The sequence below is a fragment of the Lytechinus pictus genome, chromosome 1 (genome assembly GCF_037042905.1).
Source record: "Lytechinus pictus isolate F3 Inbred chromosome 1, Lp3.0, whole genome shotgun sequence".
NCBI lineage: Eukaryota > Metazoa > Echinodermata > Echinoidea > Temnopleuroida > Toxopneustidae > Lytechinus > Lytechinus pictus.
Window position 1 is genome coordinate 44,200,389 of NC_087245.1, and position 72,089 is coordinate 44,272,477.

The window sequence follows — 72,089 nt, forward strand, 5'->3', positions numbered from 1 at the left end:
ACAATTCATAAGCACTTCCCTCGCCAGGCGAGTTCCTTTCATTTACCTCTGAATAGAACATCGTTTGCACAGAAGACATTTGTTTTTACTGGTCCAAAATTATGGAATTCTTTTTCAAAGGATATTGTACAATGTAATTCAATACAAAATTTCAAAGGAAAACTTAAAAAATATATTCTGAATTCATACTAGATTATTGTTTTTTCACAAAGTAATGTAATTCAGAACTTACTATGTAAATGTATTTATTAATTTCTCTTTGTATATATGTTTAATCGTTTTATGATTTCTGTATACAGTGTATACTGAATCATTTATTTATTTTTATTATCATTTTTTTTATTCATTATATATATATATATATTGTTTATTTCTTTATTTTATCTTATTTTTTATTCATAAAATGTACTTCTGAAAGGGGGCCTTCACCCTACAAGCTCTGCTTTTTAGTTGGTCTCCTTTTCTTTCGATTTCATAGTATTATTGTATTATAGAAATGATTTAAATTTTATATTTTGTAAATATGTATTTTGAACTATCATTGTAAATGTATAAAGATTGAAAGAGAAAATAAATGAATTGAATTGAATTGAACAGTTATATGCGCATCGTCATGAATATTCATTAGGTGGGCTGATGATGTCACATCCCACTTTCCGTTTTGTTATGTTATCACATGAAATCAAAAGTGTTTCATTTTTTTCACACATGTGTAAGTTATGTGTCTCTATTTGCGGCAATAAATAACTAATGCACTTAATCAGTTGTCAATCTAATTGTATTAGTTCTCGGTAGAAAAAAAAATTGAATAAACATGATTTCATATAATAATTAAGATACAAAAGAACAAGTTGGATATGACATCATCAGCCCACCTAATGAATATTCATAAAGACATGCCTAGAACTGTTTCACCGGAATAATGCAAATCTTTAAAATTCAATAACTTTATTATTTGTGATCCGATTTTGATCAAATTTTGCTCTGTGAATTTTACTCTATTTATTGAGATATAAATATTTCCAGCCTGGACCATCCCTTTAAGTGTTTCGCACTCTTCGCGTGCTCACTACTGCCCCCTAAACTGAAATCCTAGTTATGCCACTAATTCTAGACGGAATTACTGGGAAATATTTGGCTCTGCCCCCTCCCCCCCTCTGAAAACAGGCACCTGTTACGCCGCTGCAACGAGGCGCCTTAAACCACTCGACCGCGGCACCCGAAGAAGGGGGAAAAAGTCAGTCTCGCGGGCCCTTGGTCTCGCGGGCTGTCACCTGAAATATCCCCTTCCATGATTTTATGTCAGTAGGCCTATATCAATTATTTCAGCGCTTTCCATGCACATTAAAGGGACGGACAAGGAATAATGAAGTTATGCCATTTTAAAGATTTGCATTATTTTAGTGAAACAGTTCTATGCATATCTTCATGAATTTATTCTATACATACATGTAATCCTCACTTGTTCTTTTGTATTTTTATTTCATGAAATTATTTTTTTTTCCAATTTTATCCTCTTTATTTGAAAGCGTGCTTAAAATGTATAGTTTTCATATTGGAATGACACATATTTTCAGCTCGCGCTTTGCACTCGCTGCGCATCATTTCCTTTAGCAAGACATCCATCCTTTTTTATTTTTACAAAAAGTTAATAGAATGTCCCGTTTGGGATATAAAGTTCAAAAAGTGCGCGTTTCACATTTGCAATAATTGTTTATTGGATATATATCTTGTTCTCAAATTAAAACGTCCATAGATTTTTTTTTTCAGATCAAAATAACAAATAAAATTCAGTCGATCAATTAAGATACCCATCCTTGTAATTGATACAAAGAGTGTTTAGAATGTCAAGCTTTCAGTCAGAATACGAACAAAAATCAGCTCGCACTTTGCACTCGCGTTAATAGTTTATTCAGATAACATCGTGATGATTAAAAAAAATGCTTAGAATGTCAAGTTTTCAGGTTAGACTATATGCAGAAGTTCTAGCTCGCGATTCGCGGTCGCATTTTTATTGGTGAGATAATAATCCTCCTCATGAGTCATTGCAAATAGTTTTTTTTTTCTCTTTCATGGGCCATGAAAGCTTAATTGTTTCTTCTCCTTCCCATTTAATTCTCTCCATCGTTTCTGCCGACTTCAGCATTAGACAAAGTCATGACACCTGTTCTGGAACGAGAATCATGGGAATCGTACTATCAATCTCAGCAAAGTACAGCGGAGAAATCGTAACAATTACTGAAAGAACATATATAGCAAAGAAATTTAGAAATTTTAAGTTCTAAATGAGATGCTAATATTCAACATTTGTAGTATGAATTATTTAAAATTCCAAAGGCATTAAATACCGTATATAATTCTTGGGATTTTTTTTTCGTTGGCAATTTTCCCTCTTTTCAAAGTGATGTTGAAAATAAGTTGTGTAATAATAATTTGACAAGGATGAAGAGCTACGATATTTATGGGTACGTAGGTGGAGGGTGCCTTATATGATTTATATCTGTATGATCCGGAGTGATTCAGTAAAGCACAAATTTGTAGCATATTCAAGAACAAATGTTACGGAAGTTAATGCGTTACGGAAGTTAATGTCTTTATGCTTTATGGTCCAACGTAGTCCTTATTTAGAAGCCCTACCTTTGAAAACTGTATTTATTATGAAAGGTGTCTCTTATCTTATATAATACTGAATCCTTAACAGAACTGCTAAAGTACATATTTTTAAAGGTGCGTTACGGATATTAAAGCTGTTTAGTCATACATTTCATTTTTTAGAACAATCCCTCATTTCCGTGTTATTCAGGAAACACATATAATTCCCAATCAATTATTTATTAATGAATATCCCTCGACTTGCAGACACATTATCATATAACATCAGTCAGTTTGAAAGGGAAAATAACTTGTGGCAATTTTCGTTACGGAAGTTAAAATGAATTCGGGACAAAGTTAAAAGTGAAAATAATCACAAAGTAATCATCAAATACTAGGATAAGCGCAATATGTCAGACGGTTACACCAAGCTGCCCTCACCAGACATAAATGTAAGTTAGAAATACAGACTACTTATAAAAGAGAATGATAGTAAAATCTAAAACTGACCAGAGACAGTGTCGATTCTAATAAGAGGCAAGAATAAAAGGCTTTTGTTATAAAATTACAGCTTTACTCGTCACTGGTCGCATATACTTTGTGAAGCTAGACTATTAATGTCATTGTCTTGGCTATATTTTTGTAGAAAATGTTCTGGGGTGTAAAAATAGCGGCCATAAGATAGTCGAGACAATTTTTTTTTGTGAATTTTAACGTGTTTTTTTAGAATGGCCCCCATTATAAGTAACGAACTCTTCTCCATCCAAGTTTAAATCCACTTTGGAAACATACTTATTAAAAAAATTTTTTTAATGAGTTAGTGCCACGATTTCCTGCAAATTTCTCATTTTTCTTTGCCTTTGCTGTCTCCTTCAAAAGCGCATAGAGACGCATTTGGCAGGGTATCAGGACAACTACCCCCTGGACAATCACCCCCCGGACAACTACCCCCGGACAATTACCCCCGAGGACAATTACCCCCCGGACAACTACCCCCCGGACAACTACCCCCCGGACAATTACCCCCGGACAATTACCCCCCGGACAACTACCCCCGGACAACTACCCCCCGGACAATTACCCCCTAGACAAAGGGAGTGCACAGAGTCATACGTCGGCCGTACGTTTGACGTAAGAAGTACTCAAGGCATTCTCGAGTATCTTGGAATCAAACGTACGCCGTAAGAAAGCTGTAAAATTGAGCTCCATCCATAGTCGGATCCAGGGGGGCCGAGGGGCCCGCCCCCCCCCCCCCCTATCGGCAGAGCAAAAAAATGAAAAAAAGGGGGAAAGAAAGAAAAAAAGAAAAAGAAGGGGAAAGAAAGGAAGAAAAATAAGAGGGAAACGAGTGAAAAAAAAAGGTCAGGGGATGACTTGGAAAATGATTAAAAAATATATTTCATGTCACTATATTAATTTTTTCGCTCGCGCTTCGGGCTCGCATAGCCTGTTCGATGAGATAAACATCTTGCTAAATAGGCTGATATGTAGCTTAAAATGTCAAGTTTTGAAGTCGATATTACAAAGCATATTTCAGCTCGGACATTATTCATAATTTTGTTTGATTTACAAACTGATTTTTAAGTGCTCTGTTTAATGTCCGTTCTATGGTGTGAATATAACTTGCAGCTTGCGCTTTGCGCTCGCATTATTTGATTTGCCAAATTATATAACAAACTACTTAAAACCCCCCTTTTATGACAGTTTACCAACAATTTTGTCTCACGATTTGCGCTCGCATTTTTGTTAAAAATATATCAACTCACAAATCCTATTCATGATTACAAAAGTGCTTAAAATATCCAGTTTTCAGGCCTCAGTGTCAACACAATTTACTCACTCATTTAGGCTTCTTACATTAATAAATATGATAATAAAATTTTCATGAATTCTTAATGACTAAATTTTCCCTTTTCAGAAAAGAATATCGACAATATCACAGTTTCATATGTTTCATATCGCGCTCAGGAAGAGGAATAAGAAAGTTGTCATCATTTTCATATGATGACAAAATGTCCTTAGACCTAGAATGTCCAGGTCCTAGGTCAAAATAATAATGAAGATATCAGCTCGCGCTTCACACTCGCATCATTTATTAAGTGCTTTCCACATCCACTTCACAATTTCCGTACACAATGCTTTAGATAGTGCTCAAATTCACCATTTTCATACCGGAATATCAAGTATTTTCCGCTCGCGCTTCGCGCTCGCATTGCTTTTTCGATGAGATTAATATCTTGCTCAATATAGGCTGATATGGAGCTTAAAATATCAAGTTTCGAAGTTAATATACAAAACATATTTCATCTCGGATATCGAGCTTTCATTATTTTTAAATTTACAAATTGATTTTTCAAGTGCTTTGTAAAATGTCCGTTTTATGGTCTAAATATTAATATTTTCAGCTCACGGTGCTCGGTCGCATTATTTGATTTGCATAGGCCTACTTCTTTATAAATTCTTACAAACCGTCCTTAAATTACACCTTAAACGAATTGTATACTATCATGATTGCCAATTTGTATAGAAAAAACACTGTATTTGATTATGTCATATTGTTTAGTAAATTTGGTACTTAATTTCCTTCTTTAATGTTTAATTGCTTTCACCCAAGAATAATACACACAAAAACATCTTGTAATTTACAAGGTGTTCTTGTGTGTATTATCTTTGCATAAAGTTTTTTTTAGCTTACTGTATTAAGTTATAAAGCCACATCTTAATCTGGAATGTGCACCAATTGTTTCATAATGCTTAGCTTCTTGTTAGTTGAACTGTTTTAAAATAACAGATTTATAGGTCTACTTGACAGTGTTAGTGTTGATAGTTGCGTTATCGACTTTCAATATTTCTACCTATAAAGGTGTCTTTTTTACGTTTTATCTATTTGCCTGATTTCTTACCTGAAATTAAACCCAAAATAAATATTTTAAAAAATCAGATCAGTTGGAATCAGAGATATTCAGCATTTGTGATTATTATGACTAATCGTGTTCAATTGTTCTATGAAAACTTAGAATGAGGGCCAGTTTACAAATTTTCTGATGTATAAATGCATAGCCAAACGGGAGGTTTCGGGTGCAAGCCCCCCCCCCCCCCCATTTTTCATGATGCAGAAGGCGCCGCTAAACAAAAACGAAAAAGGAAAAAAGAAGAAAGTGAGAGAACAGGAGAAAGAGCAATATAAAAGAGAAAGAAAAATTTATTAACGTAAGATAAAGTAGAAAATATTTCGGAAACCTGTGCCACCGACCAAAACTTACAATGGGTCCCGCTTGTTACAATAGTCCGGGTTATAATTGAGCAAGGTGCCACTTGGAGAAGGAGAAATTTTCATATAGTGCCTCTAGACCAGTTTTTTACGCTGAATATGAATATATGAGGTAAACAGGCTGTATCCTGAAAATTAATCCGTGAGGGCGCTTTTTTCAAAATGGCCGCCAAATTTTCATAAAATTTGAATATTCGTACATAGATTTTGACATAAGCATCCAATTGCCATGAAGTTAGTGTCATATGAAAGCCAATTAAATTTCCTTCAATTTGATACTATTTATAGGGGATAAGTAGGTCATTTGACCGAGATTTAAAGTAGAAAACTGCATTTTTTGTATTTTTTCCCAAAAATTGAAAAGTTTGCAAATACATGATTTTACATAATTCTAAGAAAAATGAAGATTACCTTGAAATGTTCCTGAAAACTGTATTACTATATTATTATCACATGGATGAAATTTAAACTCTGTATCATTTTTCTAAGCAAATTTATAAGGTATCAAACTTGAATTCTTCAATATCAGAAATGTTGCTTTTTGTATGCATTTCCATAGACTAATACGTATAACATGTATAATACATGTATGTATAATGTATAGTTAAAACTTAAATGCAATTATCTCCGCTAGTTAATGTAGGCTTTTCTCTATCAGCTACATAGAAGAAAGTGTTGGCACATCGAAGCCTAACACATTCTCATGGGGTGGGGGTGTCGAAGTCCCCCCCCCCCCCCACCCCGTGGCCATATCATGTTGTTGTATTTATTGGAAAATCACTATTTTCTGAAGCACCCATTGAGGCAAAAGGCAATTCTTTTTATACAGTACAGCCACTTTAATTACTTTAAAACCACTTGGAGAGGAAAAGAGTAGGCTTTGTTCTACCAGCTACATCAAAAGAAGTAGAACATCGAAGCCTACCTCTCTCGGTGGGGAGGGGGGGGGGGGTATGGAGGTCACCCCTCCCCCTTTTGCTAATTGCTAATTCATTTGGAAATTCACCATTTTTGACCCAACATTGAGGCAAAAAAGTGTTTGTGCATTATAGTACACCCCATTTTATTGATTTGAAAGAGTAGAGTTCGTTCTACCAGCTACATAAATAAGCGCACGCACATCGAACCCTAGCCCTCTCAGGTGCTGTCAAAGTCACCCCCCCCCCTCCTCTATATCATGTATATTGCCTATTTATTGAAAATTACACCATTTTAAATCACCAATAAGGCAAAAGGGCATTTCTACTATACAGTGCGTATAGAAAAAACGGGACAGATTTGAAAAGTCTATAAAATGTTTGTTTCAAATTATGATGTCTATATTTTGGTGTTAATATGTGCTCTAAGGTCTTATCTTTCAAATGCTATTAAAAAAATTTAGTTTCGTTCATGCTTGAGCGAACACGGAATGTTTTTGTCTGGGGTTTAAAAGGAGGCTTGCACCAAAATGGCATAAAATTATAAATATGATGATCGGACTTCTTGCTAATTAGCAGACTTCCTCTTAACCTTTTCACTATCTTTGCCATGATTTTCAAATCATGCGGTCAAAATTCATTTTCAGATCTATTTATTTGCTTGAATTATTCTGTTGTTTCTTTTTAATATGCTCTCTGTTAGCTTTGAATATTCCTTCTTCAAGCTAAAACAATTTTTCTTTCAATCGAATTATGGGAGAGCAAGGATTTTTTTATTCAAATCCTTTCATTGAGTGCTACAAAGGTTATGGTGCCTTTTTAACAGTGCCACACAGATGGGCGGGTGCTCGGGATGCCCCCCCCCCCCTCAAAAAAAAAATCATGACCAAGAAAAAGAGTGGACAGGAAATAAAAGGAAAGACAGAAAGTAAAATGTGTTATTTTCTAAATATTTTGTCAAAATCTATCACAAAATTTGATATTGTAATAAAAAAGTGGGAATATTTGCGTGCTCACTTCGCTCGCTCACAACTTTTTAATACATTTTACCCGATCTTCCATATCTAGCTCCTTCAAAATTGACTCAATACATACAAGGGATTCATGTCATTGAAAGACATGAATCCCTTCCTGTGTTTACTGTCAAGCAAATAAACTTGGTCAAGGAATTAATGACCCCTTGAAAAAAAGGTTCATGTCTTTTAAAGGTACATAACATAGTTTGTTTCACATAATAAAAGGATTTGAATAATAACAAGTTTTCCCAATTAATAATTCAAATCTTCTTGCTTGGGTTGACAAAAAATCTTCTTTTCTCAGTTACTTATGAAGGAAAATTAAAAGGTAAGAGAAGTTTAAATGAAAAAACAAAATATCAATTAAATGAATAAATTTGTGAATGAAATTTGACAGCATAATTCGAAAATTGTGGCACAGATAATGAAAAGGACAAGAGGAAGTCTCCCGATTAGCAAGAAGTCTGATCATCTGATCATCATATTATTCATATTCTGCAATTCTGGCGCAAGCCTCTTTTTGAACCCCCAACAAAAACGTCCTGCGTTCGCTCAAGCATGAACAAAATTTATCTTTTTTAATTGCATTTCAAAGATAAGACCTTAGCGCATCTATTAACACCAAAATATAGACATCATTATTTGAAACAAAATTTTTATAGACTTTTCAAATCTGTCCCGTTTTTTTTTATACGCACTGTATAGTACAGCCAATTTTAATTTCTTGCAATGACTTGGATATTTATTGCATATTTATTGAAAAAAAAAATCACCGTTTTGAAACCCCCATTGAGGCAAAAAGTCATTTCTGATTAGAACTCTGCCTTTTTTACTACCTTGAAACCACTTGGAGAGGAAACAATCATGGCAATAGGCTTTGCTCTATCAGCTACATACAAATATGTGCTGGCAAATACATGTAAAAGCCTACTCCCTTCAGGGGACTGTCGAAATTACCCCCCCCCCCTCTTGAAATTCACCATTTTGGAGCCCCCATTGAGGCAAAAGGGTATTTCTGATATATAGTTCTGCATTTTTTCACCCTTGAAACCACTTGGAGGGAAAAGAATAAAGGCTTTGCTTTAAAAGCTACATATAAAGCATATCCCCATCAGAGGACTGTTGAAATAACCCCACCCCCTTTTCATTATTGCTTATTTATTGAAAATTCACCATTTTGGTGCCCCCATTGAGACAAAAAGGCGGTTCTGATATATAGTTCTGCCACTATCACCACCTTGAAAGAGTAGACTTTCCTCTATCAGCTATATAAAGAAGTGGCTCTACTATATACCAGAAACACCTTTTTGCCTCAATGGGGGCTCGAAAATGGCGAGTTTTTCAATGAATTGGCAAAAATCGTAAAAAAGGTGGGGTTACAGCTACATGTATAGTCCCTGAAGTGGGTCAGGCGTCGATATGGCAGCAATTCGACATATATAGCTGAAAGAGGAGAACCTACTCTTTGCTCTCCAAATGGTTTCAAGAAAATGAAATCGGGTTTTTTTATACAGCAGAAGTGCATACTACCTCAATGGGGGCTCAAAATTGTGAATTTTCAAATAATTAGGCAATAATGCAAAAGGGATGGAATGGTTTGACAGCCGCCCAGATGGGTAAGCTTCAATGTGCCAACACTTCTTTATAGGTAGCTGATAGAGCAAAGCATATTCTGTCCAGCTACTCTTTCAAGGCAGTAAAAGTGGCAGAACTACATACATGTATCAGAGATTCTTTTTTACCTCAATGGGGGCTCAAAAATTGTGAATTTTCCAATAAATAGGCAATAATGCAAAGGGGAGAGGGGGTGACTTTGACAGCCCCCAGAAGGGGGTAGGCTTTTATTTGCCAACACATCTCTATAGCTGATAGAGCAAAGCCTATTCATTCCTCTCTAAGCGGTTTAAAGGCAATAAAAGTGGCAGAACTATATATCAGAGACGCCTTTTTGCTTTAATTGGGGCTCAACAATAGTGAATATTCAACAAGTAGCCAAATACCGAAAATTAGTGAGGTAACTTTTACAGCCTGAAGGAGATAGGCTTCGATTTGCCAACACTTCTTTATATGAAGCTAATAGAGCAAAGCCTACTCTTTCCTCTCCAAGTCATTGCAAGTAAATAGAATTTGCTGTACTCTATAGTAGAAACGCCCTTTTGCTTTAATAGGTGATCCAAAATTGTGAATGTCTAATAGATAGTCAAATACCGAAAATTGGTAAGGTAAATTCTACAGCCCGCTGAACATTCTGAAGGGGAGAGGCTTCGATTTGCCAACACTTCTTTATAGCTGATAGAGCAGTCTATTATAATACTCTTTCTTCTCCAAGTCATTGCAAGAAAATAAAATTGGCTGTACTATATAGTAGAAACGCGCTTTTGCCTCAATGGGTGATCCAAAATGGTGAAATATCCAATAAAATAGGCAATATACATGATATAGAGGGCGGGGGGAGGGGGTTGACTTAGACAGCCCCTGAGAGGGCTAGGGTTCGACGTGCCAGCGCTTATATATATGTAGCTGATAAACTCTACTCTATTCTACTCTTTCCTCTCTAAGTGGTTTCAAATCAATAAAATGGGGTGTACAACAAAGCACAAACGCTTTTTGGCCTGAATGTTGGGTCCAAAATTGTAAATTTTCAAATAAATTGGCAATATTAAGCAAAAGTTCCCCCCACCCCGAGAGGGGTAGGCTTCGATGTGCTACTTCTTTAGATGTATAGCTGGTAGAACAAGCCTATTCTTTCCTCTCCAAGTGGTTTCAAAGCAATCAAAGTGGCTGTACTGTATAGCAGAAATGCCTGTTTTTGCCTCCGTGGGTGCTCAAAAAATATGTTATTTTTTTAACAAATAGGCAATATACAACAACATGATATAGCAAAGGGGTGACTTCGACACCCCCACCCCCATGAGAGGGTCAGGCCTTGATGTGCCAACATTTTTTTTTATGTAGCTGATAAAGAAAAGCCTACTCTTAATTCTCCAAGTGGTACAAGCGGAGATAATTGCATTTAATTTTTAACTACCGGTAAACATTATACATACATGCATTATACATGTTATACGTATTTAGTCTATGGAAATGCATACAAAAAGCAACATTTATGATATTAAAGAATTCAAGTTTGATACCTTACAAATTTGCTTAGAAAAATGATACAAAGTTGAAATTTCATCCACGTGATAATAATATATTTAAAAAGTTTTCAGGAACATTTCAAGGTAATTGATTCATTTTTCTTAGAATTATGTAAAATCATGTATTTGCAAAATTTTCAATTTTTGGGAAAAAATACAAAAAAATGCAGTTTTCTACTTAAAATCTCGGCTAAATTACCTACTTATCCCCTATAAATAGTACCAAATTGTAGGAAATTTAATTGGCTTTCATATGACACTAACTTCATGGCAATTGGATGCTTATGTCAAAATCTATGTACGAATATTCAAATTTTATGAAAATTTGGCGGCCATTTTGAAAAAAGCGCCCTCACAGGTTAATTTTCAGGATACAGCCTGTTTACCTCATATATTCATATTCAGCGTAAAAAACTGGTTTAGAAGCATTATATGAACATTTCTCCTTCTCCAAGTGGCACCTTGCTCAATTATAACCCGGACTATATACAACCGATAATGTCGCACCAACGCATAATGTCGCAGCAACGCATAATGTCGCAGATTGCGATATTATGCCAAGAGCGTCCAACGCATAATGTCGCAGTCAACGCATAATGTCGTAGTTTTTCTAACGCATAACGTCACATGTCGCAACGCATAATGTCGCAGCAAAGTGTCAACACATAATGTCACATGTCGCAACGCATAATGTCGCAGCGGTATTTTCTTCAGGACTCGAGCTACAGATAAGATATGAAATACGCTTTCACTAAGTATTTTGAGTCACGAGAAAGAGAATTTGGAAATCAGGATTACTCTTTGTATGGATATTCATCGGTTTATTGCCATTTCGTCTACTGCCTTTTCCCCACTATCGCATGGTCTGATATAATTTCGTCTCCCATTAGTTAGTCAACAACTATCAACATAGTCCAATAACCATTTCGTCTAATTACCATCTCGTCTAATAGCCAGTTGGTCTAATAGCCGTTTTGTTTATTATCATTTAGTCTAATTGTATTTTTTTTCAATTGGTCCAATATCTACTTTGTCTACTCTCATTTCGCCCACGTTCCATTTGGTCTAATTTGGTCTAACTTCAGATGGTCCGCTATCACTTTGCCTAAACCCATTTCGGCTAACAATCATTTGGTATCGTTGCCATGGGTCCAATCACCAATAGGTCCAATCACCGGTATTTTCTTCAGGATTCGAGTTACATAACTAAACAATTGACGGCAGCGCGAGCCGAAAAAAATAGATTTCGGATCTAAGAACATAACAGGACACTCTTTTAATGTTTTGTAAATCGTAAAATGCATGGGTAACTAGGTATCTTCCTAGATTAATGTTAATAATGCGAGCAGAAGTTTTGTTGATATTTTAATCGGAAACTGGATAATTCAAGCACGTTATAAATATATAGAACAAGCTGCGTATCTCAATAAACTTGCGTGCTGAGTGCGCGTTTTTTCTTTTTTTTGACCTAGAATTTAGGCATTTTGAATACATGTTTTAATCATTTCATTTATTTCCGTTTCACAATGTTGTATATAATGAACATATCATTAAAAAAAATATATAACATAACATAACATCTTATAAAACATAATAAGGCCTATACATTTAATAAACACAATTAATAACATTAAGCTGCCTTAAATATGTTTTTTTTTTTTTTTTTTAGAGTAAAACGGAGGGGCTGCCGAAAACAAGCAATGCTTGTATGTGAGGCCAGCGCTTAAACTTAGTTTCATTACTTAATTTTACACAAATGCATAAAAATATAAAGCGAGAGCGAAGCGCGAGCTAAAAATACTTCATATTCCAGTCCGAAAAGTGGTAAATTTAAGCACTTTTTCAAGCACTATGCATGAAAATTCTGAAGTGGATGTGGACTCGAGCGCGAAGCGCGAGCGAAAATTTTAGCCCGATATAGTACATGGTGATTTTTTTGTACCTGGTTGCTAAGAAAGCATGAATACTTGTAAGCAAGGAACCAGAGAACCGACGGCTTAATGTCCTCTCCAAGAGACCTGTTAGATATAATGACTATTATGCCTTACCAAGGGACACTAACGCACCAATTAGGAATCAAATGCATGTCACCGGAATCAGAAACCCCCGTTTTACCGACTGAGCTATCGCGCCTCTTTTGAGACATGACATTTTTTTTTTCCAAGTCTTCACCTCACCCTATTTTATTCACTCTTCTGTCTGCTCTTATTTTTCCTCATTTTCCCTCCTCTCTTTCCCCGTTTTTTTCTATTTTCTTTCGTTCCCCTTCCTTTTTCATGCGGGGGGGGGGGGGGGCGGGGGGAGCCGGGCCTTTCCCTGAATCCGCCTATGCCCTGTCGGCGGATGGTAAAGGGTTTTTTGCACTCGCGAGCTGATCTGAACCACAAATCAGGAGTAGTACTGCAACAAGTCGGCAATGATACATAGAGTCACCGTAGAGGTCTAGTGCCAGTAGACCAAATATGGTTATAAGATGAAATGAATATGCCTATTGGACGAAATGATGATTGGACGAGATGGTGATTGGACCTATTGGTGATTGGATCCATGGCAACGATACCAAATGATTGTTAGCCGAAATGGGTTTAAATAGACAAAGTGATAGCGAACCAACTGAAGTCAGACCAAATGGAACATGGACGAGATCAGAGTAGACCAAGTGGTTATTAGACCAATTGGCTATTAGACCAAAAGGTAATAGACGTGGCGATATTGGACAAAGTGGATATTGGACCAACTGAAAAAAAATACAACTAGACTAAATGATAATAAACAAAACGGCTATTAGACCAACTGGCTATTAGACGAGATGGTAATTAGACGAAATGGTTATTGGACTATGTTGATAGTTGTTGACTAACTTATGGTAGACGAAATTATATAAGACCATGCGATAGTGGGGAAAAAGGCAGTAGACGAAATGGCAATAAACCGATAAATATCCATACAATGAGTAATCCTGATTTCCAAATTCTCTTTCTCTTGTCTCAAAATACTTAGTGAAAGCATATTTTATGTCTTATCTGTAGCTCGAGTCCTGAAGAAAATACCGCTGCGACATTATGCGTTGCGACATGTGACATTATGCGTTGACACTTTGCTGCGACATTATGCGTTGCGACATGTGACGTTATGCGTTAGAAAAACTACGACATTATGCGTTGACTGCGACATTATGCGTTGGACGCTCTTGGCATAATGTCGCAATATGTGATCTCAATTTTAAAGCAGCTATAACTTTCTTATTACTTGTCCGATTTCTTTCAAACTTTCACCATTCTGTTTAATTTATTTTTCTCCTTCCCAACACAATATTTTATGGCCAAGGCTGGATTTCCCTTTAAAGCTGGTATCCTATATAATGACATCACTGACCATTTACCTGTTTTTTCTATGACTGAAAATAAACGCATTGAGAATGCTTTTAGATCACATCAGTCAAATTATTCTATGAAATGTATAACTTCTACAACTATCAATGCTTTGAAAAAAGAGCTCTCTGAGATTAGTTGGACTGATGTATTATTATTTGACAATGTTGACTTTGCTTATGAACGATTCTTGTATAAATTCAATGAAGCTGTAGATAAAAAGTGTCAAAAGAAATGTCGTAAAAAGAAATATGTTCCAAGGAAACCTTGGGTATCTCCTTCTATTCTAAGATGTATTAATAAGAAAAATAGACTCTATAAGATATTTTGTATTAAACGTGATGTTCAATCGCATACTAAATTCAAAAGATATCGTAATATCTTAAATAATACACTAAAGCTTGCCCGTAAGCAATATCATTGCGAATTATTACAAGCAAATACAAATAATCTTTCTAAGGTATGGAAAATTTTAAACAACTTAATTGGCAAGGGCAAAAAGTCTGATTTCCCCTCATTCTTCAGAAAAGATGGGAATAAAATTAGAGATGAAGACATTGTTGAAGAGTTTAATACATATTTGTCTAATATTGCTTTATTAGCTCGTTCAAAGTTGGACAAATCAGTCATTTCTAAATTTACTTCATATTTAAAGAATCCTTGTAGTAAATCGTTATTTTTAAATCCAACAAATGCTAATGAAATAATAAATATTGTAACTAAGCTGAAAAGTACTAATAGTACAGGTTTTGATGTTGTTTGTACTAATTTAGTCAAAAAGGTTATCCAACTTATAGCTGATCCACTAGTTCATATCATAATTAGAATGAGCAAAAAGATATGTTTTGGGGTATATTTTCAGCGTCCAAAAGGGGAGAGTTGTTCATCTGTGACATCATAGATCTTGGTCGCATTGCCAATGGGAGGATCTCCATAGCATTAGTGATCTCGACATTCAAATGCTCATAACTCTTCTATTGCTAGTCCTATTTTACTCAAACTTTTGTTGATCTTATTCTTTGATTTTTCTGCTTTCACAAAAGCTAACTTGCTCCAAGAGTTTCATTCTCCTTTAACTCCTTTGAAAATAATCTACACTCTTTTGGCATTTTCCTTGATTTAAGCAAAGCATTCGACGTTATTGATCATAAAATTCTTCTGTATAAATTAAAACATTTTGGTATTCGGGGCATAGCATGGGATTGGTTTTTTAGTTACTTAAACGATATATATTAATTCACCTTTTTTTTAATAACTGTCAATCTTCTTATTTTAAAGTTCAATGCGGAGTACCGCAAGGTTCAATATTGGGGCCACTTTTATTCATTTTGTATGTCAATGATTTATGTTATGTATCTTCTTTTTTTCGCTTTATACTTTTCGCAGATGACACTAATATAATTTCTTCACATAGTAATTTTAATGAACTTTTAAATGAAGCTAAGAAAGAGTTATGCAAAGTGACAGACTGGTTTGGAGCCAATAAATTATGATAAAACCAATGTTATGTATTTTTGTAAACCAAACATTTCGTGTAATATATCTGATGTTAAATTAAAACTAGGTTCGACAATCCTGAATGTAACTTAAACAGTCAAATTTCTAGGTATAATTTTAGATGATAAATTAACTTTTACTAATCATCGTTTACATATTTGTAACAAAATATCAAAAAGTGTAGGAATACTGTGTAAATTGAAATCCATATTACTTGAAAAGAATTTAATTATGCTATATAACTCTTTGATTCTACCTTATATTCAATATTGCAACATAACATGGGCCAGTGTTGGAATAACTAAATTGGATTGTATCCACAAACTCCAGAAAAAAGCACTACGCATTTGCAGCAATTCTCCATATCTGACACCATCAGGGCCATTATTTTTTAGATTAAAAACAATGACAGTCTACGATATTCATAAATTTAAGATTGCTACACTTATGCACGCAGTTAGATATAGATATGCTCCTATTAATATCATCAATCCTTTTCAATATAACTACGACTTTCACCGATACAATACTCGCTCTGCTAATAGCTTTCATTACCCTAAAACAGCTTCAACCTTCATTCTGGACTCTTCTAAGTTTACCGGACCACGAATATGGAATAATCTCAATGTATGCCTTTTTTTCATGTTCAACTGTTTCTTCGTTTAAATGCAAACTCAAAAAGATCATTATTAGTACCTATTCCTAATTTGAATTCAAACTCACCTCATTTATATATGTATTATTTTTGTTAATGAATGAACCAAGATGATGGATGTTCGGGTGTGCTTTTGTGTGTGATGATGACGATGTTTCTCGGTGGATGTGTCTGTGTGTGAATGAGCATGTTTCGCTTCCCCCCCCCCCCCTCTTCATCTGATGTGTACATATATTAATTACTGTATTCTTTGGAGGCTTCTTATTTTCAAGTGTAAACTTTTTGTTGCCCTCCTTTTCTTGTAATGATATTTCTATATACGAATGTACAATTTGATGATGTTTTATTATTATCAAGAATAAATTGAATTTGAATTGAAATTGAAAGTAAAATTTCGAGCATTTTTGTAATCATGAAAAAAGATGTGTAACTATCTAAAGAATTAACGCGAAGGGCGAGCAGAGATTTTTAATATACTGACCAGAAAAGGAACCTGTGAAAGACTGCATGGCATTTAGTGACTCATAAATAGGAGAAATATATTACCAATCGAATAATGTGAATGCGACTACACTGCAAAAACTCCGGAATCTAAATATGTCCACACCAGAGAAGTGTTAAACAACACCGGTTTGGGCATTAGTCTAACACCAGATAGGTGTTCATACAAAACCAATTAGTTTTAAAACAGCATCGGTTTGATTCCAAAATGGTCACTGTTGTTTCAATACTTCTCTGGTGTGGACATAGAGATTCCGGGCTGGTGTTAAATCAACACCGGGGGTTTTGCGTGAGCTGACAATTTGTGATATTCTAACCTGAAAACTGGACATTCTAAGCATAATTTTGTAACCAGGAAGAGAATGAGTACCTTAATAAATGGTAATTGATGCGAGCGCGAAACACCAGCCAAAATGTGTAATATTCCAACCTGAAAATTGGAGATTCTAAGCATTTTTGTTACCAAGAATAGGATGAGTACCTTACTAAATAATAATTGATGCGAGCGCGTAGCGAGAGCCAACATTTTTTGTGACTTTTAACCTGAAAACTGGACATTTCAAAACAGGAACAGAATGAGTACCTTAATAAACGATAATTGATGCAAGCGCGAAACAAGAGCCAAATATGTGTGATATTCCAACCTGAAAATGGATATTCTATGCATTTTTGTAACTATGAACAGGACGAGTACCTAAATACTAAACAATAATTGATGTGAGCGCGGGGGGGGGGGCTGTCAAATGTATTGCTGTACACACGCGTGGCCAAATTACTTCCAAACACCCCCTAAACGAGCTTTTCTCTGTGTGCAAAATAACCCCCTAAACAAGTTTTTCGCGGGCTTTATTTAAACATTTTGGCCCCTAAAGAAGTTATATGTCACAGAATATAACCCCGGGGAAAAAGCTTTGGAAAAAAAAACATATCCTATAAACACGTTTGTTTAGTCTTGAAAAAAAAAGCTTTGGAAAAAAATACCCTAAATACGTTTGACCCTGCGATTAATCATTGACCAGTCTTTCAAAACTACCCCCTTTTTTTTAAATCGGTGTTTTTGATACCCTTAACGAGTGCACGCGCGGCCCGCTTCCAAAAAAAACCCCACCCCTTTAAACGTGTTTTTTTTTTGGTCACGCGTGTGTACAGCAATATATTTGACTGCTCCCCGGGCCTAAAATGAATTATGTTTTACTTCAAAAAGGGAATTTCATTTTGAAAAAGGGCACATTTCATTAAAAAAATGGGTATTTTGCATTTTGAAAAAAGGGCATTTTTTTCAGATGGGGGATTTTTTTGGGGGGAGGGGCAAGTGCCCCCTGCCCCCCCCCCCCGGTTCTGCCACCCCTGCATACCTGTATGCATTTATATTTTGTTCTCATGTTAATGAAAAAGTTTCTCCAGGGCATCCCCTTCTCGATCCATACACTGCAAAAACCCCGGTGTTGATTGAACACCAGCCCGGAATCTATATATGTCCACACCAGAGAAGTATTGAAACAACACCATTTTGGAATCAAACCGCTGTTTTAAAACTAATTGGTGTTGTATAAACACCTATCTGGTGTTAGAATAATACTCAAACCGGTGTTGTTTAACACTTCTCTGGTGTGGACATATATACAGTAGATTCCGGGCTGGTGTTAAATCAACACCGGAGTTTTTCAAGTGTACTCTTCCAAAACGGGCTGAATATTACATTACCCCTCGCCGACATTCCCCGGATTTACGCTAGCTAGTGGCCATGTACGTACATATCATTTAGAAGAGACAAGCGCGCACACGTCTTTAAAACCTGTTTGTTACATGATCGCTTTGTCAATATCGATCCTATAGAGAAAACGCTCGTTGACAAACAAAAACTGGAATACGAGCACACATGTGTGCTTTGCGTAATTTCAAGGTGGTCTGAGTGCAGTGTCTACAAAAGTAGTACAATTACTGGCAGCCAGCTTTTTTTCTGCAACAGTCATACGAGTAACGAGCCTCGTAACATTTCATTTCGACGGGTGACTTGAAATCCATCTAGAGACTAAGGAGGTGAGTCGACTATGGTTTCACGTTGTGTAGTTTTATTTTGTGTATCATTTAATCATATTCATAATAGTGATTACTTATTGCAGTATGCCTCACTGCATAGGTTCAGGTTGTTAACTATATATGGAGGCAGCGTAGCTCAGTCGGTTATGTTTCGGATAAGATCGTAGATCTCAACGTGAGGGGTTCGAGTCCCGCTCATGCCGAAACGCGTCTAACAAAAAATATGATGCTGTGTAAGCGCGCCACACCACTGTATTTAGTGCAGGTGTGTATGCAGTTGGAAAACACTATGTCCATCGGAAAGGACGCAAATGTTGGTCCCGTGTATAGGAGAGTCAACCTATGCACGTTAAAACCAATAGACTATTCATCAAAGAGTAGGGTGTTCACCCGGTGTATTGCACCTGCCGGTCCCAACAAAATTCCGGTCAAGTCAATCTTGACGTTCACATGCCATAGGGGGGGGGGGGCACTTACATTGACGAGTGGATACCACGCGCGACCAAAAAAAACACGTAAAAAGGATGTCGTTTTCAAGATAGGGCACGTTACGTACGTAACGTGATAAGGGTGTCAAAACACAAAAATATTGAAAAAGGGTATCTATTTCGCTCGGAAAAATATACGTGATTAGGGTCAAATATGCGGGGATGATAAAACAAAATCAAAATGCTTTATAAAGGATGTCCTTTTTGCCCCAACACTACGTGTTTAGAGTTCGATTTGCGCGAGGTGTGGAAGGTGGGGCCGTACTAAACCAAAATAATGGTGTCTAAAGGTAAAACCGACGACCGACGGACGCGTGACATAACAATAAAATATCTCTGTACTTGTTTCGGGGTTCATTTCAGGGAATACTTGCTAAGCCTGAGTATCGTTTTGTTTCCAATACTTGTTAAGGGGTGCATTTTCAGAATATGGAAAATACATCGCTGTACTTGTTTAGGGGCTCAGTTCTGGGAATACTTGCCAATAGTATTTGTTTCCAATACTTGTTAAGGGTAGGGTTTCACACGCCAATACTTGTTAAGGGGTGCATTTTCAGAATATGGAAAATACGTGTTTAGGGTGCTTTTCAAGACCCCGTGGTCGCGCATGGTATCCACTCGTCAATGGAAGTGGCCCCCCCCCCCCCCGGGATGCCATAATAATCAATATGATGATTGTGGGCATTAACGGAAAGACAAGACAAAACATATTGTAGAAACGACAGCGACAAAATTATACTCAATATTGATTTATCGCGTTCGTGCAGCAACTGGTGTCAGTCAGTGCATGGGCATATAAACTAGTCTGTTTTATAACTCCAATTCGTTTTACAATCAATCAGTCTTTGAACCTTCCCTGCACGGTCCTCCTTTTTTGATAAGATTGCAAAGATGACAGATCTGGACTCAATGGAAAAAAGCTATGAAGTGAATTTGGTTGTTGAATAATTATTCAGATAATGTTTTTCAGGAATAATATTGTAAATTCTATTGATAATAATGATAAAAAAACTAGAATTTTAATTCGTCATGAGGACGAATTAGGTGATCTGTCTCTGATTTTCATGATCACGAATACAATCACCATGTTTATTGAGATCAATACGATAATCATACTGAACACTGAACTTTTATTACGAAAAGAACATGTTGAATACTCTTGAAAAGAGAGAAATGAGAAGTTTTGTGAAATGGGTGTAGGTGATACACATGGTACATGTTATATTAAAAGGGTTTTTAACATATTTTATTGTGCACTATTTTAACTTATATACCTTGTAATGGTCATAAAGGACCATTTTTGAAATGTTGAAAAGAAACAAAAAGGAAAAAAAAATATCATGTTCACCCCTGGGCTCGAACCCTGGACCCTAAGGACGCAAGTCTGATGCCTTGCCAATTGAGCTACATTATTTTCCATAGACTTTACACACAAGCAAATTAAGAGGATCTCAAATCCAATTTTGCAAGAGAAATACGGGCATGATCCCGGCATCTGATCGGAAAATGGAGACCACACTTACGATAGCTTAGAATCTCAGCTACTACATACTCCAAGCCCATGCAGGTAAACCGACAGAAAGAAATGGAGATATGGATCGCGAAATAGAGGAATGTAAAATCCAGTTTTGAGAAAAAGTCATTTCCCATAGAGATTGCACACAAAATGAGCGAAAATTACATGCCTCTATAACTTGCAATTTTTCAGGATGATCCGTTCCTTTAAATGTAAATATAGCCATAACATTAGAAGGAGTATGTCTTCAGCTACAGCATATAACAAAACTAAGCGAAATTGACCAATATTTACAGAGTTAGAGTCAATGCATAACTATGATGACGTCATAAGTAGCAAAGTGGAGATTTTGAGTTCCGGCGCCATTTTGATGACGTCATGATGAAATTAAGGGTCAAATGTGGCATGAAATCATATCTCCCATCCATACTCTATTCGAATATGAAAAAAATGGGGGTCAACGGACTACCTGAAGAGCTATAATGAATTTTGGATAGGCATGTTTTTGCACATATTTTTTACGGTTAGTGCGCGCGCGCGCGCGTGCTGTAAACTTTGATGGAGGCTAATTCCGTTATTACTTGTCGTAGAAGGTTGATCAAGGTATCAAATTACTCAGAATTATATTATCAATGCATTGATATAAAAAATGGCAATCCTATGCTCTATAGTGCCATTACGCGCGAGAACGCACGCGTAACTGTGCGCGCGCAAATTTTTGAAATGCTTAAAATGACCTGATTCGTACTCTACTTTGGTCAAAAAGTGATTTTGAGCATTTTTAAAATTTTGACGCGCGCGTACGCGCACGTCGTGACCTTTACATGACCTCTGATGAAATGGACAGTTGACCCTTGACCTGAAGTTAATGTGATGTAAATATTGTTAATTTTCGATAATTGATAATGACGATATGATTGATAATCTGATTTTACAAAATGGCGTCTATAGATGACGTCATGATGACCTTGAACTTGTTTTATCACATGATAAGTCCCAATATCTGATGATATTTTGAAGATAATTGATGATGTAGATTTGGAGATTTTGTGCTAACAAGAAAAGGGCGGAAAAATGAAAATAATAAAGAAATAAAAAAGAAAATTCGTACGAAATTAACAGTTGATCTGTCGATTGACAGATCACCTAAATATTGTAAAGAAAGTGCATGGAAAATTTCGGCGCGATGGGATTGATTGGCGGCCGCCTCGGAAGGGGTCCATCATCCTGCCGGCCGACCCAGTCTTCAATACATCTCAAATACGCCAGTCCTTTTAGGGTGAATCCTCTAGCTAAATTGTGGTATGGCCTGCTAGCAAACAATGAAAACAGTAGATTCCTGTCACTAATGCCTTTTTGTCAAGGGCTTGAACTTAGGTTTTCCTGTACGCATATTATGTTTGATGGGGAAATGTGAATGAGCATTTAAAGGACAGGGAGGGGAAGGTTCTTTCAAAATATAGCACATGAAATAAAGAATGAGAATGACAAATTTAAAGCGACATCATCCTTCATATGCAAGGCGCAAAAAATTGAAACACCTGCAGAAGCTAAGTGTTGCCTTAAAGATTTAGATTTATTTATTTCCGTTCAACAATTTTTTTCAAAATATAATCAAAGTAACAATACATATTCAATATAATTCAAACAGATCAATGAAATTTCGTAACAAATGTTGAATATAAATTAAACAAAACTACAATGTGTTGCAATAATTTTATCTATGAAAAGAATGTAGAAATGAACGGAGGGACTTGCCAAGAAAAGCAAAAGCTTGTAGAGAAGGCAAGCCCCATAACTTAGTTTCAATACTAATTATAAACAAACTATACAACTATATACAAAAATCGAGACGGACACAGAAGACAAGCTTAAAAGAAGTAATTCTACTCCGGAGGTGAATTCCAGGACCTTTTCCCACGTGAATCTTGAATCATAATTGTAATAATGATTGCTATTGTAATCGTGACTGTGATTAGCGTTCGTGATTCTAATCATGTTCTACTTCTCACTGGAGTCATCATTCAAATTACGATTTTTTTACCGTGTGAAAGGGCGGCCAGTTAAGTTTCACTCAAATTACGGTACGAATTTTCCGTGTGAAAGGTCCGATGATTCTTAACACGAATTGCAATCATTTAATGATGATTCAAGATTCACGTGTGAAAAGGCCATATAATCCGATTTTGATGAAATTTTCAGTGTTAAGCTTGTTGGATTTTTCTTTCTATCTTTAGGGTGGACTTGTCCTTTCAATACAAACAGCCTTCCCAACTGCAGTTTGATTGGGTGTGCAAACACAAAAACAAGAGGGAAAAATATATACAGAGAGAAATAATTAGATAATAGCAAATGTGGAGATTGTTCCTCCCCTCCCATAAAAACTAGGATATATAGATTCTATAAACAACAATTTTGTAAGCTCGGGCGTGTTTTTTTTCCTTGCGTGATTCAACTCAGAATCACATATATTTTTCTCGCCTTATATATAGTAATCCTAATATCTTTCCTAGCCATTATCGGGGTCCAGCGCTAACGCATTTGTGAACGTTTAACATCAATTTGAATTTGACAACATAAGCAAACCGGATGCTGAATTTTTTTAATAGCAAATGGGTTTTAAATCTGTGATAATTTTAGTGTCATGGACCTTTAACACTCAGTGCTGTGTATCCGAAGGGGGGGGGGGGGATCAAAAGGAATTATATGATGAGAGGGAAGGGGGTCGGCTCTTGAAACCAATATTTTCATTGAAGAAAATTAACACTCCTAGCACCCTACACGTCATGTGAAATGCATCATAACACCCTGGCGCACGCCATTTTAAAGAGTCGATTGGTCCTTTAATGTGAATGTTCACTTTCTACGTATTATATTTTTTGTTTTGTTTCTTCTGTATATTAAAATTACCACTGCTTTATCCAGATCAGCATATCATTCTAAAAAACAGAGAGCTAATTTAGCTCTTAAAGAGCGTTTATAGTGACTGCACTTCGGAGTGCTGATTTGTCTAGTTCAAATTTGAACGAAAAAAATTAGCACTCCGAAGTGCAGTCACTATATGCACGCTCTGTAAGAGCTAAATTAGCTCTTCGTTTTTTTAGTGATACACAACATTCATATAAATCGTGTGCATTTCTTGTTTTGTATGGTGGATATGTAACTGATTTCGAGGACACCAAAACGACTCGAAAGACAATTCATCAAATGAAATAATAGTGAAAAGTGTGATTGCCATTGTTCTTTCTCATGCTTATGGACTAGGTGAGAAACTCTGCCATTATGATCGCAGACCTGGTGCTTGGTGTCCATGAATTCGGTTTCAGAAGTATTCTGCTCGGAATAACGACATCACTTCTTGTGGTATGGCTGATGAAAGGGGTTTCCAAACGAAGGAAGATCAATCTACCCCCGGGACCGATGCCTGTGCCATGGCCCTTGCATTTCATTACGGATCTCCTGTTGAAGGCTCGAGGTACCAACCCGTTCGTATTGCTGGGCAAACTGGCTGAAAGGTAAATCTTGTAACCTAAAACGAGTTATTATCCTTAGGTCTTTGTACCCTCATCTCTCAATCTCACAGGCATCAAACAACAGGAGTGAAACTTCGCTCGCGGGAGCCCATGTTGATGTCATATCCACATACCAGGGACCTGGGTTCAGGGGTCATCTATGGTGTTAAAATATCATATTGCATCTTTTATTGATAGCGAATTCAGGCGAGACTGTGGTTTAAAAAGGCGAAGCGAGCAACGTAGTAGCTGAAGTCATTTAAGAAGTAATTTTATTGTCATAAAATGTAAATTTTTACGCTTGCTTCTAAACCTCCCATAGGCCTACTTCCCCAAATCATACAAATCTAAAAACAAAATACCTAACCCCCAACCCTTCCCCATCAAATTGGCATATTTTAGCAAAGCTGGAAACACAAACCGCCATAGCTTGAATCGTCGATTTCTCGTTGTTGACTTTTCTCTTCTTATGGATCCATGTTCAAGCCATATTTATCACTTTTCTTTAAGTATATTTCAACATAGTTATTTCCATTTTTGTATTTTGTACAATCATAACATGTATACCTATATGGAATTATGACGGATATTGTTTATATTTTTATGTTTGTAAAATGACCAAGTCATATATATTGGTCAGTTAATCGCAGGTATCCCTGTGAATAGAACACACTCGGTTCGACCTGATGTGAGTTCTATTAGATCCTGTAATGAAAAGGACTCTCTTGGTTTTAATTAGATTGAGATTAAAGCATATCATGAGTATAAACTTCACTTTAATGATTTGTGTTAGGTACATGATATTTATAGTGGATAGTGAATGTGTAAGACCGAAGGGTGAACTAACAATCTTATTTAATGTAAAACTGAATATTACTGTGAATCAGGATCTCACCCCCCCCCCGACAAAAAATCTGGGCTGAAGACCCCCCCCCCAAAAAAAAAAAATTTCCACGGGCATTTTACATCTAAATGTACGGGGACATGAACTAATGCTTCAATGGAAATGTTGAAATTAACACAGCCATAAAGTTTAGAAAATTATCTTTCTGCAGATACGGAGATATCATTTACCTCGACAACGGCGGACGTCGTTTTGTGTTTCTTGCGAATCCTGAGCTTGTTAATGAAGCGCTTGTCAAACAAGCTGATGTAACATCCGGAAGAGAAGACTTCTGGGAACTGAAAGCTGTCACTCAGTACCATGGTAAGTCTCCTGAAGTAAACCATTTCTTGTTCACATCAATATACGACCAAAAATACCCTTACCCGGAAAAATTGCAACAAATGATTTTTCAACGGCTTTTTGTACTATTTGACCTCATGAATAACATACTAAAAATCTACCAAAATCCGCATCCGGGAGGCGTGTTTTTTTTCCGTACCGCTAACGCGTCATAGTAGTACATCGTGTCTTTATTAAAGATCAAGCATAACAAAAACCAGGCCCGGCAACCTATCAGGTTGGACTGGCAGGTTAAATTTACATTATTACATGATACATAAATCAGAGTACATTATACATTACGATCATAATACATTATTATTACCGTTTGATACAGTAATATAACGATTATAACATTAATCTAATTTAATGCCAAAGAGCGACTTGAGCAGAGGCCGTTATCTGTCTACGAATGCCTCAGCTATCTCGATCTCGCGCGCGCGCTATACAAAAGTACCTTAGCGAGCTACATGTAGGCCTGTTGCGATAAATACTTGCAGGTACAACTGAAGAACATACATGTATATGGTCAGAGAAGTGTTTTGAAGAATGATGTTCAAACTGGTTGGAACATACTTCTTCTCTACTTTTGTTGACAATGTTATGTTATACCGAGGTTGTTTTACCTGACTGCTAAGAAAGCACGAATGCCTGTGAGCAAGCAACCAGGGGACCAACGGCTTAAGGTCCTCTCCGAGGGACCTGGTAATGAGGATAAATGCCTTACCAAAGGGCACTAGCGCACCACTTGGGAATCGAACCCGGGTCACTGGAATCCGAAACCCCCGCTCTACCGACTGAGCTATCGCGCCTCCCCCATAATGTTAACAAATATTTTACTATTAACATTACAATAAATAAACATGTACACCAATAATGATACTCAATAGTTTCTCATCATTTGATTGCATTGATTTACATTTGGCATTACAGGGATGTGAATAATATCACCAGTGTTGTGTTTGTTACAGATTGATGAAGATGGTGTTGGAAAATGATATAATTATGAAGTTTGTTATGGTGATACTATGATATAAAGGATGGTGTGGGTGATGATATTTATAAAGGCAGTTGTGGTAATGTGATTATTCTATACCATACATTTATGTGTGATATGATAGTGATAATGCTGATGGTGATAATTGATATAGAAATGATGGTGGTAAGATGGAAGTATAGCAACATGTACTGGTGGTGTAATAATGATTGAATTAAAATCAATTTAAACGTCCCTAGAAATTTAAATACATGTTGATTTTTATTAATATGTATATACACATGACATATCTTGTGACATTGTGATAAATTTGTGTCATAAATTTTAGAATATTTTTTAAATAACCCCATCCCTTAAACAAACTTCCACTGAGAGTATAGGCACTGGCGTAAATCCGTGTTGATGGGTGGGGGGGATCGATGACTGAAATATTTTGGCATTTTTTTGCAATCATGTTTTTAGATATGCAAGGATATGTCCACAGTGGCGTACCGTGGGTCACGGCATGGGGGGGGGGGGGGGGGGCACCAGCAAAATTTTGAGTCACTGAGTGAGTGACCTAATAGAGACATTTTAAGGACAATGTCATTAAACGGATATGTATCTCACTGATCAAATAATGCGAGCGCGAAGCGCGAGCTGATTTTTTTTAAATATTCACACCTAAAAAGGGACATTATAATCAAATTTGTGTAATCATGAAAGGTACCTGTCTCGCTAAACAATGCGAGCGCGAAGCTTAGATAATTCAGACCTGAAGTGAGGCATTCTAAGGTTTCTTTGTAGGAATTAACTAGGACCATTCGTATTTCATTAACCAAATGATGCGAGCGCGAAGCGCGAGCTGAACATTTTTTTATATTCAGATCAGAAGAAGGGACATTTTAAGGACTGATTTTAGGAATTCATGAAGAGCAGACATATCTCACCAATTAATGCGAACGTAATCACGGACAGGAAATGTTTCATATATATGAAGACCTTAACATGGGGCAATCACCTTTGAGTCATGAAAAAGAAGCATATGTCACAACATAAAACAATGATAACTCAAGTGCTAGGAAATATATTTGGTTTATGTTGACTTGAAAACGGGATGTTTTAGTACAACAGGATTATATCTCGTTAAATAGACAATGCGAGCACCAGGAACAATGAAGACGTAGGCCCTAGGCAAATTATGTTTCATAAAGTTATGATAAAAATGTTTCTTATGTAATGTAACATAACATAATTATAATATAATATAACATTATAATGAATAACATTTTCTTCTTTCCCACTACGTTTCTCTTCCTTTCTCCCTCTTTACTCCTTTTCCCCCTTTCCCCGTTTTTTCCCACCCCCCATAGTTACGCCACTGCATGTCCATATGGCAAATACCCCTCCAATAGTATTATCCTTTTTACCCCATGATGGTTTAATGGTTTTATTAGAGATTACATTCAACATTTTTTGACATTCCATCTTAATCCCTTCCCAAAGACCCCAACATTGATGAATTCGAAGAAACGGGGGTTTCTCTTCAATGTTATAATAAGGACATAAGTATTTCGTTTGGAAATGGTGAACTGGCTCTTTATTTGCATTTTATGATTCAATAATATTGTTTTATTTGTTAAGCGGTATTTTTGGAAGAATTTTCACCAATAAAACAATTATTTCTTGTGATTTTTTTTTCATTTCTTTCGTAAAAAGTGGGGGGGGGATGTTTGTACAGACCATCCCCCCCTCCTCGAAAAGTGGGGGGGATATATCCCCCCATCCCCCCGGGATTTACGCCAGTGAGTATAGGGATGACATTTGTCAACCATCAGTCAGGTAACATGAATAAAATAATAAACTGGCAACCTGTTGACGATATCATATTGCTTTTTTTATACAATGTCAACTCACAATTATGCAAGTACAATTAACATTTTTTTGCTGTCAGAAATCCCCATGCAACATCAGGGAAACCGCAGCTATGATGGGATATTTTAGGAAACATTCAATGTTAATGTTATCGCGATCAAATAGCTAGTACATGTAAGTAAGCAGAATCTGAGTTTTCTTAAGGGGTGGCTTATTGAAGATTTGTTTTTCTTTTCTTTTAAAAATTAATCAAATGACTCAGATTTATATGTGATATTACTTTGATACAGATCATAAGAGGTGACCATCATGCATTTAGATTGGGGGGGGGGGGGGGACCTGACCTTAAGACAATACCCACTTTGTAGATATAGGTACCCATACCTACGTACACGTTATTTGGATGGACCAGGGAGTTGAGAGTGATTGGATCGAGTCACTTACTGAGTTAAAGTTCAACTGCATACAAATCACGACAATTTGTGTGACTTAATTGCGTCATAGATACATTCCTCTCTATTTCTGAATTGATATTGAAATTAGTATAACACTGCCCTTAATAAAGGGGAAGTTCACTATATGGGGTAGAGGGTGCTTCAGGTTGATAACTACTTCGGGAGGGAGGATGAAAACTACCATGAGTATTGAAGCAGAATTATCATCTATGAAGAAATATGCCTTTGGTTTGAAGAAAATCTGTTCAGAAATGGCTGGAATATGAAGAAAAAACTACTGTAATTAACAGTTGGGCATACCCGACAATAATTACAATTTGAAGATAACCATTATTTATCTGCTATGCGCTGATTGGCCTATTTTTGGGTAATGCATATGTTAGAATTATGTTAATTTGTCATTAGCGATCAAGAACTTACATTTTTAATGGACTAGCTATCATCCTTATTTTGGGAGAATTTTTTAAACCGATTATAATAATAATCGATTGTTAATTAATTTAATCAAATTCATCTCTAATAGTGTAAAGAAGCAATCTATTTTATAATGGTTTCTAAAATTGCTAAATAATATTCCACTTTATAAATGCAATGTTAGCATGATGTTTGAATATGGTTGAAAAATCGGTGCCAGGTAAATATGGCAGAGGTAAAAATGGCAGAGGTAATAATGGCAGAGGTTAAAATGGCAGAGGTGAAAATGGCAGAGGTAAAAATGGCAGAAGTAAAAATGGCAGAGGTAACAATGGCAGAGGTAAAAATGGCAGAGGTAAAATGGCAGATGTAAAACTCTGCCATTTTTACCTCTGCCATTTTAACCTTTGCCATTTTACCTGTGCCATTATTACCTCTGCCATTTTTACCTCTTCCATTTTTACCTCTGCCATTTTTACCTCTGCCATTATTACCTCTGCCATTTTTACCTCTGCCATTTTTACACCGACCCGAAAAATCAAAACCACTACTGATCTACCCCTTTAAATTATGAGATCTGAGACAATCTGAGCAGATTATACTATAGGTAGTTTAGTTTTTGTTTCTAAGTATATTAACAGAATAAATCTGCACGAATTTGGAGGTTGGGAAGGGCTTGTTGCAAACTACCATTACAATACCCCCAAATTTATCCTCAATATCAGGTCCCTCGGAGAGGACCTTAAGCCGTCGGTCCCCTGGTTGCTTGCTCACAGGCATTCGTGCTTTCTTAGCAGTCAGGTAAAAACCTCGATATAAATATAAATATAATTATTATACATGTGTACTCATGTCAATATAGTGACTGCAATCACTAACAACGAGTCCACGCGCATGCGTATTGCACAATTCTACTCCTGTAGTATTGCACTACTTCCGTGGTATTGCACTTTTTTGCGTACCGAAAGCAATAATGGCCTCTGCTCAAGACGCTCTGCGGCATTAAATTAGAGAATCTGACGCGTTAGCGGTACGGTAAAATCACACGCATCCGGGAGAGTGGTTATTTTCAAGATGGCGTCCAAGATGGCCGCCATTCACTGAAAATGAATACAGCTGACTCATTATCCACCCTAGAATCATATTTCGATTCATATTCCATGGTCTTGGGGGTAAAGAATTGTTGATACAGGCTAGAGTGAATTATAAACCCTCCAGTGTACCTGGCAAATCCAAGATGGCGCACAAAAATGGCTGCCGTAGGCTGAAAGTCCACAACTCATCTAAGTGGCTTTAATTTGGTTTTATTCAATAGTTTTAAGGGTGAAGTATTACAATGGAACAAGTTACAAGGACAGCCAGTGGTTTGGTGTCTCAAAAGATCCCAAATGGTGTCCAAAAATCCAAAATGGCTTCCAAAAATGGAGTTTAAAATGGCTGTTGATAATTAAAATGGACATAGTTCATTTCATAACCACCTGGGACATGATTTTGGTGTTTTCAATGGTCAAATACGACATTGGGACAAGTGACAAGGACAGTCAATGGTCCAGTATGTTCAAAAATCCAATATTGCTTCCAAAAATGGAGTCTAAAATTGTTGTTGCTACTTAAAAAAAAGACATAGTTTGCTCAATATCCAGAAATATGATTTTTGTGTCTACACCAACATCATTAAATAGGCCAAAATAATACATTGGGGCAATTTACAAGGAAAGACAGTGGTCTGGTATGTGCAAAAATCCGCGATGGATTCCAAAACTTGATTCTGAAATGGCTGCTAATACTTAAAGCTCATTTCATTTTGGCCTGGACGATGTAATTTTGATGTCTAAACCACTGGCTTCAAGGATCAAATAATATATTAGGATAAGTTACAAGGACAGTCAGTGGTCTGGTATGTCCAAAAATTGAAGATGGCTTCCAAAAATTCATTCAAAATTTACTGATGTTACTTAAAGCGGACATAGTTTATTTCATATGGGCCTGGGAGATGCGATTTTTGTGTTTAAGCCGCTGGTTTCAAGGGTAAAAAATAATACATTAGGACAAGTTTTAAGGACAGTCAGTGGTCTGGTATGACCAAAAATCCAATATGGCTTCCAAAATTTGATTCTAAAATGGCTGCTGATAAGTGGCATAGCTCGTTTTATGTCCGCCTGTGAGAGTGACTTCGGTGTCTAAAATATGGTTTCAAGGGTCAAATTATATATTAAGACAGTTATAATGACTAGGGTAAGTTACAAGACCAGTCAGTTGTCTGTATGTTAAAAATTCCAAGTTGACTTTTAAAAAATGGGGTGTAAATTGACTGTTGTTACAGTAGTTTATTATTAGAAATACACCTTGGAGGTCAAGTAATATATTGGGTTGTATTGAAAGGACAGTCAGGTGTCAGGTATGTCCAAAATTCGAAGATGGCTTTAAAAATTGGGGTTTTAAATGACTGTTGTTACTTTGGGATAATATTTTGGTGTCTACACTAGGGTTTCAAGGGTCAAAGAATACTTTGGTACCGGTTACCATGATATGCTGTTATCTATTTTGCCTTAAAATCCAAGTTGGCTTCAAAAAATGGGTTCCAAAGTGACTGCTGTTACTTAAAAATTGACATAGTTCAAACAATATCCGCCTGTGAGAAATGATATTGGTGCCTACACTTAAATGCATGGGGATAAGACTATTGTTTCATGAGTTGGTAACAGCACCCATTTTGATGAAATTTTAGAATCCATCATTGATTTTTTTTTGACAAAATGTAATACTAACCATCCTTGTTACTCGTACGAATGTATTCTTTGACCCTTCATACCTCAATTTAGACACCAACATTATTTCTTACAGATATATATTGTAGAACTCTGACATTTATTGAGTGATATGAGTAATTTTAGATGCCTTTTTTTAAACCCTCTTGGATTTTTTAGCCTACGGCAGCCATTTTGGGCGCCATCTTGGATTTTCCTGGTACCCTGGAGTGCTAATATTCACCCTAACTTGTATCAATAAATTCGTTTACCCACTTGACCATGGAATATGAACCGAAGTAGGATTCTTGGGTGGATAATGAGTGAGTTATATCAATTTTCAATGAATGGCGGCCATCTTGGACGCCATCTTGAAAATAACTACTTTCCCGTATGCGGATGTCGGTAGATTTTTAGTATGTTATTTCTGAGGTCAAATACTGCCTGAATCAGTTGAAAAATCATTTGTTGCAATTTGTTCCGGGTCAAACCATACACTGGCGTAAATGCGTGTTGATGGGTGGGGGGATGACTGAAATATTTTGGCATTTTTTTGCAATCATGTTTTTAGATATGCAAGGAATTGTCATTGATATGTCCACAGTGGCGTACTATGGGTCACGGCATTGGGGGAACCAGCAAAATTTTTGAATCACTGAGTGGGTGCGCTAGTGAGCGCGCGAAGCGCGCTCAGTTGCCAGTTATACTGACCTAATAGAGACATTTTAAGGACCGTACGTTTGTCATTAAACGGATATGTATCTCACTGATCAAATAATGCGAGCGCGAAGCGCGAGCTGAAATTTTGTTATATTCACACCTAAAAAGGGACGTTATAATCAAATTTGTGTAATCATGATAGGTACCTGTCTCGCTAAACAATGCGAGCGCGAAGCGCGAGCTGAAAACTTAGATAATTCAGACCTGAAGTGGGGCATTCTAAGGTTTCTTTGTAGGAATTAACTAGGACCATACATATTTCATTAACCAAATGATGCGAGCGCGAAGCGCGAGCTGAAAATGTTTGATATTCAGATCAGAAGAAGGGGCATTTTAAGGACTGATTTTAGGAATTCATGAAGAGCAGACATATCTCACCAATCCACTAATGCGAACGTAATCACGGACAGGAAATGTTTTATATATACGAAGACCTTAACATGGGGCAATCACTTTTTGAGTCATGAAAAAGAAGCATATGTCACTACATAAAACAATGATAACTCAAGTGCTAGGAAATATATTTGGTTTATATCGACTTGAAAACGGGATGTTTTAGTACAAAAGGATTATATATCTCGTTAAACAGACAATGCGAGCACCAGGAACAATGAAGACGTAGGCCCTGGGCAAGTTATGTTTCACAAAGTTATAATAAAAATGTTTCTTATGTATAATGTAACATAACATAATTATAATATAACATTAAAATGAATAATATTTTCTTCTTTCCCACTACGTTTCTCTTCCTTTCTCCCTCTTTTCTCATTTTCCCCCTTCCCCCGTTTTTTGGGGGGGTCAGCCGATGGGGGGGGGGGATGTGCCCCCCATGCCCCCCGTAGTTACGCCACTATATGTCCATATGGCAAATACCCCTCCAATATAATTATCTTTTTTACCCCATGATGGTTTAATGGTTTTATTAGAGATTACATTAAACATGTTTTGACATTCCATCATAATCCCTTCCAAAGACCACAACATTGATGAATTGGAAGAAACGGGGGTTTCTCTTCAATGTTATAATAGGAAATAAGTATTTCGTTTGGAAATGGTGAACAGGCTCTTTATTTGCATTTTATGATTCAATAATATTGTTTTATTTGTTAAGCGGTATATTAGGAAGAATTTTCACCAATAAAACAATTATCTCTTGTGATTTTTTTTCATTTCTTTCGTAAAAACTGGGGGGAGGTTTGTACAGGCCATCCCCCCTCCTCGAAAAGTGGGGGGATATATCCCCCCATCCCCCCCCCCCCCCCCCACGGGATTTACGCCAGTGAAACCATATATTTCCATTATCACCACTATCAGTATTACATTGTACTACCACGCCCATTATCATCAACATATTAGCTGATTTTATTATGAATAATTATATGTAGAATATGTGTGTATATAAATTATTTGTTTTCTTGATTTTTAGGTGGAATAATTTTCTCCGAAGGAGTTGAATGGTTACAGCACCGACGTTTTGGTCTCGCAGCGCTGCGTAACTTCGGAATGGGCAAAAAGTCACTTGAAAACTCGGTCAACGCAGAAGCCCGGACTCTGAATGAAGTTTTATTGGAAAAGATCGGGAAACCATTTGATCCGTTTCTTATTGTGAACAATGCTGTATCCAACATTATCTGCGCCATAACGTTCGGCCAGCGATTTGAATATTCGGATCCCAAATTCAAGGATATGATACAACGGATCAACTACTTTGTAGCCGAAGATCCGGGCGTCCTGTCGAATCTTCCCACCTTCATCAGCAACGCTCGTAGAAGAAATTTAGTGGCAGTCCGAAAGTACTTAGAAGAGGAAGTCATGGAACATAAGTCTACTTTTGAACCCAATCACGTCAGAGATATCATCGATTTATACTTGAAGGAAATAAACCGTGCGCGGGAAGCAGGCGAGAAATGTGAACTGGATTTGTCAAAGGCATGGCCATTAGTTTTCGATTTCTTCTTGGCGGGAACGGAAACGACATCGACAACACTACTTTGGGCTTTCCTCTTTATGGCAGGTCATCCAGAAATTCAAGAAAAGGTTTGAACTCCCGTCATTCATAATTTTACATTCTAGGAAATGGAATCTTTATATTTTACTTACTTTTTGCTTTTTTCCGGCTAGATTGGCAAGACATTATGTAAAGTATTTTCGTTTCGAGTGAATTATCAGTACAAAATTACAACAATCTCGAATTATACCAGATATTAAGATAATATTGTGACGGAATCGCTGGCGGAGAGGGTCCGCCGGCAGCTCGCTCTTGTAAGGATGCCTGCCGCCGGCGGGTGTTTGCCACGTCGATTTCCAAACAGTCGCGGATCCGTTTGACAGAGATATACTGCCGCATTATTGACACTTGCACAAGCCTCATTCCTGCCAATACCACCACCAGGCAACCTCCAGACGGCTACACTCTTTATTGTCAGCTCAAACAGCTCACCCGACCATATGCATCTAGCTTGTGTAGTTAAGCTCTCTCGACCATATGCATCTGATTCATGTAGTTTAAGATCTTACGACCATAGCATAGGCGGATCCAGGGGGGGGGGCGAGGGGCCCGCCCGCGAAATTATTTTTCCCACCGAGTTCTGGACCAACATATGAATATTCATGAGTTGCGTCTTCGGATTAAGAGTACGCATGCGCGTGGACTTTGCCTCGACCAGTGCCGGTCGTAAGCATTCACGTTGCTCAGAATGAATTAGCATCGTCATATTACCGGTACCCTTACATAGTTACATAGGCCTTATAGGCTTAGATCTATATATATATAAACTCCTCAAAAAAAAGTTTGGAAATCTGACTTTGATCGATAATCCCTCCTCGGATTTAATAAATAACAATGTTTAATAAATATCAACGAATAGAACATTTAATTTTCTTGCAGTCAGATGTCATCAAAGCACTGTTATCTTGATCATGACCCCTTTTGCCTAATAATTTTGACAACATTTTTCAAACCAATAGAGATATACATACATATAATACTAGAAACTCAGCTGATACTCGTGCAATATATGGCCATTATTCTTTCTCAAACAACATATTTTTATGTAGGGGACCCATTATTTGGAATAAGATCCCTCAAAATATCAAGCAGTGCAAAACCCTTCAAAGCATTAAAAGACATTTAAAAATACATTTCATGCAGAAAGTCTAATACTGATATAGATAAATTGTATACTTTTGTTATGTTTGTAGTTCTGTATTTCCTGACTGCATTTGTTTTTTAATTGTGTTGTTTTGTGTTAATTTCAGGATCACTAACTTATAAGTTCCTTGTAACTTCTCAGTGATCCTTCCACTATTCTTAAATATACTCACTTTTGTTATAATGTATTTCATTGAAATATTTATACTTTTTGATTTGTATGTTTTTTATGAAGACTGTGGTAAATAAAGTTTCAATTTTAATTTCAATTAATCATTGTTAAAAGGGCATCCTTGTGCAATGTTGCCAGCGCGAACCACCAGCTCAAACTTCTTGACATGTCGTGTAATAAGACATGGAAATTAAATATTTTGAGCTGGTTTTGTAATCATGAAAAAGATGTTTATCTAACTAAAAAATAACTTTACGGTCGCTAATTTTTTTTTATATACTGACCAGTAAAGGAAGCAGTTAATTACTGCATTTTAAATAGGATACATAACTCACCAATAAAAATAATGCGAGTGCAAAGCGCGAGCCCAAAAATTTGTGATATTCCAACCTGAAAACTGGACATTCTAAGCATTTTTTTTGTGAACGGGAAGAGAACGAGTACAATAATTGATGCGAGTGCAGGAAGCGAGACAAAAATTTGTGATATTCTAACCATAAAACAACATTTTATACATTTTTGTAACCATGAGCAGGATTAGTACTGTACTAAACAATAATTGATGCAAGCACGATTCAAAATCTGTGATTTTCGAACCTAAAATGTATTATGTTTTATTATTAAAGAAGGTATATTTCTCTTTTAAAAAGGGCATATTTCATTTGGAAAAAAAAAATCCTACAGGGATTTTTTTTTTTGGGGGGGGGGGGGGCAAGAGAGCACAAAGCGCAAGCTAAAATTTTCACATGCTTAAACTGAAAATGAGTCAATTTTAGGACTCTTGTCAGTTTTCATAATTTTTTCTGCTTACAACCACCTTTAGATTTCAATTCTCATTTCTTGAATCTTCTACACTTATTTTACCTAAAAAAACAGAATAAAGAATACTAACAAAATAAAGTTATATTCAAAAGGATATAAAACAAACAGGGCGCACCCCATACCCTTAGTTGGGAGAGGGTAAATCTTAATTATTTCTTTAAACAGTTAATCAATCATTAATTATTAATACTTATTGATAATATTAATAATTTTTAATTATTCAATTATTATTTTTTTATTATTATTTCTTGAAACAATATTGACACAAAAACAAATACGTTGTTTATTTCCTTGAAACTGTAGAGAAATGAAATTCACTGTTGAACGATATATGATTAAAAAAGAAGTAAACATTTCTTCCCCTTTGTTTTGTCAATCTGACCCAAAACATATATACAATTTAGAAAAGAGATAGAGAGAAGAAGAACTTCCACCACCAAGAATAAACTTAGACAAGGGGGGGGGGGGGAGGGAAAGGAAAAGATGGAGTAAATGTGATATTATTTTTTAAACAATCTATCGCAAAATTAGCTTTTCCTATAGAAAGAGGGGGACAAATTTTGTTCACTCGCTCGCTTCAATCGCTTTCTTCTTTTTTTTGACAGAAATTTTGCTTTGTATGCCATGTTTGGCCCCTCAAAGTTTCTGGCTCATCATGCCATTGACATAACCCATTTGGATATGACAAAATTGAAGACTGTGTTCAAGTTTACCAAATCTTTTCAGAATATCATTAAGACTTAAAACATTCTTGTTGGCCAAAGAAAATAATACAAGGAAAATCCTAATGGAATAGAAATCAACCTTGTTATCGTTCTTTAGAGTAAGCTATGTTTAAAGTATGAAAATTGTTGTCAAAATTGCAGTCAGATGTAAAAATTATTCTTGTCATCAAAGCACTATTATCTTGATCATGACCATTATTATTTACTGTCATTATCATCATATGATTACAACATATTACCAATACATTGTGCTATTTTTCATAACTGATGTATTCTTTGTTTGAATTTCTTGATAATGGTGACAATTACAATTGATGACACTGCTAGTACACTTACTACTGCTGCTGCTACTGTTACTGGTGATTGGTAGTATTGACCATTAGTGTTATTAAATATATTAAAAAAAAACAATTGAAACATTTATAATTACTTATTTCAAACAAATGAAAGTACAAAATACAAAATGCCTTGAAATTTCAATGCTCAAAATCCTCAAGGCCAAGGCCCTCTCAACGCCAAGGCTTTGAAGAAGTAGGCATTAAGGCGCCTTAAGACCAAGGCCGAGCATCAAGGCACTACAACACTGATTAGTACTAGGCATTAATTAGACAGGTCCAGATTTGAGGTAAAGTTAATGCGCTAGCCTAAGCTAGCCCTACCCTAGCACATGTCTTGCCATTAATGGCAGCTAGTTTATTAAGTGTTTAAGAATTGGATATATATATAAGCCTATCTAAGCCTATAAGACCTATGTAACTATGTAAGGGTACCGGTAATTTGACGATGCTAATTCATTCTGAGCAACGTGAATGCTTACGATCGGCACTGGTGGAGGCCAAGTCCACGCGCATGCGTACTCTCAATCCGAAGACGCAAGTTATGAATATTCATATGTTGGTCCAGAACTCGGTGGGAAAAATAATTTCGCGGCCCGCCCCCCCCCCCCCCTATTGGCGGAGCAAAAAAAAGAAAAAAAGAGGAAAGAAAGAAAAAAAAAGGAGGGAAAGAGAGGAGAAAAAGAAAAGGAGGAAGACGAGTGAATAAAATAAGATGAGGGGAAGACCTTGAAAATATAAAGAATCTTTCATGTCACTATTGAAATTTTCGCTCGCGCTTCGCGCTCGCATTGCCTGTTAGGTGATTTCATATCTTGTTCAATATGGAGTTTAAATATCAAGTTTGGAAGTCAATATACAAACATTTTTCATCTCGGAAATGGAACTTTCATTATTTTGTGTGATTTACAAATTGATTTTTAAAAATTGCTCTGTAAAATTGTCAGTTTTATGATCTGAATATTAACATTTTCTGCTCGCGCTGCGCGCTCGCAAATTTTGATTTATCACATACCTATCATTTTTGTGTATTCCATTAAGTTTTCAAAATATCCCTTCTCAGGTCTGATTGTCAAAACGTATCAGCTAGCGCTGCACGCTCGCATTTTGATTGGCGAGTTAAGTATGTCTCAATATTGATTATACAGCAAACTACTTAAAATCCCCTTTTCATGACAGTGTATACAAATTTTAGGCTCGCAATTTTCGCTCGCATTAATGATTAAAAATACATTAACTGATGCATCCTATTTATAATTACAAAAGTGCTTGAAATGCCCAGTTTTCAGGCCATAATGTCATCAGATTTCGCGCCCTCATTAGGCATTAATGAATAAGATATTAATATAATGATTGAATTGTCCCTTTTGTTTCATCTCGCGCTTAGCAAGAGGAACAAGAAGACAGTCATCATTTTCATATGATGACATGTCCTAAGGATGTCCCGGTCCTATGTCAAAACAAAAAAAGTAATTATAATGAAAATATTAGCTCTTTATTAAGTGCGATCCATATCCATCTCACAATTTTCCTACAAAGTGCTTGAAATATAGAGCTGAAATTGACTCTTTTCGGAATATCAAATAGTTTGTTGGGACGGATCTGAGTATTTATGAATTCGGTGGAGAAAATGTTATGTTTCTCTTTAAAAACCAAGACAAATCAAACACTCCAATCAATCAGACTAGGAAAAAAAGGAAAAAAATTAACAACGAGCACGGCGACTCTACATCCCAACTTTTTAGCTACGTGATCATTCAAGAAAAATAAGCACTTGTAAACAAAATAATTACGGTTCGATGACTTCAATTTATAATTAAAATGATTCAAATGCTTTCTTTGACAAATTTACAAAGCGTTTACAAATCAAAGAAATGCCTGTATGATTTATCCAATAAATTGAAGACAGTAAATAAAGTTATGTCGAATATTCAAAGAAATAGGAGCTCTATCAGTTTATAACAGAGTAATTGATTAAGTAATAAAATAGGATATCAACTTCAAAATTCTGTGAAGACTAGCAGCAGGCAAAAGCATTGAGAAGTTGACTTGTCTGCAAACGTTCGATCTACTTGGCGAATCGTCCATAGCATAGACAAAAAACAAAATCATATTTATAGATATTGAACAAACTATGTCGGTTTTTTAAGTAGCAACAGCAATTTTAGACTCCATTTTTTAAAGCCATTTTGGATTTTTAACAGACTCGACTACTGACTGTCCTTGTAACTTGTCCTAATGTTTTGTTTGACCCCATTGAAAACATGGTATAGACACCAAAATCATTATGTCCCCGGCGGATATGAAATGAACAATGTCCATTTTGATTATCAACAGCCATTTTAAACTCCATTTTTGGAAGCCATCTTGGATTTTTGGACACACGAGACACATGGCTGTTCTTGTAACTTGTTCCAATGTACCACTTCACCCTTAAAACCATTGAATAAAAACCAAATTAAAGCCACTTAGATGACTATTGGATTTTCAGTCTACGGCAGATATTTTGGTCGCCATTTTGGATTTGCCAGGTACACTGGAGGGCTTATAATTTACTTTAGCTTGTATCAGCATTTTTTTTTACCCCTAGACCATGGAATACTAACCGAAATAGGATTCTAGGGGGGTAATGAGTCAGTTGTATCCATTTTCAGTGAATGCCATCTTGGACGCCATCTTGAAAATAACCACTTTCCCGGATGCAGATTTTGGTAGATTTTTAGTATGTTATTCCAGAGGTCAAATAGTACAAAAAACCGTTGAAAAATCATTTGTTGCAATTTGTTCCGGGTAAGGGTATTTTTGGTCGTAAATTGACCCGTCTATTCTTTGATATCCTAAAATAAACTCAGAAATTGTCACTACAAGTTTAAGCTCGCGCTTCGCGCTCGCTTTGATTTTCATGATAAAAGATGTATTTAGAATGTCTAGATTCTAGATCTAAATATGAATTCAGATACTCGACTTGTTCTCTATTTAAATCATTATCCAGTTTGAGATCACAATGTCAAAAATTTTCTGCTCGCACTTTGTAGTCGCATTATTAATGTAATAGGAATATCCCTTGGTCTAAATCTCGATTTTTTCCGCTCACGCTTCGTGCTCGCATTGATTGTTTAGTTATAGCTATCTTGTTCACGATTACAAAAATTGATTAAAATTTCCCATTCTTTATGTAGAAATGTCAAAAAACTTCAGCTCGCGTTTCGCGCTCGCATTATTAGTCCGGGTTATAATTGAGCAAGGTGCCACTTGGAGAAGGAGAAATTTTTATATAGTGCCTCTTAACCAGTTTTTTACGCTGAATATGAATATATGAGGTAAACAGGCTGTATCCTGAAAATTAATCCGTGAGGGCGCTTTTTTCAAAATGGCTGCCAAATTTTCATAAAATTTGAATATTCGTACATAGATTTTGACATAAGCATCCAATTGCCATGAAATTAGTGTCATATGAAAGCCAATTAAATTTCCTACAATTTGATACTATTTATAGGGGATAAGTAGGTCATTTAGCCGAGATTTTAAGCAGAAAACTGCATTTTTTGTATTTTTTCCCAAAAATTGAAAATTTTGCAAATACATGATTTTACATAATTCTAAGAAAAATGAATTAATTACCTTGAAATGTTCCTGAAAACTGTATTAATATATTATTATCACATGGATGACATTTCAACTCCGTATCATTATTCTAAGCAAATTTATAAGGTATCAAACTTGAATTCTTCAATATCAGAAATGTTGCTTTGTATGCATTTCCATAAACTAATACGTATAACATGTATAATACATGTATGTATAATGTATAGTTAAAACTTAAGTGCAATTATCTCCGCTAGTTAATCACTTGCAGAGTTAAGAGTAGGCTTTTCTCTATCAGCTACATAGAAGAAAATGTTGGCACATCGAAGCCTAACATTCTCATGGGGTGGGGGTGTCGAAGTCCCCCCCCCCCCCCCGTGGCTATATCATGTTGTTGTATTTATTGGAAAATCACTATTTTCTGAAGCACCCATTGAGGCAAAAGGCAATTTTGTTATACAGCACAGCCACTTTAATAACTTTAAAACCACTTGGAGAGGAAAAGAGTAGGCTTTGTTCTACCAGCTACATCAAAATAAGTAGTACATCGAAGCCTACCTCTCTTGGTGGGGGAGGGGGGGGGGGTATGGAGGTCACCCCTCTCCATTTTGCTTATTGCTAATTCATTTGGAAATTCACCATTTTGGACCCAACATTGAGGCAAAAAAGCGTTTGTGCATTATAGTACACCCCATTTTATTGATTTGAAAGAGTAGAGTTCGTTCTACCAGCTACATAAATAAGCGCACGCACATCGAACCCTAGCCCTCTCAGGTGCTGTCAAAGTCACCCCCCCCCCCTCCTCTATATCATGTATATTGCCTATTTATTGAAAATTACACCATTTTAAATCACCAATTGAGGCAAAAGGGCATTTCTACTATACAGTGCGTATAGAAAAAAAAAACGGGACAGATTTGAAAAGTCTATAAAATTTCAAAGTTCAAATGCTATTAAAAAAAATTAGTTTCGTTCATGCTTGAGCGAACACGGAATGCCAAAATGGCATAAAATTATAGATATGATGATCGGACTAATTTTCAAATCACGTGGTCAAAATTCATTTTCAGATCTATTTATTTGCTTGAATTATTCTGTTGTTTCTTTTAATATGCTCTCTGTTAGCTTTGAATATTCCTTCTTTAAGCTAAAACAATTTTGTTTCAATTGAATTATGGGAGAGCATGGATTTTTTTTAATTCAAATCCTTTCATTGAGTGCTACAAAGGTTATGGTGCCTTTTGAACAGTGCCACACAGATGGGCGGGCACTCGGGATGCTCCCCCCCCCCTCAATTAAAAAAAAATCATGACCAAGAAAAAGAGTGGACAGGAAATAAAAGGAAAGATAGAAAGTAAAATGTGTTATTTTCTGAATATTTTGTCAAAATCTATCACAAAATTTGATATTGTAATAAAAAAGTGGGAATATTTGCGTGCTCACTTCGCTCGCTCACAACTTTTTTATACATTTTACCCGATCTGCCATATCTAGCTCCTTCAAAATTGACTCAATACATAATTGTCATTGAAAGACATGAATCCCTTCCTGTGTTTACTGTCAAGCAAATAAACTTGGTCAAGGAATTAATGACCCCTTGAAAAAAAAATTCATGTCTTTTAAAGGTACATAACATAATTTGTTTCACATAATAAAAGGATTTGAATAATCACAAGTTTTCCCAATTAATAATTCAAATCTTCTTGCTTGGGTTGACAAAAAATCTTCTTTTCTCAGTTACTTATGAAGGAAAATTAAAAGGTAAGAGAAGTTTAAATGAAAAAACAAAATATCAATTAAATAAATAAATTTGTAAATGAAATTTGACAGCATAATTGGAAAATTGTGGCACAGATAATGAAAAGGTCAAGATGACGTCTCCCGATTAGCAAGAAGTCTGATCATCATTGGTTGGAAAGAAAAAAAATTCAAGGGTTGTTGAAGTAGACAGGCTTATCAAAAAGGTCAATGGAGACAATAACCTCATTACATCTATAAATGATATTGTCAATGAATTCAATAACTACTTTGTAAATATTGGTCCGAATCTAGCAGATACTTTGCCAAATGAAAATGTGTCACATAGACGTTACTTAGGGGCAAGAGTTAACAATTCTTTATTTTGGAAACCTGTGACTGAGGATGAGGTTTTTAATCATCTTGTAACTCTAGATGAAAAGAAAGCTTGTGGTCATGATAATTTACCAGCACGATTGTTAAGAGATAGTGCTGTTTACATTTCAGGTGTCCTGGCATATATCTTTAATTTATCTTTAGAATGTGGGAGGGTACCAGATGAAATGAAAATAGCAAAAGTTACGCCTATCCACAAAAAGGGACCAAAAGATTAACCTGGAAACTATAGACCAATATCTGTTTTGCCAGTGCTCGGAAAGGTTTTCGAAAAAGTAGCAAACGGGCGATTAGTACAGTTTTTAGAAACAAACAATGCTTTTTACCACCACCAGTATGGTTTTCGTAAGAAGTACAGTACTAAGTTGTCATTAATAAATTTGTCCAACACTCTCTTAAAAGCAATTGATGAGAGTAAAGCTACACTTGGGATATTCATTGACTTCAAAAAAGCATTTGATACGATCAATCATAATGTCTTAATCAACAAACTCTCTCACTATGGAATACGCGGTCTCCCGCTTAAATGGTTCGAAGACTATCTTAGAGGAAGATATCAGTTTGTTCAATATGAAGAGACAGTCTCTAAGAAAATGGAAATCACATGCGGTGTTCCTCAAGGTTCGGTTCTAGGACCAACATTATTTTTACTGTATATAAACGATCTACCATCTGTTTCTAATTATTTCAATTTCAGATTATTTGCAGACGATTCTAATCTATTTCATACCTTCCCAGCTGGACAAGATGAAATTGATGTAAATGAAGTCAATATTAACATAAATAAAATACAAGAATGGTGTGTTGCAAACAAGCTTACTATCAACTCTATGAAAACGAAATTCATGTTGATTGGTAGCAGAAGGAAAAATATTAGACTAGCTGGTACATTGGAAATAGCCGGAGAGGAGATTGAAGAGGTTAATGAAGCAACTTTTGTAGGTATAACAATAGATAAACATCTAACTTGGAAGAACCATATTAGAATAGTTAATTCATGTATACGTAAAAGAGTAGGAATTATATTTCGGTTGCGACATTTTGTACCAAAATATACATTAGTATTATTATACAAGGCATTCATAGAGCCACACTTAACGAGGTGTGGGGGAGTACTTACAAGAGTAGCTTAAATTGTATATTTTACACCCAAAAAATGGCAGTACGTGCCATCACATTCAGTGAGTGGCGAGCTCATACACGTGTATTATTTCAGAATTTAAAGATCCTAAATGTATTTGAAATGCACAATTTATCTATATGTACCTTCATGTATGACCTGGGTAATAATAACTTACCTCACTCTTTAGTAGATTATTGCGATGTAATAGAGCATAGATACCCAACAAGACAAAAAGAAGGTCGACAAGTACATTTACCAAAATTACGGACTACTCAAGGACAATTCTCTCTATCTTTCTTAGGAAGTGATTACTGGAATAATGTACCATTAGCCATCAAACTAAAAGTATCCAGAAACGATTTAAGGAATTCATTACAAAATCATTTATTAAATCAATAACTTATCATATTGCTCTGTATATAACATAAAATGTTACACTCATAATTTTATTTTGTTTTTTTGTAGTTGTTGTGTTAAAAAAAAAAACATACTTTAAAGTTCGATATTCGCCTATATTACTAATATGTGTAGGGGCCAGGCTCGACTAGCACTTGTGCTATTTTCTGGTCCCTTTTATCAGCTCTTAACATATACATGTATGTTTCATTTCTGTAATATTTATATGCATGACATAATAATGTAATATGTAAACATCTGTAAATATGTTGTTATCGTTGGTGAATAAAATCAAATCAAAATCAAATCAAAATCAAAATCAAATCATATTACTCATATTCTGCAATTCTGGCGCAAGCCTCTTTTTGAACCCCCAACAAAAACGTCCCGTGTTCGCTCAAGCATGAACAAAATTTATCTTTTTTAATTGCATTTCAAAGATAAGACCTTAGAGCATCTATTAACACCAAAATATAGACATCATTATTTGAAACAAAATTTTTATAGACTTTTCAAATCTGTCCCGTTTTTTTTTTATACGCACTGTATAGTACAGCCAATTTTAATTTCTTGCAATGACTTGGATAGGAAAGAGTAGACTCTTTCATAAAAGCCTACCCCCTCCGGGATGCAGTTGAAATCACCCCATCCCTTTCGCATTATTGCATATTTATTGAAGGAAAAAAAAATCACCGTTTTGGAACCCCCATTGAGGCAAAAAGTCATTTCTGATTACAACTCTGCCTTTTTTACTACCTTGAAACCACTTGGAGAGGAAACAATCATGGCAATAGGCTTTGCTCGATCAGCTACATACAAAGATGTGCTGGCAAATAAAAGCCTACTCCCTTCAGGGGACTGTCGAAATTACCCCCCCCCCTCTTGAAATTCACCATTTTGGAGCCCCCATTGAGACAAAAGGGTATTTCTGATATATAGTTCTGCATTTTTTCACCCTTGAAACCACTTGGAGGGAAAAGAATAAAGGCTTTGCTTTAACAGCTACATATAAAGCATATCCCCATCAGAGGACTGTTGAAATCACCCCACCCCCTTTTCATTATTGCTTATTTATTGAAAATTCACCATTTTGGTGCCCCCATTGAGACAAAAAGGCGGTTCTGATATATAGTTCTGCCACTATTACCACCTTGAAAGAGTAGGCTTTCCTCTATCAGCTATATAAAGAAGTGGCTCTACTATATACCAGAAACACCTTTTTGCCTCAATGGGGGCTCGAAAATGGCGAGTTTTTCAATGAATTGGCAAAAATCGTAATTTGGGGTTACAGCTATAGTCCCTGAAGTGGGTCAGGCGTCGATATGGCAGCAATTCAACATATATAGCTGAAAGAGGAGAACCTACTCTTTACTCTCCAAATGGTTTCAAGAAAATGAAATCGGGTTTTTTATACAGCAGAAGTGCATACTGTCTCAATGGGGGCTCAAAATTGTGAATTTTCAAATAATTAGGCAATAATGCAAAAGGGGTGGAATGGTTCGACAGCCGCCCAGATGGGTAAGCTTCAATGTGCCAACACTTCTTTATAGGTAGCTGATAGAGCAAAGCATATTCTGTCCGCCTACTCTTTCAAGGCAGTAAAAGTGGCAGAACTATATACATGTATCAGAGATTCTTTTTTACCTCAATGGGGGCTAAAAAATTGTGAATTTTCCAATAAATAGGCAATAATGCAAAGGGGAGAGGGGGTGATTTGACAGCCCCCAGAAGGGGGTAGGCTTTTATTTGCCAACACATCTCTATAACTGATGGAGCAAAGCCTATTCCTTCCTCTCTAAGCGGTTTCAAGGCAATAAAAGTGGCAGAACTATATATCAGAGACGCCTTTTTGCTTCAATGGGCGCTCCACAATAGTGAATTTTCAACAAGTAGCCAAATACCGAAAATTAGTGAGGTAACTTTTATAGCCTGAAGGAGATAGGCTTCGATTTGCCAACACTTCTTTATATGGAGCTAATAGAGCAAAGCCTACTCTTTTCTCTCCAAGTCATTGCAAGTAAATAGAATTTGCTGTACTCTATAGTAGAAACGCCCTTTTGCTTTAATAGGTGATCCAAAATTGTGAATGTCCAATAGATAGTCAAATACCGAAAATTGGTAAGGTAAATTCTACAGCCCGCTGAACATTCTGAAGGGGAGAGGCTTCGATTTGCCAACACTTCTTTATATGGAGCTAATAGAGCAAAGCCTACTCTTTTCTCTCCAAGTCATTGCAAGTAAATAGACTTTGCTGTACTATATAGTAGAAACGCCCTTTTGCTTTAATAGGTGATCCAAAATTGTGAATGTCCAATAGATAGTCAAATACCGAAAATTGGTAAGGTAAATTCTACAGCCCGCTGAACATTCTGAAGGGGAGAGGTTTCGATTTGCCAACACTTCTTTATAGCTGATAGAGCAAAGTCTATACTCTTTCTTCTCCAAGTCATTGCAAGAAAATAAAATTGGCTGTACTATATGGTAGAAACGCGCTTTTGCCTCAATGGGTGATCCAAAATGGTGAAATATCCAATAAAATAAGCAATATACATGATATAGAGGGCGGGGGGGGGGGGAGGGGGTTGACTTAGACAGCCCCTGAGAGGGCTAGGGTTCGACGTGCCAGCGCTTATATATATGTAGCTGATAAACTCTACTCTATTCTACTCTTTCCTCTCTAAGTGGTTTCAAATCAATAAAATGGGGTGTACAACAAAGCACAAACGCTTTTTGGCCTGAATGTTGGGTCCAAAATTGTAAATTTGCAAATAAATTGGCAATATTAAGCAAAAGTCCCCCCCCCCCGAGAGGGGTAGGCTTCGATGTGCTACTTCTTTAGATGTATAGCTGATAGAACAAGCCTATTCTTTCCTCTCCAAGTGGTTTCAAAGCAATCAAAGTGGCTGTACTGTATAGCAGAAATGCCTGTTTTTGCCTCCATGGGTGCTCCAAAAATATATTATTTTTCTAACAAATAGGCAATATATAACAACATGATATAGCAAAGGGCAGGGGGGGGGGTGACTTCGACACCCCCACCCCCATGAGAGGGTCAGGCCTTGATGTGCCAACATTTTTTTTTTATGTAGCTGATAAAGAAAAGCCTACTCTTAACTCTCCAAGTGGTTAAAAAGCGGAGATAATTGCATTTAATATTTAACTACCGGTAAACATTATACATACATGCATTATACATGTTATACGTATTAGTCTATGGAAATGCATACAAAAAGCAACATTTATGATATTGAAGAATTCAAGTTTGATACCTTATAAATTTGCTTAGAAAAATGAAACAGAGTTGAAATTTCATCCACATGATAATAATATATTAATACAGTTTTCAGGAACATTTCAAGGTAATTGATTCATTTTTCTTAGAATTATGTAAAATCATGTATTTGCAAAATTTTCAATTTTTGGGGAAAAAAATACAAAAAATGCAGTTTTCTACTTGAAATCTCGGCTAAATGACCTACTTATCCTCTATAAATAGTACCAAATTGTAGGAAATTTAATTGGCTTTCATATGACACTGACTTCATGGCAATTGGATGCTTATGTCAAAATCTATGTACGAATATTCAAATTTTATGAAAATTTGGCGGCCATTTTGAAAAAAGCGCCCTCACGGGTTAATTTTCAAGATACAGCCTGTTTACCTCATATATTCATATTCAGCGTAAAAAAATGGTCTAGAAGCACTATATGAACATTTCTCCTTCTCCAAGTGGCACCTTGCTCAATTATAACCCGGACTATATTTGATTTTTAAAATTTGTACCGTTTTCATGACAGGTACCCTTTCCATCAGTTCATTTCTGCATGCGCTTCGCGTTCGTAGTAATTATTTATATGCATACACATCTTTTTCAGGATAACAAACATTGCTCAGAATGTTCGAATTTTAGGAAAAAACACATAAGATTTCCAAAAAAAAATTAGCTCGCGCTTCCCGCTCGCATTATATTAATAATGATTACGATATCATATATTTATGCTGATTTATAAGAATAAAGCTAAGAATTGACTATTAGGACTACCCCTACAAAGATACAAAAAATCATCTTCGAGCGGCCGATCGGGGAAAATATGGCAAAAAAAATTCCGGGCCCCCCCCCCCCCCTATTGGCGAAGGCTGGATCCGCCCCTGCATAGGTATGGGTTCTTCTGTAGTCAAGCCCTCACGACCATACCCATAGACTCTTCTCTACAAATAATTTCCTCCGTCGTCTGCTCCAGACTTCAGTCTGTCTGCTTCAGACCAGTAGCCACGTCTGCTCCTTACTGCAACCACGTCTGAATTCAATACCACAGCAGCCATGTACGTCTAATTTCGTACTGCAATCACTGACATCTGTTCACTACAGCGACCACGTCTGTTCAATACTGCAACCACGTCTGTTTCCGTACTGCAACTACTGACATCTGTTCAGTACCGGAAACTACGTCTGGTTCTTCGACCATATGTATGGGTCCTTTTGCAGTCAGGCTCTTACGACCATACCCATTGGCTCTGCTCTACGTGTAGTTTCCACCGTTGTCTGCTCCAGACCTCCGACCGTCTGCTTCCGACCAGCAACAATCCGCTTCACACCAACCCGACTACCAAGAGAGCAAGCCCTGGTATAGTCTCTTGCTGGCGTTCAAAAGACCCGTGGCCAAATTTGCCAAAATTGAGTAAAATCATTTTTTTTCCCAAAATTGCCCCCCAAACCAGCCGTCTTTGCTCTATGGGGTCTTTTAGCATCCAAATGCATAAATACGCAGAAAATAAAGAAGATCCATTCCGATCGAATTTTTGCCCCACCTGCGACCTGGCCAAATTGGCCAAAATTGAGCAAAATCATTTTTTTTTTCAAAATTGCCCCCCAAACCTCCCTAAACCAGCCGTCTTCGCCCCCTGGGGTCTTCTAGCATCCAAATGCATCAATACGCAGAAAATAAAGAAGATCCATTCCAATCGAATTTTTGCCCCACCCGCAACCTGGCCAAATTGGCCAAAATTGAGCAAAATCATTTTTTTCCAAAATTGCCCCCAAAACCAGCCGTCTTTGCTCTGTGGGGTCTTCTAGCATCCAAATACATCAATACGCAGAAAATAAAGAAGATCCATTCCAATCGAATTTTTGCCCCACCCGCGACCTGGCCAAATTGGCCAAAATTGAGCAAAATCATTTTTTTCCAAAATTGCCCCCAAAACCCCCCTAAACCAGCCGTCTTCGCCCCCTGGGGTCTTCTAGCATCCAAATGCATCAATACGCAGAAAATAAAGAAGATCCATTCCAATTGAATTTTTGCCCCACCCGCGACCTGGCCAAATTGGCCAAAATTGAGCAAAATCATTTTTTTCCAAAATTGCCCCCAAAACCCCCCAAACCAGCCTTCTTTGCTTTGTGGGGTCTTCTAGCATCCAAATGCATCAATACGCAGAAAATAAAGAAGATCCATTCCGATCGAATTTTTGCCCCAACCGCGACCTGGTGAAATTGGCCAAAATTGAGCAAAATCATTTTTTTTCAAAATTGCCCCCAAAACCAGCCGTCTTTGCTCTGTGGGGTCTTCTAGCATCCAAATGCATCAATACGCAGAAAATAAAGAAGATCCATTCCGATCGAATTTTTGCCCCACCCGCGACGTGGCCAAATTGACCAAAATTGAGCAAAATCATTTTTTTCCAAAATTGCCCCCCAAACTAGCCGTGTTCGCTCCGTGGGGTCTTCTAGCATCCAAATGCATCAATACGCAGAAAATAAAAAAGAACCATTCCCATCGAATTTTTGCCCCACCCGCGACCTGGCCAAAATTGAGCAAAATCATTTTTTTCCAAAATTGCCCCCAAAACCCCCCCCAAACCAGCCGTCTTCGCTTAGTGGGGTCTTTTAGCATCCAAAAGTGACAATACGCAGAAAATAAAGAAGATCCATTCCGATCGAATTTTTGCCCCACCCGCGACCTCAACATACAAGGAAATCTTACCACAGTCGTCGCAAAGGACTAGAAGTCCATCCTAGGTTTCCCCGTGGAAAGACATGCGAACGATTATATAAATCATTTCGTTCGCATCAAACTTTATTGGATAACGAATCCAAACCATTCTGCATGCAATGCATCCCGTGGGCGCCGTATTTCAACAGATCATTGGTAAAACCTCACGAGTTCTTAAACTTAACGTACTTGTGCATTAATTATACAATTTTTGTTACAGTTAACCTTGTACAATCTTAGATCAGCTATAACTTTGCTCTCAAATTAAAGCTTTTATTTAGTTCGAGCTTGTGTTAACCAAAATAATCAGCTAAACATCTCCAGGAAAAATTATACCACAAAAACTGTACAAAACATGCATGACATCCATGTTCTACTTCATTATTAGTGTAGAAGCATGCATGGAATATCGCCAGCTACGACAAAAACATTATAACTCAACCAAAGATAATTTTCTACACATGAAATAAAACCCATTTCGTGACAATATATTTGCAAGGAGAAAGTACATTGTGCAACCCTTGTATGATCATTGAAAAACATAATCATAAAAATCATTTAGATGTCACCCACCTTTCTTCTTTTTTCTTCTAGGTCGTAAATGAGATGAAATTAGTTATTGGGTCCGGTGCCACACCTCGATTCGAAGATCGCAAATTGATGCCATATACGGAGGCAACGCTTATGGAGGTTCTCCGATATCGTCCAATCGCCCCTACTGGTGTTCCACATCGGACAACCTCTGATATAAAGGTCAAGAGTTACGATATCCTTGCAGATGTCAACATTGCTATCAACATCTTGTACATTCATCATAACCCTAAAATATGGGGTGACCCAGAAGTGTTCCGACCTGAGCGTTTCTTGACTGAGGACGGGAAGGCTGTTGTTAAACATGATGCCTACATGCCATTCGGCGCTGGTGAGGATTAATATACCCACATTAATTTTCTTCAACGCCCATTTCCCGCGAGATTATGTAATATGTTCTGCTTACAGTCGCAGATAGTAGTATTCTCTCGCAATGAAATACTTCCTAGCAACAAATAAACCATCTGAATCGTTAGACATTAATATTGTTCAATGTGAGATCAGAGGTCGTTTGATCTTAAATGTTGAAGTTTAATGGCAATATATTTATTATGACAAATATGTTTGCAACGTTGCTCCCTTTTCAACTAAACTTGGGTCATAGATGCACTTGGGGACATTCATGTTATGTTGGAGGTCACATGGTTAGGTCAAAGGTCATTTGAGGACAAATGTTAGAGTTTTCATTTTAATCTGATTTTGGAGTAAAGTCGTTTTTTTAAGCTAACGGTCTGTGAATGCTTTGTTTACATTAAACACAGGGCGTCGAGTTTGCCTCGGTGAGCAATTAGCCAAGATGGAAATGTTCCTTTTCTTCACCAACATTCTTCAGCAGTTTATAATCACCTTACCTCCTGGAGTTCTACCAAACTATGACTTTGGCCATCGTGTTACCACCCTGGTTCCCAAGGCATATGAAATCATCCTAAAGGAGCGTTAGAATGCCAAATGATGGCTTTGTATCTCGCACAATTCATTCGTTTAATAATACATGCACCACCAATGTTGACTGTGATATAATGCTTATGAGTCAGCCATCGCATCTCTTCGTAATAAGCCTATGCAAGAAACTTCCAAAAACAAAGTCCCAAATCAAGCGTTCAGTGGGCGTTGCAGTTGAAGGTGAGTCGTGATTGAACACCAACAAACTACAAATTTACGTTTAATCAAAGAATTGACGCTTCATACGTTTCAATCGAACGGATCTTCCGCGCATTATTATGAACATGTACATTGAACACGATACCTGCTCAACATCTATAGACATTTATTTAGAGTCGAGTAATATCGTCTATATACACATAGTTATTAAGAATACTAGCTTCTTTAGATAATATTGAGTTATATGCCAATTGCAACGGGGACAGATTTCTACAGCAAAGTAAAACTGTTGAAAATGCCCGTCAAATCACAGTGGACAGCTTAGAGGTCATTGTCCAAAATTTGTTAACCGGGACAGCAGATCATCCTAAAGGGGCTTTCACACCGAAGGTTGCGTAGAGTTGCGTAGGGAGTACGCGAAAATTCGCTGCGTACTCATCGGCGTAGTCCCTGCTTAGGGGAGCATAGTATTCCGTAGAGTTGTTTAATGTGTCTACGTAACGTTGCGTACGATTGCGTATGGCATCTTTGCGGAAACAAAATACAGTAGGCCTATATCATTTCCTGCTTTATAAACGTCTCAAGCAACTCTATGCTGTTGTCCGGAACACTGTACTGCTGTGAAGTAGGATAAAAATGTGATGAGTTGTCTGTTAAGTCCATTCTAAACTATACTGTACTACCACCAGAGGAGATACTACGATCGATGAACAGGCACTCAACTCAAGCCTACAGCATCGTGGACTTAAAGTAAAGTAAAGTAAGTAAAGTAAAGTTTTTTGGGCAAGACATGACATAAAGGGCTAAATTAATTAAAAAATGATGTGACCGAGGGAAGTGACCGAGCCCAAAATAGCCTTTTAAATAGATCAATCAAATTTTTGCAACTGATTTTGATATGATATATGTTTTAAACATCATCACAAAATCCGTCATAACAAATTGATTTATGTATTAAAAAGCTAATTTTGGCTCGCTCGCTTCCCTCGATAATAATAATAATAATAACGGTTATTTATATGCGCTATACACAAAAAGTATCACAGCGCTTACAATTGTCAGAAATAAAATATAAATATAATTCTTAAATTCTTAAGTAACAAAAAAGTATAGAATTGTATACATGAAATCGCATCAACTATTGGTGTGCTCAACTGCGCCAGATGAGGCCTGGTGGCCTCTTGCTTACTGCTTCGATCACTCACTTAATTTGAAATCATTTTGCCCTTTTGTCGTGTCTTGCCCCGAAAACATTAGTCTCATTACGTCACTGACCTCCGCCCAAACTAAAAAAAATAATATAATAATAGCTTGATGAACGAAAAGCAAATCAGAAATCAGAGAGCCGACGTCAATGTTGATGTTTGCGGTGAGGTTGTCCGAAAACAGAATCACGGAACGGAAAGCATGGAAAGCGTGTTGCGATTTGCTTTTTGCGTTTTTGCAAACAAAACCACAGAGCTGAAACCGTGTTCTGATTTTGTATTTGCTATATAAAACGCAAATTTAGAATGAGAAATCAGAAAAAGTCCACTAATTATTTCTGATTTCAATTTTCTGTTTTTGATCTACAAAAACCGAACCACGGGGCTGATTTCCGCTTTCGATTCTTTATGATTGGAACGGAAAAACGAATTATCCATTAGTACCTTGATTGTTTTGCCTGTCTCTTTCTCTTCTGATGTTTTGGAGTTTCGTCGCTAGCTGCATCACTATGTTCAGATTGTGGTGCAGTTGAATCTCCACCTTGGTCACTTGAAACAGAAAGGACAGGAGATTTCTTGCCCCTCTTGGTCTTATTTGTTGGCATCTTGCATCAATATGGACAGAACAATCAGGCATTCAAATTAAGTGCAGTGCTGATTTGGTTATGGCAGAGCTTTTATCGTGACTGTCTGCACAATCAGCAAAAACCTGATGAGAAACAGTAGGATCCAGCTTGAGTACTCCAATGATTAGCAAATATACGCAACTGTGCGCCAGGTCTACGCAAGTATACGTCGGTCTATACGCAAAACTACGCCATTCCAAAAAAGGCGTTTTGAGAAACCGGGGCATTTTGGCGTAGTGTTGCGTAGGAGTGGCGTACAGTTGCGTAGTGTTGCGCAGGCTTGCGTATGTCCTGTGTTCTCTGGCTCTACGCCAACAGTACGCCAAAAAATTAAACATGTTAAATTTTCTGCGTTCCTCCCGCGTACCCATGCACTTGCGTAGACTAGCGTATGCAAAACAAATGGCGACGTAAGGTTGGGAGCGGAAGAAAAAAAAGAAGATGTTTGTCGACTGTCTCGAGTCCGGGCCGACACGCTGTTTTGATTCACCGATTTTCGAAAAAGGTTGCTTTTTCATAAAAGGGCTTTTGACAAATTCTAAACGTAAGCGTATACATAGGGCATGGGTATGGTGTTGCGGAAACTTCGTATGGTTTCATTTAGAGTACGGTGTTTAGCGTTTAGATCTTATCCAGAAAAGCGCATTTGATATTTCAAAGACGTTCAAGAAAGATAGAATCAACACAAAAGCTTGTCTAAACAAATGCTTGGGAGAAATCAGTGGAATCGCCGTTAATGGTACATAAAATCAGATGTGTTAAACATGTTTCCTTCTGTAAAAAAGTTAATACTGCCATTCTACTAAAATTATTTTTTGTGTGTAATATACGTCGTTCAGAATATCTTCTGGAATTGATCGAAGGGGTAAGACAAATCATCTTTATTGCGGTACATGATCACGATTCTTTCATCCTAATAACTTTATGGAACACGGTTCTTACAAATATGAGCCTGTTTTAGAGGTATCGTGCAATGTTTGGGCAAATCTATGAGCGACCCAAACAAGAGAGCCAAAACATCACTTTTTATTATCGATAAGTTAAATTTGTTTTAAATTAGCGCGTGAAAAAGTTCAAGTTGGCTGTGTATTAACTTCAGGTTGCTGAATAATATGCATGTAGTGTTGCTGAATACAGAGGGTCATGGGACCGAGATATCCTTCAGAAAGATATTGATCCACAATCGGTGCACTTCACCAAGATGAGATAAATACCCAAAAGCTGTGAGCCTAGCTTAGCCTTGGTTATAAAGGAGCGGAGCTCAAGGTGGATAGGTGGAGGGTTCAATCATACACTGAACGATATTACTGAGGTTAAGGGTAAAGTTGCCTTAAGGAAATGAAAGGAGTGAAAATATCCTTTTAATTTCCCATGTACATATACATTTTTTTTATTCGATGAGCATTTCTGTGTATTTTGAACATTTTGCAACTTTTTTAAGCAGATAATGTCATAAATCGGGCTCCTTACCATTAGGTAATGTATTCAATCACTTAATATCAGTAGCCAATCACAATCAATGTTGCCTGAATATTTAGTTAAAAACAGTGACCAGGAGCCAATCAAAGTTGTTCTTTTACATTTGCAGTCCTGCATAAGTATTTATGTGACGGGGCCAGATATTGTAGAATGCCAATCAATGAACATCAATACATATCTGTTGTTGCATGTATAATGATTACAGTATACCATCAGTTTTAGACTTTATTTATTACTTGTTTTGTTTAGTTTGTTTATTGAAACAAAATAAAACTTCTGTGCTAATACATAAAAGCATGTTTATTGCCCATTGAACGAACTGAAGTCACTTTTGTCATGTGACTACTGCTCTCTAGTAAATATATGATACATAGTCCTTCATCAATGATCTGTAACAAAAAGAAATCGTGTATTGATCGTATTCAATTGATTGAAATGTCCATTCCATAAACAATCCCAGTTGGTTTGAATGATTTTGAAAAGAATAAAAACGTGTATTGCTGACCTTATGAACAAGTTCATGTACATCAGCTGTCAAATTATTAGATTACCAAGTTTAGAATTTAGTATTATTGAGGATTCTCCTATATCCGATCTTGAAGCTTTCCCTGTTCTTAAGTAAAACATAGTCGGATCCCTCGTTTTTGCAGCGCAGAAAAAAAGAAAAGAAAAGGATGAAAAAAAAGGAAAATGGGAAAGGAGAAAGAAAGAATAAGAAAGAGGATGAGAGGAATAAAAGGGAATGAAAAAGGAAAAAAGGAATATTTGAAGAAAAAAAAAGAAGATGCTCATCTTGTTTATAAAAAAAAAAGTTGCTTCAAATGTCCTGTTTTATCAGGGATAACTATTAGTCCAGTCAATTTAACTTTTCACGTGGAACAACTTGCAACAGAATTTATTCCAATGCAGAACATTTGTTTGAGGTCCATAGAGGACCATACTAAAAGTCCCAGAAAATACGAATAGGGGAAAGTGTTCTAATTTGCATAAACATAATGGTTATTTTGGGTCATATTCGCTCATTTAGTTTACGTAGCAGACGACGCCAGTGTATGCTATGTACTCAGACCCGATTGCAAATCATATCAATTCCGGACTCGACTACTATAAACATTGGCCTCCTCAAACTATAGCTATATCATAAATAATATTTTCATAAATAATATATCACATATAATACTTTTTTAATAAATCTTGGAAAATCTAGTGTTTTTAATTTGAGAGTATATACCCTCAGGAAGGCTAGTGGAATGACACCTCAACATTTTGAAAGTCTCAAGGAGGAAATTTTTGAACTCTCAAGTTGGCGAATAAACACTGTGAGTATACGGAACATAAACCTACGCATACAGTATATACTACATATATATACTACGTAGGCCTATAGGCCTGTACGCCGCATCAGACTGGCATTCCCGACCTTTCGTTGGACAACGCGAACGCTTATTTGCGACGGTAGTTGATTTTGGAAGAGACTTTTGGGCCCGTCGTCATGGTCGTAAAACTCTGTCCTGCAATGCAAATTGTGTGACATGAGATTTTTTTTCGTTTCGCATCTGGAACGGAAACATTCAATCTGCGTTTCGTGTGCAAAATTATGGTTGCTACTATAAACAGCGATATATCCGATTTAGGACGACTTTCCAAAGCCACATTTGGTTCCTCCCAGAGCTCGAGAGGCCGCCCGGGGGACCCACTTCCATCGAAGAGTGGATACCAGGCGCGACCGCGCGTAAAAAGGGGAAGAGTGGGCAAGTACGTTACGTATAGGCCTATGTAACGTTATAAGGGTGTCAAAAACGATATTTAAGAAATACTGAAAAAGGAGGATATGTTTTCAATACTTGTAGAGTTTCACAAGCTAAATACTTGTTAAGAGATGCATTTTCATAATCTGGAAAAGCCTTGCTTCCCTTGTTTAGGGTGCTTTTCGAAACCACATGGTCGTGCCTGGTATCCACTCATCAATGGAAGTGGTCCCCCCGGGAATTCGAATCTAATCCCCCATTTCTGGGGAAAGTAAAGCATAATGCCCAATACATTGTGTGCTAGAGGCATATCGTTGGTGTAGGAGTTAACAAAAGATAAAACACCGCACGTATACATGATGTGTACATAATCAACGCATGCGAAATGGTTTCGGCTGGAGAGGTGATTTGACCCATGGAATCAATTGCCAGAGATCCACCAATAATCCACATTAAATGCAATATCGATTCGATGGACTGTAATGATCTATATCTAAGCCTTAATTCAGTAACTTTTTCCTCACTCAATATGTACTCGATTTGTTTGAAAAACCACTTTTTTATCCATGTCATGATCTATTTTAGGTCCTGCATTTCGAATATCTCCAGCCATCAGTCGTAATGTACATGCATGTATGGTGCGGGTGTCGCGGGAAAGAATTTTGCACACGAAAAGCAGATCTGTAGGGCCTGTAACCCCCCTGTAACACAAAACTTATTATTGTAGAGCAGTTTTCTACGTTTGATTGTATTGACTATAACGTACAATCAATCTTAAAAATCAAGTGTATGATTAAGCGTTAACTTTTGTGTTTAATAGGGGACCCTAATATTAGCGTCCGTGAGGATTGCGAAAGGTGGCAATTGAACCCTTCAACGCCGCTATTCCGAATCACCGAAGCGGACCACGCTAACCCAGGTATTTGCAATACACACTAGATAAGCAAGATGAATCCTGATGATGACGAAACTGATGATGGTCTGTTTAAGACTCCACCTGACACACTATCTGAATTACAGTCTCAAGATGGAGACAGAAATAGTCAGTATTACTGCAAAAAGTGTAAATCGCCAGGTGATACTAAACTATGACCAGATGCAGCACCAAGAAGTTCAAAGCTTACTTCCACTTTGCTTGCACAGGGATGCCCGCTCACATGCTTACCTATATTAGGCGTGTTAATAGGGCCAAATATATTTGTGATGAATGTGAAATTACTGATGCAGATATTATCCGCGAATTATGTGAGCAAAATGAACCTAAACGGAATAATGTAATACATGAACAGGATGTAAACGATATCAATCAACTAAAAGGAGCCATAGAAAATATGGAAAAGGAAGTAATCAAGTGTATTACCATAAGTAAGGACTTAGATGAACTTCCCCATTTAGTTCCTGTCAAACTTCGCAATATATTTAATTTCATTTTACTTCTTGAAACTACATTCTCTATATGGGGATGCCAAGACAATTTACTATCAAATATCATCCCTAGAAAACGGTGATTTGTTTTATAAGTGAGTATACTTCCTTCCAACTTAACTGTTGGAGGGATAACGTTTGTAAGCTTAGTGAAAAATACCGGAACAGTATTCTCAATAGAAAAATTGAAACCCCAGTCTTTTAACCAGGTACATAATACATCTAGATAAGTTTGTATCCTTAATCTAACATTCTCTACATTTTTTTTCCAGAAAACCATATTGCACAATCATCAGCATATATAGATATTGTCACTTCAGGATCAATTTGAATATCTCTCATCATGACATTATATAAAAGGTGACTCAGAACACTCCCCTGGGGGAGTCCATTATGGATTTGGACAGTTCTGGATTCAGTATTTGTAACTCTTACCTGAAAGGTACGTTCTGATAGATTATTTTCTAAAAAAATGTAACATATTTCCTCCTATACCACACTGAGTGAGTTTGTACAGTAACCCATCAATCCAAAGACTGTCATAAGCCTTTTCGCCCTTTTCGACATCCAAAAATACTGCAAGAGTGTGCTCACTGCAATTAATAGATTTTTAATGTCATTTTCTAATAAAACAATATTGTCTGTAGTACTACGACCTTTTTTTAAAACCGCTAATGAAATTAGGCAATAAGTCATTTTTATCTATGTACCAGTGCGATTTTTTTTCTAACGGTGTCTTCAATGGGACAAACACGCTGAGAAAATAAAATGAAATTGAAATTCGAGTTTCGTTTTAAGCCGGCAATTAAGTGCCTTAAATAAAATGTACTCGACTACTGTTTTAACATAACAAACAAGCAAATCAGCCATGTGGCTCAACTAACTTAGAATAGATCCGGACTTCTACTGTGTCTTATACGAGGACTCCGAGTCGGAACTTGCCATATCTGCCACATCGATATTACATCGTATCATTTCCATATGCGGACATGCCTGCATGCAATGGCCCCAAGGCGGGACCCGGCCGCGGTCGGACACGACGTGCATCGGTAGCATGGAGCAAGCTAACGTGAGTCGAGCCGAGGTAGATCCAACGTATGTTATACAGTGCCAGTCAGTCCGCAGCCCGTCCGAAAGTATTTTATTCAGCGGTATGCATAACCATCCGTGGTTTAATGCATATACGTAATGAGCTGTGAAGACGATCTTTCCGATCGGCGTTTTAAAATGTTGCTCTTTATAGAATTGTCAATTTCTCATAAAATTTGTCTTATTTTATTATTTCTCTGTGTGTGTCTCTCCTACCTTCTAAAATTAAAACAGTCCCTCGGACACAGTTTAGACGCAGGACAAATAATGCTCTGACAACCAAACTAACTTCTCATCAGCATCAGTAAAAATGTGAATGGGCTTGTAAAACTAATACTAAAACTGATCTAACATTGAACTTAAATCGACTTTGAAATTGATTTTAAAATCGATTTTAAAATCAATTTTGAAATCGTAATTATACCTGTCCTAATTATTCTATCAAACCCTCTTTTCCCTCCTCTTCAAAACCACTCTGCCACTTTCAGACAGTTGGCTAGCCACGATATCGCCTTGTCAATCCTTATTATTTAGTCCTCCTTTAGGGCTCTGTCTATGGGATTTTAATGTTGTTTAATACAGGAAGAGCCCTAAAGGAGGAGTAAATGATAGGGATTGATAAGGCGATATCGAGGCTAGCCAACTGTCTTAAGTATGTTTGAGCTTTTAAAATCGATTTAAAATACAATTATAAAATCGATTTTAAAATTATAACTGTCTAAAAGAGGCAGAGTGGTTTTGAAGAGGAGGGAAAAGAGGGGTTGATGGAATAATTAGGACAGGTACAATTACGATTAAAAAAAAAAATTAAAATAAATTTTGAAATCGATCTAAGATCAATTTTAGATCAGTTTTAGTATTTTAAAAGCCCATTCACATTTTACTGATGCTGACGAGAAGTAAGTTTCGTTGTAAGAGCATTATTTGTCCTGCGTCTAATTAATTAATTTCGGAAAGGTAGGAGAGACAGATGGAGACCATTTATTTGTGTACAAGAGTGTGCTCGTCCATTCGTTCATGTACAAATTGATGAAGCTATAGAAGTCCATGCGCCTTCGCACTTCAGATTTCTAGCTCAACTTATGAATATTTCATGTATCATAGCGTTTCCATGTACGGAAAAAATATTCGCTACCGGGCTTCTTGATACCAGAGCTCGCTTGAAAAAAAAATCGCCGATACGCGCTAGAGATCGAATTATGCGCAGGTCATTTTTACCACTAGTTTTCCCCAGACGTCACTAGTATCCACTCAATGAGTAGACAGGAATAACCGTCGTTTCTGGGGATTTATTCAACAATTTCTGACATTTTACTGTAATCCCCATTGGAGCCAACGTAGTTCAGCGGAACAACCAAAATACAGAGACTGAAGCTTTTGGTCTACTCAATGAGATACAGATGGCGCTATTTGCACTGTCTATCGCTATCATCTCTATGGTCTCTATTCACTGCTTGTTTTCCATTCCAAGGAGCTCTATCATGGATCCAGAATTGGATTGAGAGGTTAGCGGATCCAGGAAGGGGGTGAGAGTGTTCAGCCGCCCCCGGCCTAAAATTAATTTTTACTTATTGTTTCACTGACAAATGATACAAGCTATCTGATTGGCTAAGGGCAAATTATTACAAATGAAACGAGCTATCTGATTGGCTAAGAGCAAATTATTTCATTGACAAATGATACAAGCTATCTGATTGGCAAAGATCAATTTTTTTAACTGACAAATGAAACACGCTATCTGACTGGCTAAGAGCAAATTATTACAAATGAAACGAGCTATCTGATTGGCTAAGAGCAAATTATTTCATTGACAAATGAAACGAGCTGTCTGATTGGCTAAGAGCAAATTATTTCATTGACAAATGATACGAGCTATCTGATTGGCTAAGATCAAATTATTTCATTGACAAATGAAACGAGCTGTCTGATTGGCTAAGAGCAAATTATTTCATTGACAAATGATACGAGCTATCTGATTGGCTAAGAGCAAATTATTTCAGTGACTAATGGTACGAGCTATCTGATTGGCTAAGAGCAAACTGTTTCACTGACAAATGAAACGAGCTATCTGATTGGCTAAGAGCAAATTATTACAAATGAAACGAGCTATCTGATTGGCTAATAGCAATTTTTTTCACAGACAAATGAAACGAGCTATACGATTGGCTAATAGCAAATTGTTTCACTGACAAATGATACAAGCTATCTGATTGGCTAAGAGCAAATTATTACAAATGAAACGAGCTATCTGACTGGCTAAAAGCAAATTTTTCACTGACAAATGATACAAGCTATCTGATTGGCTAAGAGCAAATTATTTCAGTGACAAATGATACGAGCTATCTGATTGGCTAAGAGCAAATTATATCAGTGACAAATGGTACGAGCTCTCTGATTGGCTAAGAGCAAATTGTTTCATTGACAAATGAAACGAGCTATCTGATTGGCTAAGAGCAAATATTTTCACTGCCAAATGAAACAAGCTATCTGATTGGCTAAGAGCAAATTATTACAAATGAAACGAGCTATCTGATTGGCTAAGAGGACATTATTTCATTGACAAATGATACGAGCTATCTGATTGGCTAAGAGCAAATTGTTTCACTGACAAATGAAACGAGCTATCTGATTGGCTAAGAGCAAATTATTACGTAGACCCTGGTTTAATCAGTCTGTACTTGTTGCTCGCCAGCACCGACGTAAAGCAGAACGTAAATGGCGTAAAACACGACTAGATTCAGATCGCACATTGTTCATAGAAGCTAATAGGAATGTATGCCAAATCATTGATACCGCTAAAGAAGATTTCTTGAAAGATAAGTTAGGTTCGTGTTCTGTCAAGGAGGTATATCAGATCATTCATTCACTTTTGAACAAGAAGTCGAATCAACTTCCCTTATACGAATCTGCAGCCAGATTAGCTCATCAATACTTTTTGTTTTTTGTCAACAAGGTAAGGAGAATAAGAGCTGAACTTGATGCATGTACTGTACCTGTTAACATTCAGTTTAGTGATACTGAAAATCAAAATATTCCACTTTTCGCAGAATTTCAGGTGCTTTCTCAGTCAAATGTATCCAGAATCATTATGTCTTCGGCTACTAAATCCTCCCGACTTAACCCCATTCCTACATGGATTTTGAAAGAAAACATTGTTCATTTATTACCATTGCTCACAAATGTAATCAATCAATCTCTTTCTACATGTATTTTCCCTGATCAAGCACATTCAGCAATCATCAAACCTTTTTGAAGAAATCAGGGTTGGATGTAAATGACATCAGTAATTATAGACCGGTCTCAAACTTAACATTTCTAGGTAAACTCATCGTGAAGGCGGCATGCACTCAACTAGCTGATCATATTGAATCTAATAATATTTTTGATCCTCTCCAATCTGCCTATAGGCCAGGTCACAGCACCGAGTCAGCTCTGATCAGAGTAAAAAATGACATCATGTTTTCTCTCGACTCAAATAATGTAGTTTTTATGGTGCTGTTAGATTTATCTGCCGCGTTTGATACAATAGATCATAACATTTTCATATCTCGGTTATTCAATAGAATAGGCGTTAGGTCCAAAGTCTTATCCTGGTTCCAATCATACCTGTCTGGATGGACTTCGCAAGTTGATATTGATGGCACATTGTCAAGATCCCATAACTCTAGAATTTGGACTCTCGGGGGTCAATAGTCGGACCCACAGGTTACTCAATATATACTCTTCCAGTTGGTGATATCATCCGAAATCACTGTATCAATTATCATTTTTATGCTGACGACATACAAGTATATGTTTCTTTTGATCCGAAGACTCCTGGAGCTCTCAATAATGCACTGGTTAAACTCCAGAATTGTATATCAGATATAAGACAGTGGATGATAGTGAATAAGCTAAAATTAAATGACAAAAAAACTGAATTTTTTGTTGCGGCCTCTACTTATAACTTGCGCAATCTTCCAAATGTTCAACTTGATGTTGATGGTACACTCATTAGACCATCAGAAAAAAATACGAAACATTGGTGTCATATTTGATTCCCGCATGTCAATGTCGTACCATATCTCTTAAGGAACATTTCTAGAATCAGAAGATTCATTGACCATTCTCCCTGTCACAATGCTGTTCGTTCATTGGTTCTGTCTCGTATCGATTATTGCAATGGGCTCCTTTCTACAATTCCCTCTAATCAATTAATCCGTATTCAACGACTACAAAATTGGGCAGCACGATTAATTTTACAGGTTTCCCGAGATCATCCTTCCCAACCACTCTTTAATTCTCTTCACTTGCTTCCTTTTAAACAGAGAATTACGTTCAAATTACTCTTGATTGTCTACAAACACTGAATAAACAGGCTCCACAGTATTTAAGTAACTGCTTGAATCTGTATACACCAACTAGAGCACTTAGGTCGGCCAGTGATCACCCTCGCCTCACATATTCATTAACTCGTACATTAGCTGGTGACAGAACTTTTACGGTGTCGGCTTCAAAATCCTGGAACGACCTGCCACTAATAATTAGACAGTCTCCAACATTAGCAATTTTCAAAAAGTCATTAAAAACTCATCTCTTTTGTACTTTGTAGTTTTTTAAAATATTACAATTAATTACTTCATTGTAAGCGCTTTGGGCCTAATGGGAAAAGCGCAGTACAAATAATAAGTAATAATAATAATAATAATTACAAATGAAACGAGCTATCTGATTGGCTAAGAGCGAATTAATTCACTGACAAATGATACTAGCTATCTGATTGGCTAAGAGCAAATTGTTTCACTGACAAATGATACAAGCTATCTGATTGGCTAAGAGCAAATTATTACAAATGAAACGAGCTATCTGATTGGCTAAGAGCAAATTATTTCACTGACAAATGAAACAAGCTATCTGATTGGCTAAGAGCAAATTATTACAAATGAAACGAGCTATCTGATTGGCTAAGAGTAAATTATTTCACTGACAAATGATACGAGCTATCTGATTGGCTAAGAGCAATTTTTTTCACTGACAAATGAAACAAGCTATCTGATTGGATAAGAGCAAATTATTTCAGTGACAAATGATACGAGCTATCTGATTGGCTAAGAGCAAATTATTTCACTGACAACTGATACGAGCTATCTGATTGGTTAAGAGCAAATTATTTCAGTGACGAATGATACATGATGCATGTTTTTTAAGGAGGTGTGTGAAATTAGGATTAAAAATAATAGTAATATAAATACATTTTCAAGAATTTGATCGATGGTCTTATAATAGACTTATACATGTGTAGATTTATTTATTTATTTCACCAAAAATATACAAATAGACTTAAATTACAGAAATTGTAATGATTATGAAAGTTTAAGGTATTCATTAAGAAAGTTATAATTATTATGTATGATTTATCTTTTTCATATTTTAGATTTTTTAACATTTCAAGTATTTGCGAGAAACATTTCATGTATATATTTTTGGCGATGATGTGTAAAGTCTCTGTGTTAGAACGAATTGTACATCTTGAAATGTTTTATATTTAATCAATTAATAAATATGATACAGTCCGACCTCTCTTATCCGGCCTCCCCTTATCCGGATCTCTCTATTATCCGGACGCACACTTGCCGAGATTTTTTTTTTTTTTTTTTTTTCAATTCAATCTAATACGTGAGGAAATGAGATTGCAATCTAAACTCAATCCTATACGCAAACTCACTTTGATTACATATATTTTCCAATATAGTCTACCTAAAACAACATTATTTTTCATGAAAATTTCTCACCCAAATCACCGAAAGAACTTGGGCAGGATAATTTCCAGTAAATAGGGGCGCAGTGCAAACATTTCATCACATTCTCTTTTTGTTTCCCAGGAAAAACAACAGATGTCTCGCTAGCTAACGCTAGGCCTCAATACAGACAGCGCCATCTATCATGTTTGAGCCTACAGTCAGTATAACAATGGCTGACATTGCAAAGCTGCGATAGCCGCCGCGATGATCTAATTGTAAAACTTAGTTTCATCGAGTCATTCATTCTCTTTCTTTCGAGGTATGCTCGATTTATACCTCAATCATTTTAGCAGGTAAATTATCCAACAGTTTTGGCCATCGTTCGATTTCATTTCCGTAAAAATACCGCCTATAATTTGCACTGACACTGCAGTGAATACTGTCTGTACGCCCATTACAATAGATAACGTATGTAGCTACCGCTGTTGCGGGGATTGAGGCAGCAGCTGCGTGTATTTAACATTGGGTCTCCCAGATCCGGATAAATCCCTTATCCGGATTGGTGCTGGTCCCAACGTGTCCGGATAAGAGAGGTCGGACTGTATTTATGAACGTGTTTGTGTTCTTGTAATTAACATTTTATTTCATGCAATGAACATGTTGTGTTATTGAAAATATTATTGACAATATGGATTCTGAGACATTTCCCTACAGTACTTTTTTTTTTCTTTCTTTCCCTTTTTCTTCTTTTTTTGCTCCGCCAATAGGGGGATCCGCCTTTGGATCCCCCCTCTCACGTGAATGAAAATACATCCCTACATTACAATAAGTAAAAAAAAAGTATTGGAAGTGCACTGTTATTACTTATTTTTTAGCTATCATCCATATTCTTCTTCTTCTCAATTGTTATTATTAGTATTAATATTGTTATCTTAAAAAAAATCTTAAAATCCATATTTTATTGTTCGAAATAGACACCAGAAATGAAATACTCCGAATTTTTTTTTTTGTCCAATTGATCGTGGGCCCGGCAGCCGCTGTGCAGCGCCAGATCGACGAAGCTCTATCCCTTTTAATTTAAAACGCCAAACAGGGTAGCAGCAACTCCCATCTTTTAACGTCTTTTGGTCTGACGCGGCCGGGGTTTGAACCCTCGAACTCCCGGTTGTGAGACGGACGCTCTACCAACTGAGCCAACACACATATCATTATTATAATTATCATTATTATTATTATTATTATTATTGGTCTAATGACCACATTGTCTAATAGCCGATTGTCGTTTCTTTTTAATTTACCTTCCTGGCTTTTCTATAACATCTGTACACTCACTTTATCACAAAGAAATGCATGAAATATACAGATGTGTTATGTAATGACCAATTTTAATGTTACTCCTATAGTCTAGTGCCCTATGGATTTACACACATCCTACCGGCTTATTATATTCACTCGCGTTCGTAATCACTCGCGTCGCGTTGGTAATCACACGCGTTTTTGATTTTCAGGCGATTTTTTTTTCATTTCGGTGCGATTTTTTTTCTAACGGTGTCTTCAATGGGACAAACACGCTGGGAAAATAAAATGAAATTGAAATTCGAGTTTCGTTTTTTTAAGCCGGCAAGTGCCTTAAATAAGATGTACTCGACTACTGTTTTAACATAACAAACAAGCAAATCAGCCATGTGGCTCAACTAACTTAGAATAGATCCGGACTTCTACTGTGTCTTATACGAGGACTCCGAGTCGGAGTCGGATATTACATCGTATCATTCCCATATGCGGACATGCCTGCATGCAATGGCCCCAAGGCGGCCGGACCCAGCCGCGGTCGGACACGACGTGCATCGGTAGCATGTAGCAAGCTAACGTGAGTCGAGCTGAGTTAGATCCCACGTTACATATGAGGCGCCGATTGTACCAATATTATATAGAACAATTATTTGTTACATAATCATTATTCATTAAATAATAACTATTATTTATATATAATTTACATTCTATTTGTAAATAATTACTATTATATAAAATAACATTTCTAATTATTTATATATAATTCCAAGTAATACTTCATTATTTGTAAATAATAATAGTTTGACATTCTATTATTTATAAATAATGATTATTTATAAATAATGGGATATTCAAACAAAAATGTTATTTATAAATAATGAAACACGATGAATTTTCATTATTTATAAATAATGGGAAACTCAAAAATTATTTATAACTAAAGAAATGTGCACTGGCATTGTTAATAGATTGTTAATTATCATTTAAAAATAATAGAAAACTCGACAAACTTATTTATAAATAATAAAAAAACAAATTGCAATTATTCATGAATAATGAAGTATGCAGTGTCATTATTTATAAATAATGAAACACAAAAATTATTATTTATAGATAATGAAAAACAAATAATCATTATTTATAAATAATGGAATGTCGAACTATTATTATTTACAAGTAATGAAGTATTACTTGGAATTATATATAAATAATTAGAAATGTTATTTTATATAATAGTAATTATTTACAAATAGAATGTAAATTATATATAAATAATTATATAATATTGACTGGTCTTGAGGGGAACATCAAATATATTGCCAGCAAAAGAATCATATTGGCCCGAGTCTTTAGACGAGGGCATATGGGTCTTTTAAGGGCAATATATTTGATGTTCCCCGAAAGAAGGGCAGTCAATATTTTTATTATCATCCAAATCAGATATCTAGAGCAAAATATCAGTGATATCTTTTAAGAATAGAGTTCTGTTGTGTCATGATAATATCAGTGTCTAGGCCCTGCACTTTACCATTATGACTTACTTGCAAGCGCCCAGATCCAGCGTTGTCTTTATTATGACGTAGATCGTTGGTGCGCGGAACATTATGAAGCGTATCACTTCATTCGCATCCTCAAAGGCCCGGATGTGAGACCAGGGAAAATACAAAGGTATATTTTGCGTCGTCTCTGCATGCAAAGTCAATACACGCATTGAGACCAAGGAAAATACAAACAATATACCTATCCCTTCCTGATAATAATAAAATACAGGGAAATATGGTTTTGTAAATGACCAGCTCAGATGTCTGATACGAGTAATAGTTATTATTTAATGAATAATGATTATATAACAAATAATTGTTCTATATAATATTGGTACAATCGGCGCCTCATATATAACGTGGGATCTAACTCAGCCCGACTCACGTTAGCTTGCTCCATGCTACCGATGCACGTCGTGTCCGACCGCGGCTGGGTCCAGTCGCCTTGGGGCCATTGCATGCAGGCATGTCCGCATATGGGAATGATACGATGTAATATCGATGTGGCAGATATGGCAAGTTCCGACTCGGAGTCCTCGTATAAGACACGGTAGAAGTCCGGATCTATTCTAAGTTAGTTGAGCCACATGGCTGATTTGCTTGTTTGTTATGTTAAAACAGTAGTCGAGTACATTTTATTTTAAGGCACTTAATTGCCGGCTTAAAACGAAACTCGAATTTCAATTTCATTTTATTTTCCCTGCATGTCTGTCCCATTGAAGACACCGTTAAAAAAAAATTGCACCCAAAATTAAAAAAAATCGCCAAAAATTCAAAACGCGAGTGATTACGAACCAGCACGCGACGCGAGTGATTACAAACTGCCATCCTACCTGCCTATATGTAGCACGACAATGGATGCAATGTAGGGCCAAACATCCTATAATGCAAAATTGTAGATAAGCATAGTGTGCATATCTGGATGCAAGTACTGCCCACAATTATAAATACCAGATTCACACAAGTTAAATAAAAAGAAATGAGAATTAACATACAAGCGTACTATACATTCACATCTTCCTATGACAAGGGGTGTAAGAGAGAGATAGGGAGAGAGGGGATTAGATGGCTTGTATTCTAAAGGAATGGGGACTAGTCTGGCTAGAAATAAGTAAAAGTTAGAACAAGATAGCAGTAGCACTCATTCTCAGCCACCCCCCCCCCCCCAGACATACTCACCATGCTTTTCTCCCCCTCCCCCCTCCCTTTTGAATCCACCACTATTCAGTCAAATTCTAAAGTTCTCTGTTCTCACAATTGCAATTGATCAAAGCCTATCTAATGTTTAGTATCCTGTAATGGGTGCTATACACGAATACAGCAGTGCTCGTTGGTATACAAAAACACACGAAAACATGCAACGCAGAGGTAACATTAGCCTACACAGCCTAGCCTAGCCTCGTTATACAAACACAGATGATCTACTAATCACAATTTGTTTCCTGATATACCCCCTCTGTAGCCTTGAACATAACCATCAAGTTCAGTTTTTGGACCTCTTGATGGCTGAAACATGCATACTAGTGAAAATAATTTGATACTGAAGAGTTTGGGCTGGTGTTTCATCCACTAGGGAATTCCCCTTGTAATATAGGCCTAGTCTTGGTTGTATTATATGGCACATGAAGGTTTCTTTTTTTATTTAACTTCCTGGCTTTTCTTTAACATCTGTACACTCACTTTATCACAAAGAAATGCATGAAATATACAGATGTGTTATGTAATGACCAATTTTAATGTTACTCCTATAGTCTACTGCCCTATGGATTTACACACATCCTACCTGCCTATATGTAGCTCGACAATGGATGCAATGTAGGGCCAAACAATTGAACATCCTATAATGCAAAATTGTAGATATGCATAGTGTGCATATCTGGATGCAAGTACTGCCCACAATTATAAATACAAGATTCACACGAGTTAAATTTGATTACAATAAAAAGAAATGAGAATTAACATACAAGCGTACTATACATTCACATCTTCCTATGACAGGGGGTGTAAGAGAGAGATAGGGAGAGAGGGGGTTAGATGGCTTGTATTCTAAAGGAATGGGGACTAGTCTTGCTAGAAATAAGTAAACGTTAGAACAAGATAGCAGTAGCACTCATTCTCAGCCACCCCCCCCCCCAGACATACTTACCATGCTTTTCTCCCCCTCCCCCCTCCCTCTTGAATCCACCACTATTCAGTCAAATTCTAAAGTTCTCTGTTCTCCATCCCTTTCCCATGAACCAATTTCACAATTGCAATTGATCAAAGCCTATCTAATGTTTAGTATCCTGTAATGGGTGCTATACACGAATACAGCAGTGCTCGTTGGTATACAAAAACACACGAAAACATGCAACGCAGACGTAACATTAGCCTACACAGCCTAGCCTAGCCTCGGTATACAAACACAGATGATCTACTAATCACAATTTGTTACCTGATATACCCCCTCTGTAGCCTTGAACATAACCATCAAGTTCAGTTTTTGGACCTCTTGATGGCTGAAACATGCATACTAGTGAAAATAATTTGATACTGAAGAGTTTGGGCTGGTGTTTCATCCACTAGGGAATTCCCCTTGTCATAGACCTAATCTTGGTTGTATTATATGGCACATGAAGGTTTCTTTTTTTATTTAACTTCCTGGCTTTTCTTTAACATCTGAACACTTACTTTATCACAAAGAAATGCATGAAATATACAGATGTGTTATGTAATGACCAATTTTAATGTTACTCCTATAGTCTAGTGCCCTATGGATTTACACACATCCTACCTGCCTATATGTAGCTCGACATTGGATGCAATGTAGGGCCAAACAATTGAACATCCTATAATGCAAAATTGTAGATATGCATAGTGTGCATATCTGGATGCAAGTACTGCCCACAATTATAAATACAAGATTCACACGAG

At 36.6% G+C, this 72,089-nt stretch overlaps 1 protein-coding gene and 1 long non-coding RNA gene across 2 annotated transcripts; both read left to right on the forward strand.

The window, feature by feature from the left end:
- Window positions 1–18,710: 18,710 nt before the first annotated feature.
- Window positions 18,711–37,116, forward strand: LOC135155742 (cytochrome P450 2J2-like). Its single transcript, XM_064105840.1, has 4 exons — window positions 18,711–19,000; window positions 24,269–24,519; window positions 25,572–25,723; window positions 34,355–37,116. Exons 2-4 carry the CDS (start codon window positions 24,287–24,289, stop codon window positions 34,969–34,971), a joined length of 1,002 nt encoding a protein of 333 aa, XP_063961910.1. The 5' UTR covers window positions 18,711–19,000; window positions 24,269–24,286; the 3' UTR covers window positions 34,972–37,116.
- Window positions 37,117–51,790: 14,674 nt separating this feature from the next.
- On the forward strand, window positions 51,791–56,910 carry LOC135155139 (uncharacterized). The gene is made up of 2 exons (XR_010294485.1): window positions 51,791–52,280; window positions 52,711–56,910. It is a non-coding gene; the product is annotated as an uncharacterized LOC135155139 (long non-coding RNA).
- The last annotated feature ends 15,179 nt before the right edge of the window (window positions 56,911–72,089 follow it).

Excerpts from the sequence above, each read along its gene's own strand:
- LOC135155742 (XM_064105840.1), top strand. The coding sequence starts at position 24,287 with ATGATCGCAGACCTGGTGCTTGGTGTCCATGAATTCGGTTTCAGAAGT. Across the intron at positions 24,520-25,571 it reads CTGGGCAAACTGGCTGAAAG|ATACGGAGATATCATTTACC; the intron begins GTAAATCTTGTA and ends ATCTTTCTGCAG. Across the intron at positions 25,724-34,354 it reads AGCTGTCACTCAGTACCATG|GTGGAATAATTTTCTCCGAA; the intron begins GTAAGTCTCCTG and ends CTTGATTTTTAG.